Source organism: Branchiostoma belcheri, unplaced genomic scaffold (assembly GCF_001625305.1).
Source record: "Branchiostoma belcheri isolate BF01 breed outbred unplaced genomic scaffold, Haploidv18h27 scaffold37, whole genome shotgun sequence".
NCBI lineage: Eukaryota > Metazoa > Chordata > Leptocardii > Amphioxiformes > Branchiostomatidae > Branchiostoma > Branchiostoma belcheri.
The window spans coordinates 1,519,761-1,589,704 of NW_017803987.1; the positions used below are offsets into that span (position 1 = coordinate 1,519,761).

The window sequence follows — 69,944 nt, forward strand, 5'->3', positions numbered from 1 at the left end:
TAACAACGAACATCATTGGGAAACTTAGGATTCAAGGTAAGGATCAAACTATGATACATTAGTTAAAGTGATATAAGTTCAACAGTTAATTCCCTGTTTGGCACGTGATGTACAGTGCTATGTGAACCTTAAAAACATTATCTATTATTCCTATATGCATCCCTTATAAATACACAACAAGTCTTCCTTTCTTTCTTATAATACTCAAAGCTTCTTTTGTTTTAGTTTATAACGTTCTACCACTTACCACTTGCACAAAAGATATGACAAATGATGTAAAATTCTTTCAAATGTGTTATAATATTTGACAGGGAAGCCAAGCCAAGAATAGTGTTCAGGTAATATTTTCGAGACCATCTAGAAAGACAAGAATAGGAACTAAGGAAACCTTTTACACGCTGGAATGACCTGGAAGAAACGTAGTTTGTTGCCAGAACATACCTTGGATATTTTGTTGCTAATTGACAGTCATCCTTACACAGTTTTTAGTGCGTGTCAACATGGTCAGAAATGTAGGTGACACAAGATGGTGGACTGGTGTCATGTCAGGTGTTTCCTTACAAGCTAACATAGCTTCATCTCCAAGCAGAGGTTTGGCTTGTTTAGGGCCCTTAATGCGTTGTTTTCTCGAGCTTTCTATTTTGTTAGTTTTTCTAAAGGTATGCGGGACAAAAAGAAGGCAAACAAGTGTAACCCTTGCTTGAAGAACATCATGGCTGACTTTTTGGGTTATCTTCGAAGCTTCTACTCGAGATACCAAAACTATTTCTTTTTGTTTTTCAAGATTCTGATTCATAGTCCTTATTATGAAATGCTGCACAGCAGAGGATTTATATGTTTTCCATGCCCCAGTTGTTGCAAATAGAACAACCAAAAATACCTAATCTTTCATTTTAGGAAAAGACGGTGAAATACAATCTCCCAAGTTTTCGGTGCCCTTTATCTAATTACTTAATTGTTTTGAAAGTCATACACGTCTTAGGTTCATCCCTAGAATATTAATCATTTTCTTTACATGTATATTCTTCGAAGAAAGAATATTGTAGGAAATTGGAAGAAACATTTTAATATAGATGATTGAGAAACACCTGAAATTTTGAGCATGTATGGTGGTAGGGTATCGGGTTGCTCCCCCACTGTGTGTAGCCTATATCGGATGTCCTGTATATGTTTTTACTTGGACATGGGGGTGGGAGGGAGGCACACTTCGATGTCGTTCAGTTCACAGTTTCAACCAATAACATTCTGCAATAACTACCATGGCCATTCATACTAATACTCAAAATGGACATTCCTATTATGAACTCTAGATTTCAATGATCTTTCATTGAAAGACAAAAATAATGAGGCATTTGAACTACTCTGTCTAACGGTACTAGCAAATAATTTATTTTACCTAATATATCAAATGTCTTTTTTCGCAGCTAACGTCTTTCATTGAAAAGTCTGTTAATGAAGCTTCTAAAAGAACCATTTTTATAAAATATAGAATGCTTTATTTAGTATTCTTCATTTTAAAATCATTGCAGCTCGTGAGCTGAATGGCGAGTTCATGTACATAATACATATTTCGACAAGTTGAAAAAAATATATAATAGGTCTTGAAAGATACAATACATATTTAAAAGATACCAATTAATTATCTAAATGCCACATTTTACAGGTTTACGATGTACGGCAGATGACTATTTTGATAACGTTTAGTACGTGCTGGCAATGGGTCGTATTTATGGCTTTGTCTGGTAACCCCCCCACCCCCACCCCACCCCCACGTTGACTTTTCCCCCTTTGCCGATTTTAGATCGACTGATGACCTTCTTCCTAATTCCCAGTAATCTATTTATACCAAAACTCTTGAAAGATCAAAAGTTAGATCTTACACGTTCCTACAGTTAAGTAGGACAGCAATCCACATTCCCGGGTAACTAAAACGATCTCCACAGGGCTCGAAATTAAACCTGGTCCAATGGCCATTGACCACTAACTTTTAGGCTAGGACAACTAAAAAGACACTTTGGGACATTTTTGGGACAATAGAAAAATAATCGACATCCGAATGTCAGCCCTTCTTTTGTTGATCAGGCACACGTCCCGGCTTTTGGATCCGAAAAAGCACACCCCCCTCCCCCCGAATTCCCTGTCTACTCTGCAATCATAGTGCGCCTTGGAGTGAACATAGAATAGAAAGTTTATTGCAAACACATGCCCGAGGGCTAATTGCAGTTTCAAACAACATCGAAAGAAAATCAAATGGTGTGTGAGACTACGTCTAACATTATACTATATTTTACAACATACATGGTACTAGTTTTACTGGGTTTGAACATAAGCAAAATAAGGTTGAAGTCATACAATACTTCCAAAAGAACAGGTTGAGACAGTTCCTTCTCAGTTTCGGGACAATTAGAATTTATTTTTGGAACGGTGCTGGGACAATAGGAAGAAAAGTTAATTTCGAGGCCCTCTCCGTGTAGTTTGAATGGAGGGTGGTAGCCCGGCAGCGGCCGCCATGTTTACACAACTCCTGTAGTTCAAACCTACACAAAAGACCCCGGCACTAAATCGATAGTCTAAAAAGGTTTCGCAAACTGAGCTGAGCAAACTGTGGTGTTTGCAAGAGTCTCGACGTGTTTTTCTAATAAGGCTACGCCAAGTAATTTTTATGGATGACGTCAATGCGCGCATTGATTTTGTCCTGTTACCAGAAAAAAAGAAATTCCGCAACCGTACAACCGCGTAACACGAAAAAGCAGCACAACAAATAAAAGGACGACAACTGCTGTTCCACTGATTTATTACTGTTTCATGATGTGCTCTTCTTATTCTGTGCTCTCTCATTCAATCTTTGTCCTAGCATTTGTCGTCCCTTAGTATATTTCAAATCTAGACATCTTGTTTTTTCGGCCCTTTTTGCTTTTTTTCTCGCTCTCACATTAGATTTGGGGTCTTCAGATGACGTCATCCATAAACATTACTTGGTGTGGTATAAATACAGCTATAAGAAGTATATATCTATGAGATTAATATATGATTTACATGAATGTATTCTAGGTGACAAATCTTTATAAAAAGCATAGAATTAGATGTCATTTTGAATATACAAAAAAAGAACGTTTATAGCAGTGTAATTATTAAACTCGTTGCCTAACACATGTTTTACTATGCCAAGTAATTCAATATTTACTTTATTATTTCTTTCAGAGTTTTTCTAAAATGTCGTCTTTAATGGATTCGTTCAACGGTGACTTGTCACCAAGAAGTCACTCCGTAGCAAACTATGTAAGTATATATTAAATGTTACCGTCCATCAATAATTTAAAACACTTAATAGTCAAGAGTGATTTTTATTGACAAACAATGTACACATATACATTCTGGATGTTTATAAAGCATATATGGAAAGCAATCACAAGTATAGAAGGATCGCTTGCATTTCTGTAACAGTTGAAAATGATTAACTCAGTAAGCATGGTCATTTGCTATGATGCATCACTCTATCTACAATATATAACCCTAGTGCTACCCAATACCAGTATGAATAAGAGAGTTGGCAGTTAAATATGTTAATATATATAAAATGTTAGTTGTCTTCCCCACTTTCTATTTGGGACTGTGATAGCTCAGTATTGTTAGTTAACAAATTTTATATTATATATAGAATATATATAGAAACACTTTACATTTGGAACCGCATATGTCCCTATGATGTAACAATGCCAAGTATGTATGTCACAATTGCACTACGTTCGGAAATGCATTGTTAACAGTAAAACTAGCTTAAGTCCACTGTGAACTATGTAACACCTTTAGTGCACTATGCACCAAGTAACATCTAGTGTTAGTGCACAGTAAACCAGTCAGAATTACCCTAATGAAGATGACAGACGGTCATCGAAACGTCGGCTCGTGAAAAATAAATGGTTGTGATCATAGAACTTTGCTATTCATTGTTAGTTGTCTTCCATGCACAACAAGTACTTATCAGGAATAGCCGTATATATATAGTTAGGAATCATCATGTACACGCCCCCCTCCCCCATCTCTCCAGACTAAGAAGGAAGCTATGGAGGACGCATCAGACGAGGAGAGGGGAGTTCTGATGCAGATGCAGGAACACTTCTACAGACAGGCTCTCATGACAGAGAAAGCCAAGTACGACAAGGTATGAAAAACACTCAGTCCAGTACTGTGTGATGGAATATTAACTTCATGAAAAATTCTTAGCAAACAGTGAGGAATGCATTGCAGATGGCAGGAGGAATGCATTGCAGATGGCAGGTACCATAACTCAAATGCCAAAGTTTTATCTTTTTTTGTCAAATTGGACGTCTTTATATATCATAGTGGTGTACTGTAAAATACTGTATTGCATGAAATGCTATATAAGTGAGGGCTACTGATAGTACAATTTATAATCAGCTCTTAGCAAAAGTTTTATTTCTACTACTAGTACATACATGTACATGTAGTACATGTATGAGATTTAGGGTAATGCTTGAAGTTTTGTTTATATTAGAAATAATACATTATGACCATTATGAGTTTAGTCATAATTGGCTATTATAATGGTTTGCTACTACGAATATTGACTATCAGTTATATTAAGTATTATTATTAAAGTTTTATTGATTTTCAGTTTTTCCGAGAGGAGGTAAGTCGAATGCTGGGGATAGCGGCCCAGCGCAGACGACAATATGGCCTCCCGAAGAAGAGCCACGAGTCATGTGACACCATCAAGGCACTGCGCGAGTGGATCACGTGGGAAACTAAGCGAATCAGCATCCACCGCGATAACGAGGACGAGAATGACGTCGTTAGAAATCTGCGCATGCTCCTGAACAGGATCGACTACGTCAAGATCCTTTTTTCAGACATCAAGCGGTATTTGATCACGCCCCTTCTCACGTACTTTGCCATCAGCGCTGAGTTCAACGCTGAACTCTTAACAGTTAGAAGAGACCTCATGAAGGGGAAGCAACAATGTGAGAAGCTTTTGTCAGACGACTACAAGCAGATCACAGACGGGCAAGCGTTCGAAGCCATACCAAACGAGAAGCGATTTCCCGTTCTAGTGGTCGTACCGAAAGCCATAGCCATCCTCTGCCTCATCACCGACCTCACCACAAAATGGCGGATACATTCCCAGTTCGAAAACAACCTGGACAACTTGTGGACTCGTCGTGCCTCCTTGGACACCCCTCAGATGCTGCAGTCAAAGAAGGAAGAAATCACACAACTCGAGAACAGCGTGCAGACGGCTCAGAGGGACTTCGACGAAATCTCGCGAGACGTTCGAGAGTTTGAACGAGAGGCGAAGGATGCCCAGTTCAGCAGCCAGTACTCGGGTACGTCTGACAAGTTAGAACAGGCAGAGCAGTTGGTGAACAAGCTGCTACAAGAAGAAAGAAAACTTCAGAGAAAGATAAAGAGCATGACAGAGCGACTACGATCCACTAGAGTAGGAGCTGTCAAAATCAGAGACATGCTCAGCCAGTCCAAGGAACAACTTGCCAAAACGCAAGAAGCTCTTCAGACAAGATCAGAGGAGTTTGAAGAGTTGTCGTCAAGAAAGAAAGAATTCGACGACTCGGAACAGGAGTTCCTGCGAGGAGGCTTCGACCAAAGAAGAGTAGAACTCATGCAGATGAAGGAGAGACAGAGACATGCCAAGAAGAAGTTACGGTACGTCTTAAGACCATTGTTCTTGTTATCAAGTACCTAAAACAATTCTTGTGCCAAAACAGTGCCAACATGTGCCCACAGTGGACATTAGATTGAGAAAGATGCACATCTCTGTGTAGAACATGCAATGCCATTGTGTAGTGTATAATTGTTTATTGCAAACTTTAGCCCAAGTTCTTATTTGTATGATATTTTGTATGTTGGTAGGTCTTAGGAAGACAAAGTTCAGGTTTAAATATAGGCCCCTTGTGGCTGACCTTGGTACTGCAGCAGAAGTTCCAGTGTTTGTATCTTTTGTCCTGAACATGCTATGGTCTTGGATTTTTGTTGAAAGATTCTTGTTATTTTATGTTTATTTTCATTAGTCAACTTGAGGATCGGCGTGAGCGGATAAAGCAGGATTTCCGGGCGGTGCGTGAGGAGCTAATCTCTCTGGACACCGAGCACGACAAGGTCACGCAGGATTACGACTACGTCAAGGGCATCATGGACGCCTCACTCAAGTCACTCTGGAGAGGTTCGTGCACCATTTCTTTGTATTACCGTATCCAAAACTTCAGCTGTTCCTATCTTATTCTATGGTTTCGGATAAGGACCATGCACGGTTCTGAATAGTCTAAGTGTATCCAAGAGCGTAGACTTGCTCCAGGTAGGTTCTGGATATTCTTGATTTATATGTACATATGTATATAGAATCAACAATATGTAGAATAGTGAGTTGGGGGGGGGGTATGTATTTCCTGGTTAAGGTCAACAATTTATATGTGCGTCTTTTCCTCTTTCCTGTGCCATCTTGTTAACTACAGATCAGTCTCCCGATGCCATCTCCGTTCTACCCAACAGGATGACACGAGAGAAACTAAGAACGGTAATTACTATATAGCACTGATGCTTATTTGTTTGGTAGGATGGATCTATGCCAATTGATAGTATGCAGATAGCATGAGAGAGATATAAAAATCATGTTACCATATACATGTAAATGAGTTACATGTATCGAAAATTCATACACATATAATGGTCAAGCGTCATAGTATTAGTATTAGTATAAGTTGATAAGACAGTAAGGTATGTTCTCTGATGCCTTACTTTACTTCTTTTACCATAGACTTGCGATTAGATTCTTGGCGTGATTTTGTAAATTAAGATTATTAATCAATTTGAAAGGAAGGAATCCCAAGAAAGAAAAGCTGGCAACTTTTATTGCAACAGGTCAAAGATCCATATTTTATTTTGATTGTACATAACATACCAACGCTATTTTCTGTTTAATCTTACGCCAGGTACCCATCTATGACATCCACCAGCCGAAGGGCATCTGCCTGATTATCTCTAACGAGATCGTGCGGAACAAGGCGAAGTGCCGACATAGCGTGAGGAAAGACCTAAGGGGCCTTGCCAGCCTGTTCAGACAGTTTGGCTACCAGATCGTTGTCAAGGAGAATCTGACGTCATCGGTAAGTAATGCATTAAAATGTTTTCTATGATGCAAAATCAGTTAGTAACACATTTAACATTTTTTCTTGTATCTTTAGTTATCCCTTTCATTCCACGGTTGCATATTTCATAACCATTCTTATATAAGACATAATTCAGGCACGATAATAGAAAATGAAAAAAAAAGATGATATAATAACTATTTTATACATTGTGTGTATACATCCATCAAATACCGTACATATTTACTTTGGGTACGGAAGTATTGTTTTGGGTGACAGGGCGGTGGGTTTGTGTATAAGTAAGACAGAGTACTAGGTTGATAGCACATGAGTGGTAGATTGACATAACAGAGTGACAGGGGGTTTAAAGGTCAGACAAAGGAAATGATGTGAACGTGAACTTCCCAGAATGTGGCCGGGAGTCATTATAAATGGGACTCACATGGGGGGATTCAGAAAGTCGAGGACTACAATCTTTCCGGGCGTTATTTATTTTCTCATTTATACGACACTGCAGATTTAGCAGTAAGTAGAAATACATCACTCAGTGACTTATTTTGGAAGGTAGAAACACGTACCTCCAAATTTTACTGTACATCTTGATCACGGAGTGACCTAGTCTCGCGAGAACACGAGACTAGGTCGAGACGAGACTTGTGCTGGTTTTCTGGCCTCCCCAGCCTTCTTGCGGAGTAGAGTTAAATAGGACTTGGGTAGCTCCCAACCTTCGTTACGATTCATCCCTGCACGACTGCAGACTTAGACTTAAAATATGTCTTTTCTCATCAGCAAATCATCGAAGCGCTGATCTCGCTGTCTGACGAGTACCATGAGTTCAGCGGGCGATACAGCTCGGTAGTTGTGGTGATCATGGCGCATGGAGACGCCTCGGGTAGACTGGTGGGCACGGATCTGCAGCCTGTGTCAGTCAACGAGCTGACGGCACACTTCCAGCACACACGCTGTCCCAGTCTCATGGGCCAGCCCAAGATGTTCTTCATTCAGGTGAGAGTTCAGCTTCGGTTAGGGACGTCCCTCGGATAGGACGTTAAATGGAGGTCCCGTGTTTGGGGAGAGCAACACCCCATGCACGTTAAAGAACCCACCGCGCTTATCGAAAAGAGTAGGGGACCTTCCCAGTGTGAGTGGTTCAAACCTTACAGTCCGGTCTTATATGCAGCTTGTACATATAAGTTTATGTACAAAATGTGTGTTACGCCTAAGGCAGTTTACCAGTTATGTGAAACGAAGAAAGATTGGCTAAGAACATTTTTTTCTGAATCTATTCATACACTAGCGTTATAATATTTATGGACGGTTTTCTGTACATTTCATTAATAACTCTTTGTTCTTGTCTTGTAACTTATATTTAGCGTACAATTAATTACAATGAAAAAATAAATTTTTAAAGGCTATCAATGATTGTACAGAATTATTGTTACTTCGTTTTTAATTGGATGTAGAGAGAGTAAGTTGCAGCCATTTCACTGTACCATTGGCAACATCGCACTCCTGTTCTTGTACGTTGCCATTCGTACGACAAGTGTCCTTGAATAAAACAGTTATTAATTCTTTTGTGTTCCCATATTTCAGACGTGCATGGAGCTTGTTCTGGAGGCGCAGCGACTGGGCAACCCCGACGTACCGGGGGACATCTCACCGAGACGGAACGGCTTCAAGTCAACCTTCAGTCTCAACAGCTTCGGTCCGCTCGTCGTGACACCCGAAGAACCGAGACTACCCGACAACAGTGACTTCTTCGTGGCACAAGCTACCGTCTTTCCTCCTCTAACCACCCCCATTCTAACCTCCTCCCTCATCGTACAAGACAGAAGCTGTTCGCCTGAGAACTGTTTCCTGAACGCCATTGTTCGCATCTTCGCCGAGTACGCATGCGTGGAAGATTTGCTGAGCATGATGGGAAGGGTAGAGGACTGCGTTGCTAGCACGGGCAGCCATGACAGTTACACCGGACGTAGCTCACCACTACAGATGTCGTACGTCAAACATACGTTAGGAAAACAGATCTTCTTTATGCCAGGCATGTAGAGTACTTTCTGTCGCAAACAATTGTAATCGCGGCATCTTACATTGGATAAATGAACTAACTGTAACCATTTAACTGTTTTAGTGTGTTCGGATAAAACAAGAGAGTCCAAAAAAACTGCAAGGCTATACCGGAATTTCTGGGCTAATATTAAGCATACTTGCTGGTCTTATAAAGGCTTAAATGTACAGCAGGTACATTTTTGGTCTGAGTAATTTTGATAGTATTTTCAGAATGTATATGTACATATATTCTCCCATTTTCTGGTCTTTGAATACAGCTATTGCAACTGTAATGTTCTAACAATCTAATGCCTTTAAGTCAATAAGGCATTATAAATCTGTATACTCTATGTGAATATGATGAATATTTCAAAGTGAACATCTAAAGAAATAAATAAAGAGACTGTTCGAGGATATCGTCCTTTTGCTGTCTGTTGATTTATTTTTCCAAAGTTAACACTGTTGTCTGTTTAATATCTAATACCATGCGTTTTACATCAGACAGTGATAATTGTTGCTTTCACAACAGCAAGTAATTTATTCAAAAGACATTTCGTATAATATATACAATTCACATCCACGTTGTATTTACATTTCTCCACTTAGAAAGTACCTTATATTCCTTGCTATACATTAAGTAGTTCAAAATGATTTAGTGAATTCCCTTGATGTACATTTTTACAGTATAAATGTTGATAAGAATGAAAAAATTAAGAAACACTTAAAGAAGACCCTGTCTTTGTCATGTGCACGCCTCTCGCTAGATGGAGCTGTCAATCATCTCAAAATTCTCCTTTCGAAGCACTTCCGACTGTATATCATCCAGAGGTTGTCCTTTGTCATCCTATTATAGCATGGAAATAACAAGTTATGTACATAACATTAGGTAAATGTCAATAGGAAACAATAAAGGTTGAACAGTTAAACGAGAAAAATTAAAATACTGCAAACAAATCTACAAGCGATGGCGGACTTCACCCCTAATACCCATGTAGTTTGTTATTCTAAAGTCCCACAAACAATGACACATGTAGTAGCACTGAGGATGTATGTCAACGTTGTTTATGTATGAGTCACAATGTATTATGTATACGGGTAATAGACCCCAAAACACACACACATAGAGAGGGAGAGAGAGGGAGAGAGAGAGAGAGAGAGAGAGAGAGAGAGAGAGAGAGAGAGAAGAGAGAGAGAGAGAGAGAGAGAGAGAGAGAGAGAGAGAGAGAGAGAGAGAGAGAGAGAGAGAGAGAGAGAGAGAGAGAGAGAGAGAAACAAGCTCATCAAAAATAATACTTCGATCACGGAGGTCAAGAGAAAATGCTAACGAAGAGAAGAACTAAATACCACCAACATGTATGTGGGGTTGGTGGAAAAAGCAGTCCAGTGCTGAACAGGACTTTGTTTTCGCCGATCGGACTGAACTGCTTTTTCCACCAACCCCATGTATGCAGTAAACACAACCTTTATATGTTATGTAAACCCTACTTACGGTGTAGGCCGAGACCTAGCCCCAGAGCCAGTGCGATCCCGATGACAGTCAGCACCCCCGCTACAACAAGCGACACCAGCCATTTCTTCCCCCAGCCTCCTGCCCGTCCACGCGTGCGTCACCCCGACAGGCGCCACCCGATAGTTCGGTACAGGCCCGAGTTTCCTGTGCTCCTGCGGTGGAGTTATCACGACTTTCGGTAGGGGCGGCTGGGTGTGGCTTGGAGGGGTGGGGAGGGGTACCCTTGAGTTGGAGTGGGGGGAGGTGATGAGGGGGGTTCGGTGGGACGAGGTTGTGACTGAAGGCTGAATTGTCATTGTCGTCCTACGATAGATATAAGGAAAGTAATACTGTCAATGTGTTAAAGCAATTTTACACGAAAGATAAGAAACATACTAGTAATTGTTTTTGAGTTTTTGAGGATAAAGCGCATAGAGAATTCCTATTCCTATTCCTACATGTATTCATCTGTCTATCTATGTACATCCGTCTATCTATTGCCGGCCTGTTCAGCTGGGACCAAGCTAGTGCAGATTTCTCTCAACTGATCTTTATCTAACATAGCATTTTATAAACAATCAAAGTCAATGTCAGTGTCTTTGACCAAAGAGTAAGTGCAAGTCACGTGTATCGATACCTTACCCTTCACAACTATTGTAAAGCTATGTATGATTAATATTCCTATTCCTCGTAATATTTCGATAAATATCTTTTCTTTACATATCATGTACACAGTTAATAATACCGACTATGTATCAAATTATAAGACAAGGACAAGGTAAATATGATTTCGAGAATCATTATGGCAATATTAAACCATTATGCATTTTATTAACCGATATTTTTTAAACAAAAAACGTAAAGTATTACTTACCCTGTCGTGATTTTCAGGTAGACCCAAGCTATTCATTGTTGTAGGTGACAACACAAATCTGAAATGTATTAATTTCTTTGTTACTTCTAACTATCTAACTTGTTATACTTTATCTCTTAAGCCGCATTAACTATGATTATTATCATTCCGGTATAGTAAAGATGACCGATGACACATATACTGTTTACTTCCAAACTGTCCTTTTAAAGACCAACTCCCCCCCCCCCCCAAAAAAAAAAATCTAAAGTGCTCTCAAAATATATTTTTTTGGATGTAGTCGGATCTAAATGCTTGTCCATTATTTGAGTTGTTACAGGTATTTCATTACATTCCACAAACAATTACTATAGGTGTGCCCCAAGCACTGGATACATCAGACGTGTTCGAAACGTAAAGTTATATATTTGACCTAGTTTAGCCAACGTCCAAACTGTCCAGTATAGCGTTCACACTAATATCCTATCTGCTGTAGGTACACAGTAACACCATTGACGATATTTTGTAAGGATGGCTGGGAAAAATGGTAATACTGATGCTTTAGTTGATTGATGTTTTCTGCTTTAGGGCTACATGTGTTACATTTGTCGTATACGGTCGTAGAACGGCTGCGAACTGAGGAAGGTCTTGGGAAAAGTCGTGCATTTGTCGTGCAAAATTCAGTTATTAAAAACGACTGTCTTGCATTGAATCATTGTCGGCCGTTAGTTCTGTCACAGTCTGCTTGACAATTCTACGATATCAAAGTCGCACGACAACTTTGCCCCCCCCCCCAAGGACCAGTATAATTTGTCCTAAATGAGTAATATATACTTTTAAAGTTAGGGTAAAATTTGTCTTACCCGTAAACTAGTGTAACTGTTACAAACATGTGCCATAAGTAGAGGTTTATATATGCTAAAGTAAAGAATGTGTATGCCAAAATTGGTTTTAATCTGAGTTTATGACACCGTTGATATTCTAATTCAAAGGACTTGCAAATAAGGTGAGATACCAAATTTGTACTCATTGACAGCTACCAGTATTCAAAGTTCTGAAATAAAAACAATGGCTATTAATGTCAAACTACATTCTAAATAGAAAACTGCGCTCAAGATCTTTGCTACATACAATAATTACTTATTTCACAAGATGAAAATCTGAGACATTTTACAGCTGAACGGAGTTTGAAACCTTTGCCTTACCTTCACAAGCATAACGATTCAGTGCAGGGGGTACTGGGTTTCTTTCACATCTCTTACTACGACACACCCGGCCGAAAATAGAAGAGCAATCCGTTAAACCGTTGCTGACAAAACAAGTCCTCCTTACCTGATGAAATGTTGAACGGTAGTTAGCTCGTCATGGTGTTGTAGGTTCGCCTGCCCTTCGTATATAGTTCGCTCTTGCAGCAACAGTCAATACCTCCACCCGTAACAAACAACACAGAGGTAGAACCCTACATTTACGTCATACGGACCCAACACGTCCCTCACACGTGTACTCAACCGTGTCGGCTCATTTTTCTCTCATCATTCATAGCCCGTGGCCGTCGCCATGGCAACGGGCGGCCATCTTTGTTTGGCGTGAATGAGTAGACATCGACACTGTTGTGTGGGGCGTGTGGAAGAGGTAACATAAACAACCCCCTACGGATGATATGTCGCAATCGCCGAGGAAAGATGGATGTCTGTGCTATTGGATATCCCTACAGGCTAGCCAGAGTCATTCAAACAGATTTGGCGAACCATTTCTTTCATGAATTTGTATCCCATCGCGCGCTGTGTTTCATGGAAATCTTAGCAGCCGATTTGATTTCACCCCCCCTCTTACCCATTGCTTGACATTTTAACTTTTCCCAGAAGGCACTTCGAAACTTTAACGTCATACTAGTGCTCTGCCACAATCATCTATAACCCCCCTCCCCCTTGATATTAGCTATGATTTTTTCAGGCAATTTTAATACTGACTGGATCAGGATGAATTTGATAGGTTTGATATGCAATTTATTGTTTATGGCAAGGTTTATTAGAATACCAATTATGATTACACAGAGTGATACCCCCAAGAAAGTCTCAACCTCCTTGGGCACACTAAGCCTATCACGATCATAACAAATCACAGCCTCTACTTTCAAAATGCCTATCACTGTACAGTCATATACAGCTGATATAACATGGCTGGAGCCTTTATTTTCAACATTAATTAGGCAATTAACACTAAATTAAGGTGAATATGTTATGACCGTCAAGCTATGTCTTTGGCTGAAACATAGTCTTCTGAAATCTTGAAAGATAATTTTTTTTTTAATTTTATGACCAAACATAGCGATGGCACACTCAAGTTACATCAACTTATTTTATGCCGCCACCAACACAGAGTACAAATACTGGACAGGAAAATACTCATTTTCACTTGAGTCTAGTGGGCAAAGTCGTGTAAAGATCGGTGGCATGTCAACACTCGAACCCGGGACCTCTTGATTCCGAGTCGACCACTCTGCCGTTGCGCCACACGACCCCATAAAAGTCTCATGTTGACAGGCTAGTGTTGATGACCGGTGGTGTGGAGTCTGTGGTCCTTCTGGTAGCTGTCGAAGCACTAAGTCTGTGGATCAGGGGCGTCGTAAGGTGCAGTTCTGACGATGTACGCATGGTTTCACCCTCCGTAGAGATTCCTGCGAATAGACACATTCATGTTCAGTAATACCCTTTGAGCAACCTGTAGCATTACATGCAACAATGTGGATTTTTCATTCCTAATTTTTGAATACATAAAATGCTAGAAAAAAGCAAACTTCTGTGTCCTTCTTTAGGTTATTTTTCATCGGCCTGCTTTACAGTAATACATAAAAAAGATAAACTTACCAATGGTTGATTTGGCCATTGTCGTCGTCGGTCTAGCTTGGGCAGTAGTAGCAACAGTAGTAGTGCCAGTAGTAGTAGTAGTAGTAGGAGTAGTAGTAGTGGTAGTAGTAGTAGTAGTAGTGGTAATAGCAGTAGAAGTAGTAGTAGTAGGTAAGGCTGTTGTAGTGCTGGACACAGGCTGGTGTACATTGCGCGTGATAGTTGTAAACTCTGGGTCGATGGTTAGGTGCCCTAGTGTCGTGGTGTGGGCTATCACCGACCGGACAGTTTGCACGTCCGGGTCTCTGTCAGCCCTGAAGTGGATGACGAAGTTACAGAAGACACCCTTCCGTAGTCGCTTGATCTCTGTGAAGCTGTAGGCGTGTGCTAGACTGCTTTTCTTGTACGTGGCTGCCAGCTACACAGAATAGATATAGCAATCAATCAATCAATCAAAATTATGTATCAATGAAACAAGAAACATGCGACCAGAAGCTGAAATGCTGACATTACTTTAGAATTGGGATAGAACATTTTCCATTATGATTTAATAGTATTTTATAACGCTACTTGTTAGCCATTACAATTTAAACGTAGATGACTTTTCTGAATTTGTATAATGGCCAATAACTTATAGCTAGGATATATAATATTACGATATTATATAACATAACAGCCTATAACAGTCTCACAAAAATTCATTAGCACAACAGAACAATGTGTTAAAGATTGCTAACGATTGTAATATTACTACCTTAAAAGTATGTATGCGTATCACTAAGCCTTTGCATGGCTGTCACATTAATTCCAAATTTAAAAGCTGATAACCCACCGATTGTTTTATCTCTTTCGCAAGGGTCACAAACACAGCCGAAGATGGGTCATGCAGCTGAGCATCCATTTCCGGAGTTAACTCGATGTCCACGAGTATCTTCACCCTTCCCCTGAAGGCGAAATCTTTCAGTTTCAAAGACGTGACCGTAGGTCGTGGATTTGTTGTACTTGGTTGGTCGATCTTGATTCCCACCCCCAGCGCTATGATGAGGACCAGTACCAGAGTCAGACATAACGCTGTAACAGCAGTTTTACTCCTCATGCAGTTGTTACTGGCATACAGTGGTCTCCCTTCGCGGATAAAGTGTTCACCATCATGATGACCGGTATCCTGCATTTCTGACAGTTCCTGTAGCTCTATCCCTACAGTACCGGCACCGGGGATAGGAGAGTACCGGTAGTCTCTGTGTTGTCGTTCTGGGTGATTCTGTAGTGAAACATTTTGCATGCTTGTGATTTTTTATTGAGAAACATAGAAACGTACAGAACACAGTGATGGGCAACTTGCTAATCTTATCCACACCCCTGACAAAGAGGAGTACATACGATGGCAATTAATAATAACAAAAGAGCAACAAGTAACAAAACAGCAAATGGGCAATATAGACGATAACATAGAAAAGATTATGATGTTTTAAAAAGAATACTACATAATTGGTTAATTGTGAATTCATGGTTTTATTGAATCATTTCGTTGTTCTGCATGATCTAAAGGACAAAATCGTCTCCTACACACATAAGCTGGGAGTCACTACGGGTTGACGTCAAATTTCACAAGATGGCGGCGAGTACGATTTGGCAGGCGATATCGAGAAGTTCAAACCACCATTAGAATTGTAAACTATCAAGAATTGATTGTTTCATGGGTATATTTTGTCCATCAAAGAATTTTAAAGTTTCCTTGTGATTGTACGTATTCCTTTTAAAAAAGAAATAAAACATGAAACATTAACATGAAAAGATTCTTACCATTTTGTTGGCTGCTGCGTGAAGTTTGGTACGTTGATAGAAGGTCTCTGTTCTTGACGAACAAGTTATACTTGTGAATGCCCCTTGCAAGATGGCGTCTAGTGACGTGACCTTATACTACAGACGATACCACAGTAAAATGCACAGCAGAAATTGCCGCCTGCTACAGCATGAGAAACTGTACAGCAGTAACAGCACTTAATGACAGCTACATAGGCCAGCTGTACTGCTTCAAAGAGCCAAAAAAGTCACTTCGTACGATGAAATGAGTCGCGGTTTCTCGGCCTATTTGTTTTTATTGTGAGTGAAACAGTATATTGGGCATTTTTTTCTCTACACCGACCGACGTGTCACAGGACACGCCGCGCTAACAAAGACAATAACGTTTCACTTACAAGGGCTGTCGGGGTCAGTATCAGTAAAACAGTTGGCGACTGTTGAGAGGCATAACAGCCCTCAAATGGTACAATGAAAATAAAGTGGCAGCAATTAAAACCTTATTTCTGCTAGACGGCGATTTTTGAGTGACCATTGCAAATTGAATTTTTAATTTTATAATTGGAATGTGATGCATGATATGATTTTACAGACAACAAGACAACATTTGAAAAGTAAAAAGAAATCATTAAATTATAAGCTGATATGTTCCCCTTCTTCATACATCTAAGCTGTACAGATAAATTCATATTTCTAATGAGCTTAGACAAACCTTTTATATTGAAACATGTTCGGTCGATATACATCTTCATTGGTAGTCCTTATAAAACGTTACATATGATGCTATAGATATGAAGCAAATGATGACATAAACATTGCATATATAGCAAAATACATTTAATACGTTCTTGATACATCCTTTTTATATCAACGAGTTACAGTCATTGGAACACAGTGTCAATGTCAATTGCAGAACGTAATGCACAACGAGTCACACACATAAAGCAGTTATCATTTGTTAAAGAAATACAACATACATATTCTGATAGCCCAAACAACATTATGATGATGGGTGTTAACATATCAAGTTTGTTCACAGGCATTGCCGGTGTATTGCTTTTACTGTACATAGCACGTATATATACATTGTTTCTTGCAATAGCATCCGGGTAGTACTTTGGAATTAACTTACTATTCTAATTTTATTAGATAGTGCGGTCATGTACAAAATATCACTGATCATATTCATATTTTGTTTTGATTTTATTTGATTTGTTGTTACTTTCAGCACCACCGCCGGCCCCCAACACACTATGTCATGTACCGAGGGCGCAATACCCTTGCAAAGGGTAAAGTATAATATACTGGGAATTTGATGTACATGTATTATTATTATCAACAGCACCACAAGTTTCGTCTCATGTTTATGTTCATGCACGTACAGGGACTGGTACAATACTTTATGTGCATGAGTGCTCGCTTCGTAACGGGGAGGTCGTGAGTTCAAATCTCGGCCGGGTCATACCACCAAAGTCTTTAAAAATGGTACAGACTGCTTCCTCTGCTTAGCACTCACCATCTATGAGAAAGAGTATGGGAAGGTCAAACACACAGCACTACCAGCGGACTAGCCCCCTGCTGGACGTGGTGCTTGCACAACTGTGTGGCCCAAGGGCTACAGAAATGGAGATGGGCGCCACGACTATGCTCTTCACAGAGTGGAACGGGACGACGTACAGAAGATACTACAGCTGCCACGTGAAGAGTCGTCATAGTTTCTTAGCTGTTTTCTCCTCTTTACGGTACTGAAGTAGTAACGTTACAGCCTTGTTCGTCTGATTTGTCGGCACAATCTTCCTTCCCGTCGACGTCGCACCGAGAGCTTTGTGGTATACAAGTCCCGTCTAGACAGGTAAACTGATGAATCCCACAGGTCGACGCTAAAAAAGACACAAGAAAACAACCTGTTCAAGAAAATAGCATTTTCACAATGTATTTCTGACCTCTTCTTGCGTACAGACTATTATATACACTTTAATAAATACACTTTACTACAGGCCGTTGATAAAATGTATGATTGTACGAGGGATGATCAAAAAGTTCTCGGCCTCACCTAGAAAACGTCATGGCATTAAAATTTTTCTTACACTATTTTTTAATATAGTCCTCTCTAACTGCAATGCAATTAGTCCAGTGATGTTCCAGCTTTATTTTCCCATTGTGGAAGAAGGTTGCATTTGGACCCCCCAGATTGGCCTATACCGCATAGATGACGTCATCTTTACCATTAAAACGTTGACTGCGTAAGTGGAAATTGAGTTTAGGAAACAGGTAGAAGTCCAAGGGTGCTAGGTCAGGTGTTTTGGAAGGGTGGGGTTAGACTGCAAACCCAAATTCGTTTGCTGCTGCCACTGACCCCTGTGCTGTGTGGACAGGTGCGTTGTTGGCAGGCCACCTCGGAGCTTTCCTCTCCTTTTCTCTTTAATCGTTGTCCTCAACTGTCGTAATTCTGTTGAATAGTACTCCCCATTGATGCTTTAACCCCTTCGCAGGTAGTCAATCATGATTACTTCCTTACTGTCCCAGAAAACAGAGGCAAAAACCCTGTCAACGGACGAAACTCGCTAAAACTTCTTGGGGGGCCGGGGAAAATTCTTCCTCAATTGTTTGCTCTGCTGTTTTTATTCGGGGTGAAAGTGGTGAACCCAGCTCATCTTGGGTTACAAATGTTTTGAGGAAATTGCATGCATTGGACTGAATTCGTTCCTTGAAATGTCCCGCCTGTTTAACTTCTGATGTTCAGAAAACATTCGAGGCACCCACCATGCAGACAGTTTGTTCATCCCCAGGATGTTCGGCAAAATATTGTGAACTGGGTCATAACACAGGCCAAAGAACCTGCTACATGTTGGCCAGTCTCACATCTGTCATTCACTACCATGTGATGGGTGGCCTCAACTGGATTGTCCATGGTGCTGATTTGTGGCATCCTGACCTATGTTCATCTTTTGTGCTCTCCTTGTCGCGCTTATAGCTAGCAACCCACTTCTTTATATTTTAATAAGAAGGGTAGTCATCAACAAGTGTCTTGACCATGTCTTCATGGATTTCCTTAGGAGACATCCCTTTTTATCGATACACTTGATCACAGCACACGCTTCTGTTGCGGCCATTTTGTGATTTTGCCCTCACCCACCCCATTTTCACGTGCTAATTAATGAATATAAAAATTTGAATTTTTGTGTGCAGTGATGTAAGACGTCATAGTATACAGCTATATTAAAGAATAGGAGTTTGACCTTTATTTTCTAGGTGAGGCCGAGAACTTTTTGATCACCCCTCGTACACAATATCTTTGCATTTCCAATATGACATGTGTACTATTTTTACTATATGTTACAATGAATGAGGTCTCAATAATATATGAATGTCCACGTTATATGTTTTGATAATTTTGAAAATATTAAGTGTTGGTCTTACCCGGGCAGTTCTTCTCGTCTTCCCCATCTGGAACACAATCATTGATACCGTTGCATCGCAGTTCCCGAGAGATACACTCTCCGGTAGAATTACATTCAAATAAGTTCTGGTCACTGCAAGACTTTGCCTGAGTTGTTGTTGTCGTAGGATCTGTGTCACTAGATGTTGTATTGCCTTGTGTTTGCTGAGAAGTTTCTGTAGATATACAAAAGTCCAGATGTAAGTTCCCTCCAGAAAAATGAAATATATCAGATTTTCAACAAACAAAACAAAAAACACAAAAAGGTTCACAAAATTTTAGAGGTACCTGCTTTTGAAGTACTTGTAGTGGGAGGATGTGACGTTTCGGACACCGGTTGTTGACTACTTCCGGGATTAATCGTATTGGATGTTGTTCGAGGGCTACTTGTAAATGTCGTTAGGATGGTAACATGGAGATGATCCATTGTACCATTCGATGTTGTATTGTTTGATGGAGGACATCCAACTTATAAAAGAATGGGGAAAAAATCACAGTTTAACAATATTCGACCACCTTTAAACGTAGGAATGGCATGTTGCATTTCATCCAGTTGCAGAAAAAAATACGATACCGGGCAAACGAGAGTAAAAATTTTACTATACCTGTAAGGCAAACTACTGGAACGGTCACAGCGATTACAATGAAGACCCCGACTGCTACAGAGAAAATTATCCGTCGGCGTGTGCACCGTGAGGTCCTTTCTTTCAACTGTGATTCAATATTTGTGATGTTCCCGGGTTCTTCTTTTGTCTTTGGAATCTTGCCGAGTTCGTGATTATCGTCGCAGGTCATTTTTTCCTCTGATACTGAGTAGGTAGGCAGAACTTGTGGTGCTGGATCCGGATGTACCTTGTTCAACTCAAGCTGTGGGGGATGAACATTGAAACTACTTAATCAAGACTACCTAATATATCTCTACAGGTACAATTAGTAGTTTGATGAATCATTACAATGTATCACTTGATATTAGATTTTAAAATCTATAAACAGTTATGGTTGGTTTTGTTGACTGCACCTCCAACAACACACGAAAACATAAAATGAAAATGATCACTGTCAACCCGATATTTTCTAAAAAAAACACAGATACTTACAGACAAGTAGGGGATAGAGATATTAAAATCATGCTTTAAATAAACAAGTGCATTCCTCAACTTAGTGTAGATGCATAGGCCGTTAGTTCCCCTTAATATAATTCCATGCCAATATGTTTGTTAAACAAATAATAATTCGACAAAGATAACTCACCATGTCCTTTAGGCTCCTGCCTTGAAGGGTAAATTTAATATTTCTATCTGCTTCTGCGTACTGAAGATTACTGGAAGGTAATAACGCTTTATGAGAAGCTTTAGAATGCATTTTTAGTAAGGTGACAAACATTTTGGTGAGGGTAAATTGTGGAGTAGTTCACACCGAAACATGGACAGTACTTGGTATTTCCTTGTGAGTTAAAAGGCAGCAGAACACAATATTTCCTGTAGAAATTTACATAGATAAAGACAAATAAATTAACAAACGTCAGCGCTTTAGTAGTCATAGTAGGGTACAAAATAAAGCAACATAAAATGGAATAAGTTGAAATTCGGGGGAAAATCTATGAATTATATGTTAATGGCTTTAAAAAATCTCAGGCTTTGCCTTCTGCTGCCCTCCCTTCAAAGGACTTCCGCCCGCCAAGCGACAACTCACAGCATTATGTAGTAACAGTATCCAGGCGAAAATTCACGCGACCTGCGAATATAAATCGTAATCAAACTCAAATACTTTCAAAACTGAGTTATTCTACCATTCAGCACAGTTTCCACCTCGCTATTGTGCACAGAAAAATTTAAGTACTGTGACGCACTACTTTATACACGAACTGCTCATGATTAGAGGGTCGCGGAAGAATACTATGTTTTGCGACCTTTGAACACTAGTAAATAAATAGTGCAAATAGACAGAATTATGGTTTCAGCATTTTTACTAACAATAAGGAATTATCAGCTAAAAGCAACACCTGCAATATGTGGATTCATCAAAAAACACTATTTTATTTATCATACGCCATATATGGCCGCTGCAGTGACTATGGGGAATCCCCTATTTAGGGATGTATGGGGATTTTCCATTAGTAATGGTCTGTCTAGAATTGGTGAACAAAGTGAACAAAGTTAACTTAATTGAACTTTCTCTCACATGAATGATCAGTAAGACGGCACATGTCTATACATTCGTGTAACTATTCAAGTTTGATATATAAGCAAATTCACTTCAACTGGAAGGCCAATGTAACGGTACCCAATTCATTGTTTGAGTATCGCCATGCTACTCTTACTTCCGGGTTCAAATCGCCGTGTTAAATGAATATATTTGGGGGTTTTAGAGCAATTAAACTATTAACAGACAATCTACAATCTCACCTAGTTACAATGGAAGTTGTCTTAAGTTGTTTTTACGTTTGATGATAATACTGACAAGGTAATTTTGACCCGTCGACCTATCTGTCATTATAACGGTCCACATACGTGGATTTCTTCGACATGCAGTGTTTAAAACGTCGTCTTTTCAATCCTTTAAGATACCATTCAAAAGTACTCGTAGTAGTAATCGAATCAGCAAAATGCCAACATGATTGTGCCAACATTGACAGGGAACATTATGATACAACGTTGGTTGTACGCAACGTAGATATAGAAGCATATAGTGAGAAACAACGGTAGCAACAAAATGTCACGTACACTATACAAAATCACCTACCTGTTTGTAAACATACATTTTACAAAAATGAAGCAACACAGCGAACCTATCTGAAGAACAGTAGTTGCAAAAAATGCCGTCACAGTAGTCAGTCAGTACCGTACATGGCCATACAAAGTTGTTTATCGACCTGCTAACTACAGTACCAACCTGCTAACTATGTGTACGAGAATATGGGCCTTAGAACGTACCGACACAGCAGGCTGGGTTCCCAGGCGTCAGGAAACTTTGAACGCCACTTAAAATCGTTACGTGGTGTATTGTACAAGTCCTTGGCTATGATGTTAACTCTTGAACCTAAACCTCTTCGAGATACAACGTCGGGGACGAAGACGAAGTCAAAAGTAGAAGACGGCAGGCAAGCACACGATTTGCTATGAGGTAAAAGTATAGAGTTCTATATAGTGAATGAATGACGTAACCGGGTATTTCCATTAGGTCACGTGAAGGGTTTTTCCGTGACCTCACCCAGTGTCGGATATTTATTGTTGACCCTGGGTTTTCCCTACACGAAATTTGGACTTCGGAATCATCATGCCACATGAGAGACACGTTAGCACTTCAAAACAGGCACTTACCATCGCCATTAACGTTAACGTTATATTTGCCGCAGCCTTTGTCTGCATGTATGTATGTATATGTGAGACACATGTACTGTTAGCACTTCAAAACAGGCAATTACCATCGCCATGAACGTTAACGTTATATTTGCCGCAGCCTTTGTCTGTATGTATGTATATGTGAGACACATGTACTGTTAGCACTTCAAAACAGGCACTTACCATCGCCATTAACGTTAACGTTATATTTGCCGCAGCCTTTGTCTGCATGTATGTATGTATATGTGAGACACATGTACTGTTAGCACTTCAAAACAGGCAATTACCATCGCCATGAACGTTAACGTTATATTTGCCGCAGCCTTTGCCTGTATGTATGTATATGTGTATGTATCTGGTTTAGCACGATAACTCGAGAAATTTTTGAAGGATTGTCATGAAACTTGGTAGGTGGGTAGGTCTTGATGAGACCTGGAAATGATTAGATTTTGGGCCTCCAAGCAGTGATCACTGGGCTGGTGATTGAGTAATGTAGCTCAGAAAGTTAATTGAATAGTTTCACTCACTCTCGTCCCGTGACCTCAGAGGTCGTAGGGGCATCACGACATCCAGCAGTGATCCAGGCCCATCCTGTCCTGTCCTCGGCCTCCCTGATCAGTTGTGCTGTGCTCAGGCCAGTCCACTTCTTGATGTTGTCTAGCCAGGTCTTCTTGGCCTTCCCGCTTCCTTCCTCCAGCTACAGTGCCTTGCAAGATGGTCTTCGCCAGCGTGTTGTGTCGGCAAACGTGCCCGAACCACATCAGCTTCCGCTGCTTGACAGTTGACAGGAGGGATTGTTGTTTGCCGCAGACTTCCTCTACTTCCTGTCGCACCGACTCGTTGGTCCTCCGTTGCAAGTAGGAGATGCCAAGTATCCTCCGTAAGCACTTCATCTCGAAGGCTTCTATACGGCGCTCTGCTTCTGCTGTTGTGGTCCAGCTTTCACAGCCGTAGAGGAAGATGGATGCAACAAGTGACTTGTAGAGGTTTATCTTGACTGGCAGGCTGATGTTCTTACTCTGCAGGATGGGGCTTAGTTTAGCAAGTGCTGCTGTTGCTTGTGCAATTCTTGCTCTGATTTCCTGTGTGGATGTACCCTCCCTGTTCAGGATCGAGCCGAGGTATTTGAAGGAGTCCACATCTTCAAGGACTTCGCCGCCCATAGACACCGTAGTTCTTGCATCTGGTGTTGGGCCATTGATCATGCCTTTGCTCTTAGATGTGCTGACTTCCATACCATAGGCGGTACTCCTGCTTTCCACTCGAGTTGATAGATCTTGGTGTTCGTCTTCAGAGCCCGCCATCAAGTCTATGTCGTCAGCAAAACGCAAGTTAGAAAGTTGTCTTCCCCCTATGGAGATGGATGATTCAAAGTCAGTCAGAGCTTCTTGCATAATGTTTTCTAGGAACACATTGAAGAGAGCTGGGGAGAGGAGGCACCCTTGACGGACTCCAACTGTAGTTCTGAAGAAATCACCGAGTTGGTTGTTGTGGAGAACCGCACTGGTTGCATTGTCGTAAAGTGACTTGATGATAGCCACCAGAGACTCGTCTATGTTGTAGTCTCTCATAACTTTCCAGAGGCCCTCGTGCCACACCCGGTCGAACGCTTTCTTGAAGTCTATAAAGTTGTGCCGTATCTCCCTTTGGTGGTCCAGATGTTTCTCCACCAGCATCCTGATGTTGAAGATTTGCTCCAATGTGCTCCTTCCAGCCCTGAAGCCTGCCTGTTCTTCAGTGAGTATCTCCTCTACTTTGGGCTTGAGTCTGTTGAGGATGACACGTAGCATGACCTTACTCAGGTGGCTGATTAAGCTAATGGCACGATAGTTCTGACAGAGTCGTGGGTTGCCTTTCTTGGGTAGTGGAATGATTAAAGATTGTGTCCATTCCCTTGGCCATTCTTTCTTCTCCAAGATCTTTTGGCAAAGTGTGGTTAACACCTTTACCATAGCCGGTCCACCATACTTGATGAGCTCACCAGGGATGTTGTCGACTCCTGGTGCTTTCCCTGCTTTTAAGGTGCGGATGGCTTCCTCAACCTCCTCTGGTAAGACTTGGGCTTCTTCTTCCTCATCAACCTGTCTGGGCATGTTGTTCTGTAAGATGGATACGTCTGGGTTCAGTTTGTAGTTGTAAAGTTCCTGGCAGTATTCTGTCCATCTGGTCAGGATGGCACTGTCTTCTGTTAATAGCTGGCCGTTCTTATCCTCGATGACAGATGTCTTCTGCTGTGGAGGATTTGTTATTGTTCTTAGTGTGGCATATGCTATTTTGCTGTCACCTCTGGCTATTCCCCCCTGGATGATATCGCACTGGTCTGAAATCCATCTTTCCTTCGCTTTCTTCATTTCAGATCTGATGGTGATGTTAACTGTGCGGTATTGGTCTATGGCCTCTGGTTTAGACTTCTTTGTTTTCTTCAGTTCTCGTCTTTTATCACAGAGGTTTAGAATGTTATCAGTGATCCAGGGCTTCTTCTTCTTCCTCGGCTTCCCAAGCACCTTCCCGGCAGTTTCATGCATTGCTTCCTTTATGTCTTCAGTGAGGGCATTGATAGAATAGTTTCAACGATGTGAAAATCCGTTGTTTTTCTTTGTTTTGTGAAAATGGCTGGCAAAAGTTTTCACAATCATACAAACATCAAGATCATGCAAAGTTACAGCGTTTGTTATGATTATATTTTGGAAATAACTTAAGATAATAGAAGCAACTTAATATCCTTAGGTGTAGAAAGATGATCATTAGACACATACTCAAATAGTAGAAGGACGAGTTACGGTACTGACATGATTACATCGACGCAACTGAATATAATAATTACTTTATTGCGCAACAGTTGTACATGGTACAAAAAGTATGGCATCTACTAAGTTAACTTAAGTAAGTACATATCAATTACATTTCCATAAGGCTAATCTAACTAATACAGAAGTGGGTGGCTAATATGAGATATCAACTTACACAATATTTGGAGGAGTTTCTAATGTCCATACAGTCTTTAATTCATATCCCTATGTATAGCATGTAAGGGTTGTCACAAGTCAATATGTATTTAAATTTGCTTTTCATCGTAGCAAATGCTGGAAAGGAATCTGGCAGTCGAGTGTATAGTGTATTGCGTATATCAATATATTCAGGACAAAAATATATTGTGATAGATTTCAAAATCATATTCGGAGTAACTGTCCTTTTGTGGGAGTCTGATAGTATGCCTAGAAAATAACAGACCTCCGAAAATAATTTCATCAGGGTTTTTTTTATTTATTCCAACATGTAATCACCAGACGTGGTGACGACACACTCAAGTTTTTTCAACTTATATTAATGCCGCCACCAACACAGAGACAAATACATGACAGGACAATACTCATTTACACCTGAGCTAAGTGAGGAAAGTCGTGTAAAGTGCCTTTCCCAAGGGCACAAGATCGGTGGCATGTCAGGACTCGAACCCGGGACTCTCAGTTCCGAGTCGCGCACTCTGCCACTACGCCACACGACCCCACTTTCATCAGGTTGGTAGAACATACTTTAGGTTAGGATCTTCTTATACACAACCAAGTATTCTTCCTACCTTGCTTATGTTTCCAAGCCCTGAGGAAGATGTGATATAGTCATCGAAATGTAAGAAGGGTAGAAAAATACCTGATTGTCTATAAGGAAATCCCAATATCCTAGATAAGAGACCTGTTTGTATTATAAAGTCTTTCGAGATATTCCCACTCGCGGATACTCCGAAGATGCACATATGCCTGATTGCGTGCATGATACTTTTCAACTTTACAGTTGTGGCTGAGTCTGTTCCAAGCGTGGACCATATCGTGAGGCGTTTTGTGCCAGTGGGAAGCCAGTTGTTTATCAGAAATACAGTGGGTTATCGCTGCCTTCCTTATATTGAACCCGCGCTGGTGCGTGGGTTCGATTCCCAGTTTCTCCAAACAAAGTCCAAGGAACACATCCTCCAAGAAGACATACTTCAGAGTCAACGACACTTCGTACAGCGGCCGTATGACGTCGTTGGACATCACGTAAGCGAACCCGCAGGGGTATTTGGGAAACGTTTCTCTCGGGTACTCTTCCTTGCTTACGTACCACTTGTCATATTTCCCTCGCTTTGAGTGGCTGACTCTAACCGGTTTTGAACCCGTGTAAACATACCCTGTCACCAGTTTGCTGGTGTTGCTTGCAGGCATATGTTTCAGGTGTCTGACTAAGCTGTAGATGTTCACAAACGTGTCGTCGTCAGCTTTCATGACGAACTTGGCCCCGGGGCAGAATTCTGACGCCCACTTCAGACACATGACTGTCTTCAGAGTTAAATTCTTGTACGAATCCACGAAGTCCTCCTGGATGATGTCTTTATGGAGCATGTTTTCACGTTCCAGTCCGAGCTGTATCGAAGATTTGTTTGTTTTCCCTACCGTAAAGACCGTTTTGATGACAGTTCCGGGCTCGGAGTTACTTTCGTTGCCCCAAGTTCGACGGATGGCGTGTCTCTGTGAACTGTTCATGGGCGCTGATGTCACCATGATAAGGAGAAACACGTCTGAAACTACAAATGGAACATTTTCAAAGTAAAGAAATTGTTGTCTGTTTTTATGTATCCAATTTATACCCAACAAGAGTTCCACGATCTCATACCTTCGCCAAATGATGTTAACCCTTGCGGTTGAAGAATTATACAATTAATTTTGATAATTGATTTTGCAAATAAGACCCTCATTTGCATGAGTTATATCAGTTGATCTTATTCTCCACCCAATGACAGCTTTATCTTAACAAGAAGGCTATTATAGCACTTCCTCATAAATTATGCAAATGAGGTCATAATTTGAATAAATTAAGTTTATTGATGTTCGCCTTCACTTAACTTCAAGTATGAAATTCCCAGCAGTTACAACTATGAAATTATGAACATTTCCCATTAATTATGCAAATTAGGTCTTCATTTACATAATCTATATCCTCAGATGTTTTTTATTCTCAATTACATGTCACAAGTGTTTCATAGTCCTATTATCGAACAAAGCAGATTTATAGAATTTCCTCATTAATTATGTAAATTAGCTCCTGATTTGCATAATTATCATCTGATTATGTCAAGCATCCCTTCAGCTACCCACATACCAAAAATCACGACAATCCATCAACCAGTTCTCGAGTTATCATCCTTTGAAAAAATTTCAACAAACGCTCCTGCAGTTCCAGAACGAGCCACTAGGGGGCCCAAACTCATGTCACTTCTTCCCCACCTCAAGAGGTATCTACCAACCAAAATTCGTGACCCTAGCATGTCCAGATCGCGAGATATCAAAACCGGAAGTTCTGCTGCAGTACCAACAAAAGCCGCCAGGGGGCCCAGAATCTAATCATTTCTAGGTCTCATCAAGACCTACCCACCTACCAAGTTTCATGACAATACATATTAAGCTTCTTGAGTTATGCTGTTCACAAACAGACAGACAGACAAACAGACAAACGCTACTGAAAACATAACCTTCTTGGCGAAGGTAATAAATATCCAATACCGTATGATGACCAGCTCCCCCAGCACTGCCCTGCCACTTGCTACATGATGTAATCCAACATCATAAGGTATCAAAAATCAAATGCGTAATGTTCACCTTCACATGATTCTGCCTAACAAACTACTGCTTAGTTTATTCTTACTAAAAACACATTCATACATATGGTGACCAGCCACTGTCTTGCCACTTGCTACATAATGTATTCCGACGCCAAGGGGTGTCTGCTACAGCACCAGTTACCATTGTCATGGAAACAGAGCGAAAACAATATTTTTTTTCCTTCTTCCAAGGTACACGCAATGAAACAAAAGAAATCTTTCTACCGCTGCATTTCCCAGGGTTGTTGATGGTGAAGGTGTAAGGGTGAGGGTTGATGACCTCTGTATCCGTGTGCCCCGACTCCTGAGTTGTGGTGTACGTTTGAACTTGGGAATTTTCTTTTTCTATCTTCGCTTTCACCGCTCTCATCTGTATCTGTATCGGTATAGCCGGTATAACCGCCCTTCGGCGTAACACACCAGCTTGATGACGATGTGAGTCACCACTTATTTCCACTCTCTTGTCATCAGTGCTTTCCTTCTCTCGCCTTCCCAAGTGATGCCCATATCCTCCAGGTCTCTCATGAGAGTCTTCCTTCCGTGCACCCCCAACCGTGACGGGGGCTGATATCGACTTTAATTCACCCCGGTCACTACACAAAAAGTGGAATTAACCAATGAAAATGGGTCCCAGTTTGCACAAGTTATAGCCCTTTTTTTCAATATTTCAATATGAGCAATTATCAAAGTGGCATACAATTGATCATTTTCTTGACATTTTTAGCGTACATACCTGTTATTTGTCATCACTGACAAATTCCTGTTTTCATCCAGCGGCTGTGGCGAAGTGATGGTCAGACCGTCTTTGTACTCATTTTCCTTCGCTGCAATGTTAAGTGGATAAATATATAAACGAATGAATGAAGTAATGAATGAATGGATGAATAAATGAATGAAAGAAAGAATACATGAATGGTCTAAGGTATCATTTGTAAAGTAATATTTACCTTCACATGGCCTAACAAGCTACTCCTCTCTTTATTCCTACCCAAACATATTTAAATACTTGTATATGGTGACCAGCCCCTCCAACTCTTTCCTGCCACTTGCTACATAATGTAATCCACCACCACAGGGTGCCCACTACAGCACCAGTTACCACTCCCGGTCGTCTACTCCAGGACATTAACCTTGTGACTTATTTGGAACGGAAGAAGATAAAGAAAAAGAAGCAGGGCAAAAACAACATTCGTTCTCCGAAGGTAAACATAATGATTTACCTTCTGTGGTGTTCCAACGTGTAACCACCAAGCTGCTGATATAGAAAAAACCCGCGACTGTGCTCAGAATAACGAATCTCTTCAAGGTAAGTCTGGCCCAAAGGCGAACCATGCTGATGCCTGGTGTTCAGCGGGTCTGTAACATGAGAATTGCTATGATCGTATACCAAGGACCATGCCTATCTAGTTCTTTTCCTGAATAAGTTAGGACCAGGCGCGGTTCTGCATAAACACAAGAATTACACACCCATGTACACAAATACTTTTACACACACGCACGCACGCACGCACGCATGCACCCACACTCACACACACACACACACACACACACGCACGCACACACACACACACACACACACGAACGCACACACACGCACGCACACACAAACACACACACACGAACGCCCCTGAAAACATAACCTTCTTGGCGAAGGTGACAATATGTTTTCCTTCGGTTAACATAACAAACGCATTCAATACATGGTGGAGGGAGAGGGATGGGCGCTGCCTCCCATAATACCGTGCCCTAGACACAGAGGATGAACAACCCACTGCCCCTACGGCCTCGAAAAGACTACTTAACCTAGCCTCTACCAGGATTCGCGATGTCGCTAGAAAGAGCCAAATTGACCAAAATGAGAGATAATATGCCAGGGGGGCTGGTCCGCTAGAGAGTACAGTGCGGCAAACTGCACTCTCTACCGGACCAACTCCCCTGGCATGTTATCTATATTTTTGGCCAATTTCTATTCTTTCCACCCTTCTCCCAAAGCCTGGTAGAGTCTAACCTTAACCAAGGAGCTTGATAGAACATCCTTACCTCTACCTGTTTACTGAACAAGACTCCAGGTTGTTCCTCATCAGCGAGAAGTGGCTGTAAACGCACGGAGACGTGGAACCTTGAAAGGTCTGTTTGTTTTGATGTTTCACCGCATCCGTGTGCAGGGGTTTTCAAAATATCAGAAGGATATATTTTAAAAGGCTTACTACCGGCTCATATAACATGTACAATTCGGTGATTTTACCATAATGCTTAATATTTTCATCCTTGTTATTGTGTGAAAGCATCTCACGTTTTCAACATTGGTCAAGACATCATTGCTATGTCCTCTAAGACAAGATATGGAAGGACTTCAATATTGTAACCCGTATGTTGTTTTATTGTGTCTGACCTTGACCTCTGCCACCTCGCATGAACTGAATAAATACCAGCCAGCAGGTCGATTTGAGCATTTCATTTCATTTACTTCGTTTATTTCGTGTTTTACAATTGCTTATTGGCTTTGAAGAGTGCCTACTTGCTTTAATACATTTCACAAGTGGGAACGACAAACCCCAACAGACTGCAGACTGCTGCTTGAAAAGTGTAAAACGGCCGTCAAAATTGTTAAATTGAACAACGTCGTCTTAGAATTTATTCTGTGATATGTAGGAAGCAAACTAATTTTTGTAACATAAACCACCAGCATTTGGGTACCTGCCCACAGCCTATTGCAAAGTCACATTTCCAAAAAAAAACGATACATACAGCAGTTAACATCTTAGCAGATATTTAGAATATGGAGTATTTACATTTCCCTTGGTAATAGGCAATATCATTTAGGTAATAGTATATGCATATTTATGGCTTCACCACACCACGAAGTGTGTAGTGAAGCCATCTGCTGCATTTGCCCCCGAGCAAATGTCGTCCTTTCTAGTGTTTATCATGTCTTTCTTACTCAATAACAATAGATTACAATTTCTCCAATTCTAAAAATCCCGGAAACTTTGCAACAATTTCTTGAAAGATATGTTATGCAGCTGTGACATTTACACATTGACAGTTGAGCAATAAAGTTATCATGAATATATAACGGTGCAAATAACAAAATATGGCTTTATTATATCATTGCCTTCAATTTATCTGAAGCTTAAGCTTGAGCTATCTTTATCATACTGATAAATGTCTGATTTATGATACTGACGACTACATTAAGTGATATGTATATAGGACATATAATCAAAAACATGTTCTACGTGAAGACTCTGAACATTCTGTCAACTGACCACCCTACTATTACATTTATGATTTTTCTTTCCTTAAAAGTAATTATAAGCTTCACCTTTTTATAGATCTAACCTGGATGCCAGGCCCATAGCACGCTAGGCCCAGAGTTATTAGCCAGCGTGCCAGGCCTAGCTGTGGTTGATGTGGTACAATTTCCTTGGTGGAATGTTGGCCCTGGAGCCGAGGAACTGGCCTGTGTGGGCCCTGGGAACAGTCTGGCACCCAGGCTATCATAGATGTAACAGTTTGAGATCTTTTCTCTTAGCTCTCGAGTTTAGTATTAAGCCAGTCTCTGAGGTACTTGACGTCAGCGTAGATCCCGGGTTTGTAGGGCTGGCCACACCCATCTCCCCAGCTGGTCACGCCCACAAGGTACCACGTGACCCCGTCCTGACAAACCAGAGGGCCGCCTGAGTCACCCTGTGAAGTGGTTACGACAATGTCGGTTACTAACTGAGTTATCATCAAGCAACATTTATCTTACTAACTAAGTTATCATCAAGCAAAATTAATCTTAGTGTACAAGCACTTTTGAACTATTCGTTTACTTGGCCAATACAGATGCGGCCATATTTGTTTGCTATTTGAATAAACAATATGGTATTATAGTATCTAAAATCTTTAACATGTTACTTTTGTTTTTAAAAAAAGTAAGTGGTTGCCAGTCTATCTGATTGATACCTTAAATCACTTGGCACCAAGCTTACTAATTTGATAGTCAAAGTTTTATTATAAAAGCTTGTTATTTCTAAGATCTTTTGAACATGTTGAAAGACATCGAAGCATCCTCGATAGAGAAGCAAAGCGACTTACTCGATCCACGCAAGCATATGAGAATGATTTTCAAGCAGCATGATGAAAAATACTATAATAGTATAAATAGTATTTTCATGGTACATTATTACTAGTACTCACCTGACAGGCATCTATCCCTCCTACGTCATATCCGGCACATAACATCCGGTCCGTGATCCTTCCGTCATAGTGAATTACGTCATCGCACACGGTGGCGTTGACCAATGGGACTCGGGCTTCTTGTAATATGGTAGCTTGAACAGCTATAAAAAATAAGCAACAAGGATTTTGATTAGTGAACGATTTTGTCATAGCTTATTGGACCAGCCAAGGTAGTAGTGGTAGTTGACTGTACAGTAATGATTGTATGACTTATACATCATTCAAATACAACGCATTCAATTCTCTCAGCATCACGTATAACTCTGACTTTTTGTACAACTTTCTGCCTGTATTTACTTGTGTTTTCATGTCAGATACGTAGGGGAAACTGTATCTGTATCTGTATAGCCGTATAACCACCCTTCGGCGTAACACACCAGCTTCGCAGGCACGCGGCGCGGCGGCAGCTGACTACATTACACCGTACGACTTGTTACACCTAACCCTTAAACATCTAACTCTAAACATTGTTTAAAGCTAATAATAATGCTCCTACTGTACTTGGTGACAGTGAATTCCATTCTGAGATGGTTCTACGATGTTAGGTAAAAAAAAGGTTTCAGACGGATCCAAGAAATTTTAATGTCATTATCTGCTGTATTCAATTTTCACCCATATGCATGTTCGGTCATGGACAGAATCATCTAAAAACACAGCAGTGAATAACAGTGAACAAAACATTCACAAAAATATTACTTAGGTATTAGCTCTTCACTTTCTTGTTCTTTCTAATTGTAGTCTAATTCCTTTAATAAACATTTCACCTACCGCCATCTGCAATGGATCCCCATCCGGATATCCAACAGTTTGTCCCTGTAGAGAACTCTGCGTCTTCCCTCGGCAGACAGACAGGATAGACGTGGTCTGTGATGTTCACTTCTGATGACAACTCCATCACAGCGATGTCAAAATCAGTCCGGATGCTGTCATACCTGTGGTATAGGTTATAAGATATTAGCCAGCATGCAAGGCCTAAATGTGGAGGCTGTGGTATAATTTCCTTGGGGACATGTTGGACCTAGAGCCGAGGAACTGGCCTGTGTGGGCCCTGAGAACAGTCTGGCACCCAGGCTATCATATAACAGTTTGGATGCTGTCATACCTGTGGTATAATTTTAAGTCATAAGATATGTAGTTAGCATTTGGAGCTGCATATATATTCCGAAGAAAAAAGTACAAAGCAGTTTCAAAAGAACACATCAGGTTTTCTTACCATAACGTCTCTCAATTTCAAGACAGATTAACTTTATGTTTAAACAGTTGACGACTGTGGTTAAGATTTGTTTAGAAAATGAAAGTTTGTTAGAATGTCATACTGAATGCTAGATAAGTTTTGTTAACGTTAACTTATTGTATGCCATTATTGAAATATGCTAGCATTGGTAGATCGGACAAAGAGCGGTAAGATGCGTGTCTTTAAAAAGAGGGAATATCAAATTCATGACCTCCAAGCAGTCGCTTTAAATTAGCCATCAGTCTACAGATGCCAATGGTAAACGGTGGCCAACTGATAGTGCTTTGCCCCCGAAGGAATCTGGTTGGAGGGTACAATATTCACCTTTCATGAATGATGATCCTGTCCACATGACGTGTCTGTAGCTGGTCTGTGGTCTCTCCCTGTTCATGTAGGCCCAGGTACGCCTTCCATCTACTCGGGATCTGCGAACTATCAATAATACACTACATCAAATACTGCTTGCAAAGAACATTATATATTTACCAGCTTAAATCTAGTATATATTCATGAGCAAGTGACCTACACATATAATCTAATATATGGCGTATATGGAAACATAAAAAACAGTAACAGCAATTATTTACGTTGCTCTTGCTCATTCAAAATAACTAATTCATTCATAATTGTTTTTACTAATCACAGTGTTATAATTGTAACGATTCTGCTTTTAGGTGCCGGACAGTATTTGTGTCCTTGCATCGCCTGTATTCAATTGTGTGAAAGAGTTATATAGATTCTGGTCTTGTCATTGTTGCCTCAATTCTCCATTAACAAGGTTTACGATCTCAAAATTTGAAAATGTAGGAACCTTTTTTTTTTCGCCCACCTTTTTTTGCCATTTCGCATTAGATTTGGAGTCTGTGGAGCATGTCATCCATAAAATTTATTTGCTGTGGCCATAAGACATCATGTTACTTACTCATAGACGCAATGCGCTGCCGTGACGAGGTACTTAGTGTTGACCAGAGAGGCGCCACAAGCGTGACTATCGCCGTCATGTATGGACACCTGCCACGGCCAGGCACCCCGGGCCGGCTCCGACCCGCCTACTATCCGCGGTCTGCCTCTTCTGCTGGTCTCTACTACAGGTCTTCTTCCGCAAGCTGAATGGTAAAAAGAAAAATATCATTTTTGAAAAAGTTTCTTGTATCCAGAGTATGGCAACAATCGTCATTTAGATACTAATTTTTTTTAGCCAAGAAAGAGGCATGTTTATGTAAAAGAATCCAAATGCTGAAAAGGATTTGTCTCAGTCCTTTTATTAAAGTTTTTATTTACATAGAATAATGTTTAGCTACCAATATCATTGCTACTGTAATGTTTTGTCATTGTCTTGTCTTGTCTTTTCAGTATGGCAAGCCATTTGTAATAGCTGGGCTGCCCTGGCTGTGTGTGTTGAACAGCCAAACCAATTAATAAAGATTAATGAGACCATGACTTTACTCATGTCTTTGACCCACCAAGATGGCGCTCGCTTACGTCATAGACACGTGACTGCAATTCTCGAGTTCAATTTGAGTATGTATGTTACAGGATTCTATTTATACACATATCTTAAAAAAATACTTTTCCCTCAAAATTGTTTTCCGAAAATAATATTGTCCAATGCCAATCCACATGTTGTAGTCATGACGTTAGTGTCATAATTGCTTTTATTTACTTACTGCAAAATTTTTCGTCCCTCCTGTTGGGACAGTGGTCTGCTCCATCGCACCACTGCGCAGCTGCAATACAAGTTGCGTTACTGTCGTAACAGAACCTCTGGTCGGCGCTGCAGTTTCCTCGGAGAACGATAGGCTCCGCTGTTGAATCTGAAGGAAAAAAAAAACATATATATTGTTTACTTTATGTGTTTATTAGTGTTTTGCCCTTGAAATGAAGGGCAGTTGAAATGTAGGCAGTCTTTGTATCCTAATAATGATGATCATTGCAATCGTTATTGGTCAATAAACCGTGCTTTCTGTAAACAGGATGTTATTGTACGAAAACAATTAGGTGAATAACTTGAAACAATACACATGGCAATAATTTTCTAAACCCTTGGATATCATCTGAGTGCTCTTAGTAAATCTAAGTAAGTATGCATGTATAAGCTTCAAAAATCGGTATGCATTAACTTGGTATTACGTTTGTAACGTTGTGTCAAAGTGATTGGCAGGAAAAACAAATAAGCCTGACTGTGGACAAAGAAGATGTCAGAATGAATCACCTTCACAGTCCAGTTCGTCCTCTCCTCCGCTGCAGTCCCGGTAAGAGTCGCATGCCCAGCTTAGCGCTATACAAGCGCCGTCACCACAGGTGAACTGACTTGAAGTGCAGGCTATAGAAGACATCAACACGACTAAATAAGGCTAAGATATAATAAAATGCTTTGATACTTATGATCAGGAGTCTTAATAAGTGTTTATGTAATAGATACAAAACGAAGAGATTTGTATAGAGGTTTACATATTGTATTCCCCCTGGGCCTCCTTGGAAATCAGCTATTGGCTGAAGGGGCTACCCAGGTGTCAATGAAGATTAAATAAATAGATAAAAAGAGGCACATACATGTACATATTATGATATGTCATTTTACTGCAAAGTTGTGATTTGTTGAGTAAATGGCAGTTCTACTTCGTAGAGGCACTGCTGTCACAACCATTCAGTACTAAATGCTGATCTCTTTTCGAACAAGAAAAGGATACTTCGGAGAATATATTTCGGAGTATAAAAGATATATTTCAGAGTATAAAGAGTATATTTCATAGTATAAATGACATATTAAGAGTATTAAGAATATATTTCAAAGTATAAAGGACATGTTAAGCCATATAAAGAATATATTTCAGAGTATAAATGGTATGTTAAGAGTAAGACATATTTTATGTCAATTATCAAATACATTTTAATGGTATAAAACATAACGTACTTCTCGCTGTACAGTTGAGCTCGTCGTCCCCGTTAGAACAGTCTGCCTCCGTGTCACACTGCCAGCTGCCGGGTATACATGCACCGTCCGTACACTCAAACTGGTAACTAGTGCAGGAGGCTGGAAACAAAAATAAAGTACGTTTAAAGTTAAAACTTCTGATCCAACAAAAAAAGTTCTCTTACCTAGAGCTTAACAGCGACGGGGGCCTACATCGTCTACCAAATACCTTTGACCCATTGTTGAAGTCACACTTTAAAAAAGCCATGTGACAAGCCTCATTGGGTCAGTCTACTGAGGAAGACCAGAGTAACTGGTCGAAAGCTCTAGTTGAGAGAACTTTTTTTCTTGTTTGTGGGCCATTTGTTTGTGGGTGGTACCCTAAAAATCAGCCAAGGGCCCTTCTAGTAACCATTTTCTGTCAAAATTTTGGGAATGTTTGCTACATGGGGTCAATGCACATTGAGAAAGTGTGGTTTCAACTCAGCATGTAGATAAGTGACTAGAATATTGACTTTGAAAAATCTGGTTTCCAGGTCCTAAAAACTCCATTGGATGCCTTTTAACCAACCAAGCAAAGATGTTGGGGGGGGGGGCGGTCACTACCAAAAGATGCACTACCTGCTCTATGACTAAGTAGTTGTCTTACTAGGACAGTTGTTTTCGTCCTCCCCTCCGGTACAGTCATGGTCACTGTCACACCGCCAGGCAGGGTTGATACACTTCCCATCATCACATCCCCACAAACCCTGCTCAGCACAGGTAAGCATGGCTGGCAAAACAAACATATTCCTTGACATTGTATCGTACAGTAAATGATGTTTAATGTATGATATTTGATGTTTAATGTATAATATGTCATGTTCACAATGTTCAATATTGTCATCTGTTGTGTATTCATTATCGTAAACTGTATTTACATTGTACATGTAGTGTTGGGAGGACAACTTTGCAAATGTACCTGTTTTGTTCTCCCTTCCAGTTGTATACTCGTACTCGTGGTAAACTCAAATAAGCAAATAAACAAAGATGAATATTACATTAGCCATAAATTCCTTGGAAATGAACTCATGGAAGTGTATAAAAGGTAAACTACTCAAGCTTTTCGTCGTATACACTAGTTTGATCCTTCATATACTATGTTGATTTGTAAAGTGCATGAAATCCACTCTTTTAGCAATCTTAAAGTTTATGCAATTTTCGAGCATGAAAAAATATTATATTTTGTCACTCCTTTAAATTTCCTGTGTGTACATATATAGCATTTACTCTATGAGTACCATTATGCAAATACACTTATTACTGTGGATTCTAAACCGTGATAACTAATATGTAGACACATGGTTTGCAATGGGTCAAATGCAATACTTTACAGATTACATAAAACATGTCACTCACCAGTTGTAGTTGGAGTTGGGGCATACAATGACGAAGTTGTTGTCGTCTTGCCATTAGCTAAACAGATCATACAGTATGATAGTTTCATTAAGGGTGACATAACAACGAATCAGTGTTGGTGATTCAAAAACTAAAGTAATCGAACGATATAAGTTCTATAAATTTTAAAGCAATAAAGTTAATATTGATTGAGAACTGGGATGCAAAATTTGATACATACCGTAGTTACAGGTAAATGATGAATCTATAATTCTATTGAATACTGTATGGAAATGAATATAAAATTACATGTTACAGATGTTTTATTCATAAGAGAACTTACGGTTTCGCCTGGGAGGTCCAGTGATTGCCTGTGTTTGTGATGATGAAGATGATGATGTGGGCATTGCTGCATAATATACATAATTTTAGAGTCAGATTAGAAATATTAATTTCATTATATACGTATACAATTTCTCTTCTAAACTTCAATGAGAAACGATTAGGCACTAGTAATGCAAATTGACACAAAATCAATAAAAATCTTCATTTCCATACCTGCTAGGACGATGCCTGTAGTGAGCCCTACTATGCTTAAACAGCCGATGACGACAGCACCAGTCACAATGCTACGAGCAAGCCTGCTGGTACAGAGTTTCTTTTTGTATATGTGGTTCTTCGTGGATACGTCATGTGGCTGTGAATATCTTTTCATATCTGTGCCATTTGGTTGAAAAATTTCTGGCCTTAGACTAGTACTAGTAGTCTGAGCGGTGTGTGAGATGTTTGGATGTTCATCCGGATTGGAAGGGTGTCCTTCAAATGCAGCATTGTCAAACATGGCCTGTGGAAGCAGAAGGATTGTTTTTAATCATTCAATTGATATGCTGATATGGGTAAATAAGATAGCAACGACTTAACATGCAATAAACATGTAGCTATCATAATAAATACATTATTTATACGGTACCAATATCTCTTAATTTGTGGGATGAAAAAATTGCAAAAGACTGTAATGGTTATCATGCAATGGCGTTTTTTTTTATTTTATCATTATTATCCTATCTTTTTAGTGATAGAAGTTTTACCTACATACAATGTACTTTTAATAAGTTCTTAATAAAATTTGTAATGGTAAAATTCCAACCATTTATTACAACATATTATATAGTTTTAGTATAAAATAGTACATGTATTAATATGTTTCCTTACGTTTTCTGAGTTCGAGGGATATACTCTTGTTTGATGATTCATTGTGTAAGGCAGCTATCTACTGATTTAGTATGAGTACCTGTGGGAGAGTAAGAAGGGTAACACATATTTAGTCATATTTAACAGCTGGGAATACTCAGATGATCACTGAAAACAGCGTACAGGATCTGTGAAATATTACCTGAAACAACACCCACACAAATACTCATTCATCCATGCACACGTGCACACACACACACACACACACACACACACACACACACACACACAATATTATATATAGGGAGAGTCAATCAATTATTTTAGAAAAAATCACAGTTACCTTTCTCTGCTTCACAAAGATAGAGTGTTTGCTAGTATTCTAATAAAAATACCGGGTATTTAGAACATTAATGGGACATGCATACATACATGTAACCTAAACGTACTCGTATTTGAGCCGCCATTTTGATGGCGTACTTTTGACCTTCTTGGTCTATGGGGAACCATCATGTGCACGGCTTTTAAAAACAAACTAATTTGACTTTTTGTAACAAAACTGATAACATCGTACATATAGTGTCCTACAATTCAAATTTCATGACATGTGTCACACGTATTTGGAAGATATTTCGAGATAAAACAGCAGATTGCAATATGAGGAAATAAATGTTGAAAACATCATGGAGGCCGGGTGTCATGTTTCACTGTGCTATAGACTCAAGTCTGACGTCGGTGAGAATTCTTTCTAAAATTGAACCCCTTCTTTTAACAAGATGGCTACGGGTTTTCACCAACACTTTCTTTAAATCATTATGTACCGTTCGTAAGATTTCTACTAGAAAATTAGAATCGCTGTTCTATACTTTTTGAAAGAATGTTAGCAGATTGTATAGCTAGAGCCTCAAGCTGCTGAGAGTACCTTTCAAAACCGAGCCCTTTCTTTCAACAAGATGTTACAGGCTTTCACCAACACGGTGTTAACGTTTAAATCATTATCTAGTGTTTGTAAAATTTCTACTAGGAAATTAGTATCTCTGTTCTACACTTTTTGAAAGAATGTTAGCAGATTGTATGACTCACCTTATAACAACGCTACACAGTCCTGACAGTGCGTTCGTGACCGTGTAAACATTCAAATTGGTTTATGGATCAAGACGTAAGCATGTTGTTTAGTCTACAAAAGACACGAAATGAATGAACGATCACTGTAGGATAAAAAGATTGTTTCAAATTGATTCCTGTTGAATCTTTCACAATATAGCTTATCCAAGCATTATGGCCGTCCTTGGTGGCTTTATACCTGTAGTATGTTTACCTATGTTGGTGTCTAGTTTGCTATTCACAAACTCTAAGAATTCAACCACGAATAGTTCAAACGATAGCAAATTTGTTAACAGAAAGGGTCACGTTTCTGTGATTTTTGTTGATTTTCTTGATCATGTGAGGCTTGTATTCATGTATACAATGGGGATAGTTTGAATAGTCCTAGGCGCATTGTTTGCCAAACGTCTGACCAACCAACTGTGACCAGGAAATGATACGTTATAAATCTGGTCACGTACGAAACACTTACCTGCAACTGTCTGGATAAATGCAGGCATAGAGTTTATTAAGATATGGGTCGAGGAATTTTCACTAACTAAAGGCAGTTATTATGAATGTGTCAAAACTGGAAAGTGCTGCCATTGTATCATTCCTGTACACGTTATCACTAATATTAACACGGACCCTGTGTATACTCTCCAACCAGAAGTTTAGGCTTCCTATTTTTGATGTGTTTAGGTGGTTTTGTTGGGTTTTTCTTTATGTATAGTTATCCTTTTACTACAAATTTTACGCCTTGTCAAATGGATACTGCACTGCCAATTTGATACTACCATGCAGACACCAAAAGATCTGTTTGGAGATATCTGTGTATTGATCCTATAACTCTCAAAGAAATATGAATATCTAAGAGAATAATTTGAACTTCTTTGTGTCTGTTGTACATTACTAGACACTCTGTCATATGATTGTATCTGGCAATGGGGCCAACATTGGGACAACTTTCACGGTTGGCAGACCTAACATAAACATGACCTTTTCAGCTATGCTATTAGCGAACACAATTCTGACGTACGTGTATAGCAGTATAATTTGAACAACGTATCATTTGTGGATTTGTACCCAAAACTACCCTTTCTTTCAATCACTATCATATACAAGTTTTCAATTTCTACACTTGTTGAGATCTAGAACTATAATCAGGAACGATAACCACCAGATTACACGATAGTCATAGCAGTTGGTGTGTTCCTTTGTCTGGCAATCCAAGGAGGTTTAAAACCAAATAACCTCCTTGGGCTATGTAAGTAAAATGCTGTGCTGTTGCTATCACGGACAAAAAATATGGCCCTAAAAACTCGAAACACGGAACTGTAGTGAACAATCAATGTTTACAGTTAACACAATGATTATAACAGTTAACAGAATGACTGTACCTCTCTACATGTATTGTCCTTTCCCAAGTCAGCCTGTGCTCTTGCTATTATGGACAAAAACATGGCCCTAAAACTCGAAACACGGAACTGTAGTGAACAATGAATGTTTACAGTTAACACAATGATTATAACAGTTAACAGAATGACTGTACCTCTCTACATGGCTTGTCCTTTCCCAAGTCAGTCTGTGCTCTTGCTATTATGGACAAAAATATGGCCCTAAAAGTTGAAACACGAACTGTAGTGAACAATCGATGTTTATAGCTAACACAATGATAACAGTTAACAGAATGACTGTACCTCTCAACATGTCTCGTCCTTTCCCAAGTCAGAAACACCTGGATGGATTAGTGTAGTCCATCCACACAGAGACCACCTTGACATACGTGGCGCTTCACACGACTGACTCTAATCACTGAGATTTTGTCAGAATAACACAACGTCATTCTCTTCCGAGAAATGTTTTCATTCGAGTCGCCATCTTTGTCCCCTGTGACTAACCTGTTGACTCATGTTGACGTCTGTAGCGACCGATCTTTGTTTACCTGGTAATATGACACCTAGCTGTCTATACAGGTGAACCAAGCGGACAAGTGTAAACAACCGCCGGTAACACTGGCCTTGGGCGCCATGATCTACCTTAGGCCACACAGACTTAATTTTATGGATGGCATCCTATGAAGACCCCCAAACTTGTGCGCGCGGGCGAATGAAAAAAAAAATCCAGCTAAGATAAAAATGCTACTAAGCCACATGAATACAAAGCTGGTATTGTGAATTTGCGGCAGTACATAGCGACGTATACGACAGGCCGGCACATGTTGGCTTTTTGAATTGGGACTGTACGTATATATATATATGCACTGAGTTTTTGAGTCGTGGGGCTTCGGTAGCCTGGGTGCCCGGCTCCGTATTGTCACTAACTATACCATGGACTACCCAGGCCTAGAGGATGTCATCCGTAAAATTAAGTCGGTGTGACCTTACCGGAGCAAAGCCAACGCAATATCTTAAAAACGCTTCATTCTATCTACAACATTATCTACGCTTCACTGTTTATACTGATGATTTGTGACTAGTTTTTCCTTTGTTGTTTCTTTTTTATGCCTAAAGCGACGGGCTGCGAAATTCAATTTCGGGCTTTTGAATCGCGCTGATCCACTGTTCTTTAAAATCTTACTGTGTCACTTGTAGGCCGGTAATTTAGCCTTGAGTCGAATATAGCTGTTAACTTCGACATCGCACTGATAGTGTTAGTCATTTGTGCTGATATCGAAGCTAGCAAGTTGAAGCAAGTGTTTTCTTTATAGATTCTTAAGTAGTATTAATTTTTTTGTCTGTACATATATACAATCATATAACTTGTATTTTGTCATATTTTGTCTGACCCTGACCTCTACCCTCATGACTTCAAAGAAAAGTGGCCTGCAGGACGATATTTCGTGAATAAGCAAAGAATCAACTAAACAAATAAATTGTATCATTACAGTTACTTATTCTAATGAAACTGAATCGTGATACTATATACATGACCACTGACACTTTCATACACATGTTGTTCATTTTATTATCTTTAAAAATCAATTAGACTTCAAATATTAAAAACATATAAGCACCAAAACAATATCATAGTGATGGCAGCAAAGCATTTCTTATTATGTACAGTTTAACCAAACATACGAAATTATACATGAAAATTAAACATAGAAAAGATATACTTGGATATATAAATATACTCGGACGCAATGTCATTTTTCATATATTCTACTTATTTTCCCATTGATATTTACCAATTGATATAGGACAATTTAAAGTATGGCAAAACATTATTTTTGTCTTAACATAAGGAAATGATAGTAACCATACACAATTTGCATACAGTTAAAACCAACACAAATAAAGCATCCCTTTTGGGACTATCACTAGCAAAATCCTCATAGCAGCATTGGCAAAATAACACTTCATAGATACATCATTCACCATGCACAGCATGGCCGAATAAAACAGCCCACTGTACATGTACATTTAAAATGATTATAGATATTTTACAACAGTATAATAGTATATATTCTATTCTTTTTCAGTTCCAACATGTATTATGAAGACATGGCGTCGGCACACAGTTTTTCAACTTATATTAATGACGCTACAAACGAACAAACAACAGACATACTCATTTTCACCTGAGTAAAGTGAGGAAATTCGTGTAAGGTGCCTTTCATATCGGTGGTATGGCAGGATTCGAACTCGGGACCTCTTGGTTCCGAGCCGAACGCTACGTTACGCCACACGACCCCACAGTCTATTCACAGCTCCATTAAATTTCTACCAATCAAAACAAAAGAAAACGAAATCGAAGGAATCGAATTGACGTGTTTTGAGAATGAAAAAAAAATATTACATTGACCACGAAAACAGCTACGGTAAAAATAAAAATACGTGCTTCACCAAGGGCATGCCTGCAGACGACGTATAACATCAAGGGATCCCTGTGATCTACCTGCGAACAAGAAAAAAAACGACTTCCCACAATACTCCGTCCGGAGGTCATGACCTCCTTCCCGGAGTAATAACTCAGTCTGTGTCTGTATAGTGCACGATAACGCTAAAGATCCAGTCTCTAAAGTGGTTGACGTCAGCGTAGATCCCAGGTCTGTTTGGTCTGGCGCACCCCTCTCCCCAACTGGTCACGCCCACAAGGTACCACTTGCCGTCTGTGTCCTCACAGCTGAGTGGTCCTCCGGAATCACCCTGTTGGGGAAGCAAGGATATTGACCAATCAGACACCTCGTTTCATCGGTTTAGAAAAATTTGTTTCACATGACATTAGCATTAGTGTCTTTTTCAATGTAATTTTTTCATATTATCATCATCAATAACAGCACAAAATCTCAAGTTTTGACTTTTGGTATATCCCTAAAAAACTATAATTATATGCACAATATCAACATTCATCATTTTTAATGACTGAAAATAAAAGGTACCTGGCAGGAGTCTACCCCTCCTTCGTCATGTCCCGCGCAAATCATCCTGGTCGTGATTCTCCCGTCGTAGTGGTCTGCGTCATTACACACTGACCTGGGGACGAGAGGGATCTCGGCGTCCTGGAGGACAGTAGCGGTGTCACCTAGGCAACGACATGGAACAGTGGATTTTAGTACCGTCAGATATCATGATTTTAAGACTTTAACAAGAAATAAGGGAGTTCATTAGTAAAATATTTTTTTTAATTTGTCAGTTTCTCTTTTATTCATAATTGTAAATCTTTGTTTACCTCAGATAACAAACAGAGAATGAAGTTTTTGTGTTCTTTTCAACATGGTACATGTGGTTTGTAACGTTACAGCATCAGAATAGCGTTACCACTATAACGTTACGAACCACATATTCCAAAAAATTTTCTCTATTTGTTGTCAGATTCGACCCATAGTAATCTAATTAACGTTGAGCATAAAATGCCCCAACACCTCAAAACACACTGAAAAACAAGGCTACAAACTGTTAAACGTCAACAGGATCATTCCGATGCCTTCCTTCTTATGCAAATCAGATTTAGACCCCTGTTTTCGCAATGCATTCTGGGGATGGGGAAACTGGTGAATAGAAACCCATGCTGGATGCTTACCTCCCTCGTACATGGTCCCCCAGCCGGAGATGGTACAGTCGGATTCGGAAGTGAAGACGTTGTCGTCATCAGGCAGGCAGACTGGTCTGACGTACCCGTCCTCGTCATACTCTACCGTCCCGTCAAGCTCCATCAACGCGATGTCAAAATCAGTCCGCCAATAGTCGTATCTTCAAAAGATAATGAGGTTTATGTCATTTATTGCTTGTTCTTGGGATTTTCTTATAATAACTTATGGACTTTATTTGTCATTGCCCTAATTATGGCACCGAAAGAGATGTGGTCACCAAAATGTTCACTACCTTTAGTCACCTTCCCAGCCTACAAAAAAACGCATTTCTATTAACACCTCCCAATTCATACATCTCGCAAAATGTCGGCCATTTAATTTCATACTCTACTGCACACGGAAAAGAAATCAAACCCAACAATAACTACAAATGTATATCTAAAGTAGCATTAGCATTACTTATTATCATTTTTACTGTTAATTTTTATCATGTTCTTGCAATTAGCCATCGGGTATGAATTTGCAATAAACTATAACGTCCAACGCGTTTAATATTATATGGACTATCTTTGAGCAATATGTTTGCTATTCGGTGGGATATTTCAAGTTCGTTGCTTCATTTACATAATAAACGCTCATTTTCCATAATACATGTAGTATATTCTTTGAGTTTATCAGGCATTTTGAATTTTAACAGCACTAGATTTAGATTAGGACTCAAACTTTCAAAATTGTAACCAAATATGCTAGAAGGAAACTCCTTTTTACAAGAAAATGTAAAACAAAAGTGGCGGACTGAGCTTAGTACAAAGTGAATGACGTCATCGACACGTGATCATGACGTCAAACTGACCTATCATGATAGATGATCCTCTCCACGTCATAGACCTGCACCCGTGAGCTGGTCTCTCCCTGGATGTGTAGACCCAGGTAGACCGTCCAGTCACGTGGGTTCGGGTCGCTAGAAACACATGAAACAAGATTGGCATTGAAAAATACATTGCCATGGCGACGGTGGTTGCTGTTAGGATTATTGTTTGCATGGCACTGCCACGAGTTCATTATTTTGAGGAAGCCTAATGTCACCCTACCCTGAGTGTATATTGAACGAGCCCCGGGGTCACAGAAAGTACATGTAGGGCGCCTAGCATACAGGTTCTCCTAAGGGTTTCCAGGAATGTGGGCATATGAACAGACCTGGGAGACATTCCTGTGAACATTCCATGCCTGTGGACAAAATTCCTGTGCAATTCCTAGAATACTTGCGAACTGCACACAATACGGTACCATTAGGCTCCTCCCTGAGACGTCGCCAAAAAAGATGAATGTGAAATAGATGTACATGTATTAGGTACTTAGTAGTTTATTAGTCATTTACGTGTTATGTACTTACTCTACCACGCAGTGTGCTGCGGTGACGACCCACTTGTTGTTGACCAGAGACCCCCCGCAGACATGCCCGTAACCGGAAACGTGCAAAGACACCTGGGAAGGGAACTCCCCCCGTGCGGCATTCTGACCCCCCACGATGCGAGGTTTCGCGCGTTTCTTTCTGCCACCTCCATCCACAACTGGCCTCTCTCCGCATCCTAAAAAAAGGAAAGAGGGTTTACCTTTTAGAAATTGAATTATCATAAGTTTGTGTTTGTTGTTCAGTGGACATATTGTAAGAAATGAGCGCGAAGTACATGATATCGATAGTCATACGTACAACTCAACAACCAAAGTGTTCTAATATCACGTGTCAAAATAGTGGGTCATTTATTTTGAAGAAGGTTAAACATTAACAATTCGTTATAATAATATCACTTTTTATTTCTAATTGGGGAAAGACTAATTCATCATGAAGTTTCTTTCTACAGATTCTTTTTTATGACAGTTATGGTAAAGAAACCCGTTAGAACGTACCACAGAACAATTCGTCTGCTTCATTTGGGCAGTCGGGCACACCGTTGCACCAAGCAAGGGCTGCGATGCAAGTCCCAGCGGAGTCATAACAGAACTTCATTGTCCCTTCACAATTGTCCTCCAGGATGTCAGGATTGGTGTCCTCTACTCCGGGGACTGGCTCTGCTGTGGGAGCTAGACGTACGCAAGAACAAGACGTTTTAAAAGATAGGGGAATTCTTTTTACACAACCAAAGAGTCTCACCTCGCTGACGTTTCGGTGTCTATCAGACACCTTCTTCAGAGCTTCTGACTGGAGTACTGCATCTCGCCGCTATATGTAGCCGATGTAGGTGGCGCTTTTGCGGCGAGAACACTATCCCAAACGTGAAACGTCAGCGAGGTGAGACTCTTTGGTTGTGTAAAAAGAATTCCCCTATCTCTTAAGTTTTACCAACCTGATGAAACTATTTTCGGAAGACGTTTTAAACTTTAAGGAAACTACCCAACTAACACCACTTACGACTAGCCCTAAGAGCTTTCAAAAATTAAAAAAAATTACGAACCTGGCACTTCTAAAAAAAGGTTACCTGAAAAGTTGAAGCCCCGCTGCAGTGTCGTAGGTACCCACTAGTAGGCCCATAATCGATCTAAATATCATGCACAAGCATCCACAGCTTTTCGACTTATGTTGTACACATTCAATCAAACAAACAAGCATACAAATATGCACAACCCGCTGCAGTACCGTAAGAAAACGTCAGGTGAACCATTTTCAAACTTGACCTTTGTTTTTACAACCGATACTCACCTACTAAATATTATTAAGATTCATCCACAGCTTCTCGACTTGAGCTTTTGATAGATACATAGACCACAGCTACTTCGCCATGACACAACCGAAAACATAACCTTCTTTTCGAAGGTAATTAATTAATTAATTCAATTGAGCTTACCGACACAGTCGACTTGTTCGTCGTCCCCGTCAGGACAGTCTGGCTCGTGATCACAGACCCAGGAAATCGGGATGCATGCCCCGCTATCACACTGGTGCTCCATGCCTGAACAGGCTGTAAAAATCAGAATTTTTCTTTCATTACACCTGTAGAGACTTGCCTTTAAGTGTGTTTGCGGTTATTATAGTTCTTGCAATTTGATGCAAGTAGAGAGAACGGTTCTGAAAATGTTTATTTCATCGTCTTGAATTTTAGTCTATTTTTCTATTTTTTAGAAGAATAACTTTTATGTAAACTTTCATGATTGTATGAATGTCGAATGAAATATTAGAATCAATGTACAAATTCTACGCTATTTTTGATAATTGATAAATGTGTACTACGTAAATCCTTGACAAAAAATAACTTTGTACTTTTAATTTCATGCTACTTTCTGTCTTGGAGTTAATTCCATGACAGAAAATAGCGTGGAATTTGTAGTCTGATTCACATATAGCTGGTGCGTTACGCCGAAACGCGGTTATACCGGCTATACAGATACAGATACAGGTATTGCATTCAATAACGTTTTTGTCGTCCTACTTCTAGCTGCGCAGTTTTCCTCGTCCTCCCCTCCGTTACAGTCGTTGTAAGCGTCACAGAGCCAGGAAATCGGAATGCAGCCGCCGTCCGAACACGTGAACTGGGCACCATCGCAGGTTCGATCTAGAGTGGGAAAATTCCATAAGTATAAACGCCGTGAGTCTTAACGCTTCTACATACATGTACCTCTACCCAATTACTGGCGTCACGTTATTACAAAGACACTTACAATGGATCCTAATATGTCTCAGTCATTCCAACTTGCAAAAACTTACAATGAGTTTGAAACGATTAAAAGAAGATTGATCCGATTTGGAGCGTCTACACTCAAAAATCGGTTTGATGAATTCTGACGCGATTCCACGAATAATCCGAATTATTTTTAGTGTGGACGTGGCCCTAGTACTGGTGTTCTGACATATCTTTATCATGAACTGTTATCAAGAAGAAAACTGACTTGTCTCCTCGCATCCAGCCTCGTCCTCTGCGCCTGTACAGTCGTTGTCGCCATCACACAGCCAGTGAGGTGAGATACATCTCCCGTCAGTACACTCCCACAGACCCTGCTCTTCACACGTCAGGATGTCTGCACGTTCAAAACAAGAAGATTTCAAACTTCCAGGAAGTGTTAGAGTTAAAGCCTTTGATCCAACTCAAAAAGTTCTCTCGCCTTGAGCTTTCGACCAGTCACTCTGGTCTTCCTCAGTAGACTGGCCCAGTGAGGCTTGTCACGTGACTTTTTTATGTGTGATGTCAACACAGGGTCAAAGGTATCTTGTAGACGATGTCGGCCCCCGTCGCGGTTAAGTGAAGGGTTATGGGCCCTGGTGTAAATAGCATCTTTCACCCCTCTCAGGAAGTAGTCTTGTTCAGTGTCCGAAATATTCTTACAGTGTCCAGTGAAACAAAATGTCCAGGTGACTCTATGTGTATGTGTATACCAGATGCCTTGATGCAGTGTTGACGTCACACTTCAAAAAAGCCACGTGACAAGCCTCACTGGGTCAGTCTACTGAGGAAGACCAGCGTGACCAGTCGTAAGCTCTTAGGTGAGAGAACTTCTTTGTGCTGGATCAAAAGTTTTAACTTTAAACATAACCACAAACACATGCACCCACTAGCCTGTAAGCGTTTCTCCAAACCTTAGTGAGAACATAACGAGTGTACTTGCCTCCACAGTTCTGTTCATCCGAGGCGTCGTTACAATCGTTGTCCCCATCACAAAGCCACTGTGTTAAAATACACTGGGTCTGGTCGGCACAAGGGGTGTAGTAGGCGTCACAATCTGAAAAAAGTTACAACATTGGTAATCCTTAAATCTGTGGCGTGTAAAAGTCTAAAATGCTTATTTATGAAAGGAAAGGCAGAAACAGACGGACACAACCAAAAGAAAAACGTTACTGCCTTTACTTATCAAGAAAACGGATATCTCAGACTTCTGTGAATTATGCAATTTTCGGCTTCATGAATCCCCCATATTGACCCTTTATTGCTGGTCTGATTTTGAGACCTTCACGTTCACCTCGTTTCCTGTGTTTTACCTTTTGACCTCCTAGTATTCTGCATGTTAATCTTTCAAACCCATCCTCGTGCTGTCAACCTGCTCGAGGTATACACGAAACCACAGCTCAGCCACCCAAAACAATACTTCCGTACTAGTAAGTCAAAAACTTCGTATTTGAAACATTTGTATTTTGATATTATTAACATGTTTGTATATTAATAATGTATCATTTACCATCTCATTTGGGGAAGACCAGTGAAAAAAAAAGGTTTCGGGCCTGCCTGGCATATTGTCCATTATCGTTTGATTATGTACATTGTGTTGTATATTGTGTGCAAATAAACAGTAAACAAATAATAACCAAATGAACGTACCCACGCTGTCACAGTTAGCCTCATCGCTGCCGTCCGCACAGTCTCTATAGGCGTCACACCGCCAGGACCCAAAGATGCAGGTCCCGTCTGTACAAGTGAAGTCATCCGGCCCACAGGTAACTGAAGGGGCGGAAGTACGTAAGTCTTTAACTACGTCATTTCCGCTAGTGACTACTAGGGTATCGTCATCAGTTAGCTGAGAAGCAGTCGATCACAAGTATATATAGTATAAGTGTATATATAATAATAATATTAAGATCACTAGTGCATATAACATCGCATGTGTATAGCAGATGAAACAATACTGAATAAGATTTATTGCATATTCTTGCCCAGATGGGCTAAACGACCATATTTGGTGTATGTGGTCTAGAGGATATAAAAGATAGTATTGCACACTGACTACATTCTAACTCTAAGTACTAAAAGTCTATGTATTACAGAAATATTCTATTCTATTCTATATCCACAGTTAAATGTAGTCAAACGTTATAACACGACAATTGAAGAAAACGTTAGCTAGAGTCTGAAGCCTAGGGCTGATTAACTGAAATTCCTAAAGGAAAATCAAGGCAAGTGAAGAGAAAATATCAATAAATCGTAAATAAGTAACCATTATACAATTATAATTCGGCCTAAAATATGTATTTTTGTATCTAACTTTATTCTTATTTTATATTTAGAGAAGCATGGAAATTCACACTCACGGTGACAGTCGTATTCGTCTGAGCCACTGCTACAGTCGTTTTCTCCGTCACATTGCCAGTTGGAAAAGATACAGGACCCGTCGTCACACTCAAATTGCCAATCGAGGCAACCTATGTTGAAAATGCGTAAAATCTCAAATCGACAAGCAATCAAAGAATCCACACATTCGTAAGATCCTTTCCTTCAGAGTTGTTGTGAATTTCTTGTTGTGTTCATAATTGTAAATTTCTTGCTGCTTCTGTGCATTTTGCCACCAATGGCAAGTCACCAATATATCGGAAAACTGACTCAATTCCTCCCAGTCATCAATATATCGGAAAACTGACTCAATTCCTCCCAGCCATCAATATATCGGAAAACTGACTCAATTCCTCCCAGTCATCAATATATCGATCGAAAATCTGACTCAATTCCTCCCAGTCATCAATATATCGGAAAACTGACTCAATTCCTCCCAATCGGTTGAGACACCATTTTGACCTCCAATTCCACTTTCCTGTCAGTCTGTGGTTACAACATTTCCCCCTCACTTCCTGTGGCTCGAAGGTGTTTTGATTCTGTGTTGTTCTCACAATCTTAGCAGATCAGCCCAATCTTCTCTCCCTCCCTTGATAAGATAATTACTTTTGTCTTCTTGTTTTGTCCCTTGTATACGCTAATGATATAGAAAAAAGTATTACCGCAGTTGAGCTCATCGTCTGCTTGGTCATACAAGATTGGGCAGTCCGAAAACCCGTCGCACACGGCAAAGGTAGGAATGCAGCTGCCGTCAAAGACGCACTGGTACTGGTCAGAGCTGCATCCCTCAACGGCTGTTAAACATTCGTGAATAATTTCAACTTGGCAATACAAGAGAATACAACACAGTGTTCTAGTCATGTTTTTTTTCATAGCATAGGGGTCAGGTACATAAGAGCAACTTTCGTGGCGCAAATCGCGCATTGAGCCCAAAAATGTTGAAACTCAAACCCCCTTGAGACACTATTTTTTATTAAATGTGGAGCAGATTTTGTGGAGTTAAGGTTTTCCCTTTGCTATAGCTTTGAATTCATTCTAAAGTTATATCTTAAGGTTCTCCCTCCCAAAATACCCCTATGCTGGTTGAAACTTAGCATAGGGGTCAAAAGCATAGCATAGGGGGTCAAAATCATAGCATATAGGGGTGGGCTAAAAAGGCCTGGCTAGAACACTGCAACAAAGGGTTCTTTATTCAACAACAGTGGGTTTTCACATCCAACGTTCCGTCAGCTGCCATTGTGCCCTGATGTAGATGGTAGACAGCAGCATAAACGTCGCATGTGTAAACCCAGACACTGGCTGTTGAATCAAGAACTTTGAAATGGTTTGGCAAAACTTAACATCACAGAACATTACAAACCCAAAGTTAACATACATTACAGAAAAAAGTGGGATCTTTCAGTTATATAATACTGTTTACCAAATTGCAATACATTGCATCCGTTATACTTGCTGTGATTGATTGATTGATTGATCGATCGATCGACCGATTGAGTTATTAATTGATTGATTGAATGATCGAATGAACGAATGAACGAATGAACGAATGATCGAATGATTGAATGATTGAATGATTGATTACAAGAAAATTAGTTTCAACTCTTAACAACCCGTACCCGTGGTGGTAGTGAAGGTTGGATCTAGGTCCAGAAGACCCAGGTAGGCCACGTCGGAGAGGACGTCCCCCACGCTCTGTACGCTCGGCGCAGAGCTGGAGACGAACCGAACGACGTAGGAAGCCACCACGCTGCCTGGAGAGAACTCCGTTACCGTGCTGCTGTTGTAGGTGTCTCCTTGGTCACTACTCCGGTACTGGGCGTCCAGCTGTACGGTAATACAAAGTTCTTGCTGATCGTATTGACATTGATAGCCTGACTACATCACACTTCTGGAAGCCCTTCCATTGGTCAGGCCCCTATCCTGACTACATCACACTTCTAGATGCCCTTCCATTGGTCAGGCCCCTAGCCTGACTACACCACACTTCTAGAAGCCCTTTCATTGGTCAGGCCTCTAGCCTTACTACGTACATATATTATCATATGAATGTGAGTAGCGAGCGCTACCACATGTAGAAGTGATCAATGACTTTAGCACTCTCGGACAGACTGAACGCAACGATAACCAGGACAGCCTACCTAAGGGCTATGTAGAAACTAGAGTATATCGTTCTTTTGGTGCTGGACCTTCACTATACTGAACCTGTCCTTGGTGCTGAACGTGCCCTTCCATACACACGAAAACACATACGCGCGCACATACACAAACACATAACACACAATCATCCGAAAACAATACCTCCGTTTTTGATGGAGGTAATCAACTCACCCCAGCCTCCACCTCGGCGGCCAGTTCCCTGAAGGCTGCGGACCCGGAGTTGGCGAGGTCGGGTGTGTAGGCCCGGCTGGTGATGCGGAGAGAGCCCTGGTACAGGTGCGTCTTAACCGGAGCGGCTGCATTGTTAGCTGTGGGAGAGGGCAAACACATACAATAAATTGAATATGCGAGAATAGTTTCGTCAGGTTGGTAGTCACTGAATAGCTTTCCGGTACCAAGCCATATACATAATCCTGCCAAATACGTGACTCCGATACTACTTGGGGGGTTTCCGATATACCTGAGACAAGGGGTGGGGGTTTTGTCGTGATGTGGGAGACTAAACCTAACCTAACCTAACTCCAAACGTAAGTCTAACTCTAGCAATGAACAATGATCTCAACTCTAACCCTAACTCTAGTACCAGCCCTAACCCTAACCCTAGCCCTAAACACATGACCTCTCACGTATGTGGCTCAAGGATTTGGTCAACACCGGTTTTCCGGTTGCCTTTCAGCGGCTTAAAGTTGTCAGATTAAATACTTTTTAAACGGCGCACAGAGGTAAAGAAAACGAGACTTTCTTACCTAAAAGTACGCCCAATGCTGCACCTAAAGCTGCGATGATGACCAGCACGATGACTAAGACAATGGTGACTACGGCGCACGTGCTGCAAGCCTTCCGTGGTTTGGCTGGCTCCGGCCATACGTTACTGGGGGCGACCCTGCTTCCTCCTCTCCCGGGCGGGGGACCTCCGTAGGCAGGCGGGGGTCCTCCGTAGCCCGGCGGGGGGCCGTGTTGGGGCGGAGGCCCTCCGTAGGCCGGCGGGGGACCGTGCTGCGGTTGGCCTACTGGAATGACATACACTGGTGGAGCTGGGACGGGCTGGCCACCAGGACTGAAAGCTGGATTTACGAATCCTCTCTGAAAAAGTGCCATTTAGAATAGTAAGTAGAGCTGTTGGTGACAAAACAATGTCAATTTCATATGGCTTCTTTTCCTCAAAAACTCCCCCCCCCCCCCATCAGTCCCAGCATGACAAAACCGGTCTGAATGGGGTTGTTAAGGCTTGTCAATCAACTTTTGATACCACCTTCTACTCTCCAGGCAAACACCACAAACCCACAAGATATAGCCACCCAAAACAATACTTCTGCACCCGGAAGCAAAATGTATCATACTTACGGGCTGTTCATGCCCCGGATGTAGCAGGCCTTCCTGGCCTTGAGACCTCATTATGCTGGGTGATGTTTACCTTTGAGAGAAAGAACAAACAAATAAAAAAACAAACAAACAAACAAAATGCTCAGCATCATATTGGCGGGGAATGGACTATAGTCATTTCACATATTCTTCTCTGTAACAACTATCTGCATACAAAATACCACCAAAAATAGCTGAAAGGTATGATTGAATACCGGATTTAGTAATAGGCCTGCTAGCTGGACAGGACTACTTTAGAACATTAGCATTAGCATGGAAGTTTATAATTTTGTCTGCATCTGTTGTATATAATAAAAGAAAGGTTGAACTTTTTTTCCTACACTAAAGGATGGATTGACTAAAATATCACCAGGACAAATAAGGACCCTATTGATCACGTGATGCATCCGTTGGGTCACGTGTCCTAAACAATCACGGGTCAGTTATTTCGAAAAATGTAAAAACAAAATTCTCTTGTTGTTACCTCCAACCTTTTCCATAATACATGTTTCCTCTGGAAAAGTGTGACGTTCTATTTATGAATATATCCATGTTGTTAGCAACAACGTGGCAACCAGACAATTAACGTGGGTGTGTGCGTAATAGATTAAAAAAAGGAGATGAAAACAATCTGCGTGGGTTGTACACCAGAAATATGACAGTTTGGGTAGGTTAACCCTCAAAGCGCAATGCAAAGGGACTAAAGATGTTCATGTGGACGTTTTATGTGAAAAAAATACGGTGTTGCGACGAAAAATTAGTGGAAACAAATGAAAACATACATTGCCATGGCGACGGTGGTTGCTGTTAGGGTTATTGCTTGCATGGCACTACCATCATTTCATGATTTTGAGGAAGACTTGGTACCTGTTAAGTCTAGACAGATACAGTGCACTCCTCCTCTGAGTGTATAGTGAACGAGCCCCGGGGGGCACAGAAAGTAGGGCCATCCGGAGCAGAGAGGTCTTCCCAAGGGTTTCCAGGAATGTGGGCAAGAGACATGCCTGTGGACATTCCATTCCTGTGGACAAAATGCCTGTACCATTCCTAGAATTCTTGCAAACTGCACACAATACTGTACCATTAGGCTCCTCCCTGAGACGTTACAAAAGCGAATTTTCCAAAAACTGTTAACAATGCAACAGGAAAATTCATTGACCTATCTAATAGATATGATTTTTTTTTGCCAGATTGACTTTAGGAAAAGTCACAAAATTTGACAGTTCTAGCGCAAGCCGTTCAGGCGCTATCGGGGATGAAAGTTGGCGTGGGCCTCAAAAGCCTCCCTTGGTCTGAATAGGGTTAAAATTTCGGTGGTGAGAGAAGACGTTGCAACCAGACAATTATGGGTGTGAAATAGATCAAATAAAGAAGACGAAAACAATCTGAACGTCTGAAATATTACAGTTTGGTAGGCGGTGGTAGGAGAAGACGGTCGCAGTATCAAAAAATGGACGAAAATGTCTATAGGCAGGCCTGCGGCGTCTACAGTCATTGCGACGTCTATGATCAGGCTTGTCCGGTCTCTACGCCGAAGGTGGCCCCTGGTCATGAGCTGGATGTCACTACGGGAACCTCAAAAACTATGGACACGTCTACGGATATAGCAGACAAGCCAGGTGGGATAGTTTACAATTTTCTATTCTGGTATCCACGCCTGGAGTTGATTTGGCGTGGTGGCCTAATCAAACTCCCGCCGTGAAAAAACACCTACCGGGGAACCTAGCTCAGGCATGCGGGGAAGAGCTTCAGCAGCCCCGAAGAAAAGCTGCCCCAACCACGATAAAATGGATACCAGGTTAATAATTTTCCAAAACACTATGCTCATGTTGGTCGAAGAAATTCTTAATAGGTGGAAAAATATAAAGGTTGTCCCGTAGCCTTCTTTCGGTCGTAGGGCGCCAGTAGGTTGGTAATTACTCTGGGAGCCAGATCAGTATCGGGCCGTTAGCCGTTTTTCTTCGGCAGCTAAGAGCCCTTCGCCCACCTATCTAGATTACCGCTACGGGGGAGTCAAGGTTTGGCAAGACAGGTTTCACCAGACTAGTAATAGGACCGGCCAAACTGCCATTGGGCTCGACTCCCCCGTAGCTGTGATTTAGATATGCGGGCGAAGGGCTCTTGGCTGCCGAAGGAAACCGGCTAACGGCCCGATACTAGTCCGGCAAAATATTAAATCAGAGCCTTGTCTTGTCTTTATATTTATCTGCCATCCACTTTCCGGCATGGCAACAGACATCTTTGTCCATTTTCGTCTGAGGGCAACAGAATTTTTTTTTCAAAACCAGACGAAAATTAATGCACGCGCTGATGTCATCCATATGAATTACTTGCTGTGACCTAAATTATTATTTCACGACAAAGCAAATACATAAGATACTGTGTATGTCGAACAGGTTCATCTAGGATACAGCCTAACGACATGATTAACGTCGCTGACCCGGGAACTGTCTGTTCTGAGACCGCTCGGTACATCCCAGGGGTCGGTATGAGGAGCCCTGGTCAGCCAAAAGTCTGGACAAGGGCCATGGTTAAGGTCATCCCCAAACTGACCATTGCTCTCAACATCTGTCTACTGGGCATAGCTGTCTTTCTAAGTGAGTAAAAAATGTTATTTTTTAAACTTCGTGTATGGAGTGTGTGTGTGTGTGTGTGTGTGTGTGTGTGTGTGTGTGTGTGTGTGTGTGTGTGTGTGGTGTGTGTGTGTGTGTGTGTGTGTGTGTGTGTGTGTGTGTGTGTGTGTGCGCGCGCGCGTATGTGTGTTTGTGTGCGTGTGTGTGTACGTCTGTGTGTGCGTTTGTGTGTGAGTGTGTGTGTGCGTATATGTGTGTGTGCGTGTGTGTGTGTTTGTGAGTGCCTGCGTGCGTGTGTGTGTGCTTGTGTGCCCATTGCTTGTGTTCCCATAGCTATTTGAATGCAGTAGAGGCACAGGAAGGTAGGGGAGAAAAGGTGTCACCGCAGACTGACAGGAAGGTCGAACTGGAGGTCAAAACGGTCTCCTCTCAGCCTTGCTGACTCAGCACGTACATTGTTATATATAAGGTGCAAGTAAAGAATCAGATTGTATTTCCTGATCCTGTGCATGTGTAATAAGTACGGCGCTGTGTGCTGTTACAGTGCTTACAGTGTGGAACCTAAAGCTGTCAGTCAACCAAAAGACGGGTGAGACAGCCGCCAACCAGGCTAACGTCTCTGCATGGATACAACAGGTAATAACATAATATCATGAAGATTGCCTTATTCAAAATATTTCCAGCTTTGCCGACCCAAAATTGCATTATTGAATGCCTTAAGATGCCGAGATAATAGCCCAAAACATTTCCCTTCATTTATTTGGTTGATAGGCTGTGAGAAAAATGGCAGAATTGTCAGACAGAGCGGAAGAAAACCAAAAGGCTGTGTGTAGTGTTACAACCGAAGTGGACCAACTCATGATCACCCTTTCCGACCGATGGGGGGATCTGGCCAATGAGTCGAAACTACTAATGGAGGAACTGCTGGAATGTGTCGTGGCGAATCGTGAGGACCAATCGGTGGAGGCGTCTCTCCCGACTCAACTGCCGGGTAAATAAGAAATAGGGCGTTTGCACTCACGTGATCGTGACGTAAGCACCGTCCGCCATATTGGATGGTTAATCCTGAAAATTTCCAGAGATTCAAATTTGAATATGCGATTACAGTTACGGGTAAGGACACTGCAGTTATGGATATTTACTGCTCTGGCCTGGCTGCTCACGGTCATGGCCGACCAAGATGGCGGATTTGACTTCAATAGAAAGCAAACAAGACTGCCAATAAAAACATACATTGCCATGGCGACGGTGGTTGCTGTTAGGGTTATTGTTTGCATGGCACTGCCATAAGCTCATAATTTTGAGGAAGTCTTGGTACCCCCCCCCTCCCCTTAATGTATAGTTAACGAGCCCCGGGGTCACAGAAAGTACATGTAGGGCATCCGGCAGACAGGTTCTCCCAAGGGTTTCCAGGAATGTGGGCATGTCAACAAACAGAGCTGGGAGACATTCCCGTGGACATTCCATGCCTGTGGAAAAAAATGCCTGTACAATTCCTAGAAATCTTGCGAACTGCACACAATACTGTACCATTAGGCTCCTCCCTGAGACGTCGCCAAAACAAATGTTAACGTTGTTTCAAGCCAGGAGGACAAATATTCAAATTACTATTTGGAGTGCCGAAGCGTTCCCATGCTAAAAAAAAAAATAACCGGACTGTATTTTTCAGGAACCTGCCCTAAAGGGTACAAGAAGTACCGCGCGGTCTGCTACAAGCTGTTCAACGAGCGCAAGTCGTTCTCCGAAGCGGCTAAGACCTGCCAGGCCGGTGGGGGCACCCTCGCCATGCCCCGAGACGATAGAATCAACGCCTTCCTCCTCACACTCATGAACGAGGAAGACATCTCCCACGGCATTTGGTTCGTTTTTTTTAATAACATAAAAAAATTAAAGATTGCTAAGTAAGAACAGTCTTTGGTGCCTATATAAGGCCATGTTGATTTGATTGTATGGAAGTTTTCGACCATACTGTACGTCGTTCAATGTAGCTGCAAAATGAGCAAATATATGCCGTAAATTAAAAAAAAATACTGGGAAAACGATACTTATGTCGCAGAATGCCAAAATCCATTCCAAAGGACAAAAAGAAAATGTGAAGGAATGAAAATGAAGAGTCTATTATTCACCATGCCAATATGATATTACTCTGTGTGTTGAGCCATTTCTTCAACCTTCATGACTACCTAGATTTCATAATGAAGGCAATTTTTTCAACAGGTTCGGCTTGCACGACAGGGTACAGGAGGGGTACTGGAAATGGATAGACGGGACCCCTTTGAACACCTGGACAGCTGGCTACAGAGACTGGGCGCCGGGACAGCCCAACAGTGAGCGGGGCGACGACGACTGCGCCGCCTACTCCTCAGACCTGTGGTACGACTTGAACTGTCGTTACAAGGAGAGTTTCATCTGTGAAATTGTTCTACCAGGTTTGTGCATTTGTTCTTCTTGTTACTCATGCTTGGTACATATCTGTAGGTCTGAGGCATTTTAAAGAACCTCATTGAAGTCACTGCAGCGTTGTTCAACAGTTTTTGGTAAATCTCGGAATTATTTTCAAATGATTACAAGTCTAAATTCTACATGTTATTGATATTCATAAATGTTAAGAATTAAACACAGGAATACATTGTGTATCATTTTTTAAAGAAAATATTACGATAATTTGCAGCATAAATAAGAAATTAGCCCAAGATTTTGACACAGTTCATAATTAAAGGATTTCTTTCCTCTGGTCGGGACAGGCAGGCCATTGCAAATGAAAATGCTTAAAATATTATATATTTTGCTTTTTTTCCTTAGATACTTCTGGCGTGAAACAGTTTCAGATCCAACCCCTGTAGACGTCGGGTCGTGTGGATGTGAAGTACCAAAACGTCACGTGTGGATATCAAGCAAGCAACAAGAACCAAGCAAGGATTTTGAAGTATACGATCACCACGATGTGATGTGTGTCCGTTTGATTCAGCCCGTCACACATTCACAAGCTTCCCCCGAATCTGTTCCCGATCACCAGTTCGGGTGAACTTCGGGGGCACTCTGACCTGTGCGATGGTACAACAAAGATGGCCGAGCCCTTACCTTAACTACGCGTCACAGTTTAGCAATCTTTCACAGACATTTCGGTCGGAATAACGAAATCTTAACACGCCAAGTAATATCCCCCATGACGCAGCTGTCCATAGAGCTTAATAGTAAACATATATGTACCTGTACTAGCCAACTGACGAGTCTGAACTTAAAGTATTTGTCTCCCAAAGTCTACTGCGACATACACACACACCAAGTAATATCCGCCATGACACAGCTGTCCATAGAATCTTAGTAAACATACCTGTTCTAGCCAACTGGTGGGTCACCCCAGAATCCAAGGAACAGAAACAATCCAAACTTCTCAAATCAAGATTTCCGGCGATTAGGGGAAACTAAGAACACGTTTCTGGTCGGCTTACATTTACACTTTCCCAGACCCACACGGAAAGACGAGCACTCTAACTCAAGCGAATCTCATTTGAATCTCAAAAGGTACCTAGTACATCAAGGGTGATCTTTTCACATAACTGGTATCCGATGTCTTTCCTTTTGTTTTCGGTGTCATAACGACTGTTACAGGTATACACGCAACCATTGGTCCCCTTAGAAACGCTGGAAACCTAAGCATGTAGTTTACTTTGTCATGGTTTATTTTAGTCGCAACGTGATCTTCAGTCTTTTCGTTGTTTTGAAGGGTGAGGCAAAAGTCAATGCTATGAGCATTGACGTCATTGTTGGTGCCATATATGGAGCGTTGGGCGGAACCCGTTGCATTCTGGGAGGTATGGTGCATTTTGGGTAAGAATCCGTGAATTCCCAGAATGCAACAGAATCCATGGAAAGGACGATTGCCAGCAATAATTGTATATTATAACTTATTTTTAGCATTATGGACACCAATGAAATATCTCTTGCAATCTGATGTGTTGTCTTTCAAACTTAATTTATGAATTCGGCTAGTTCACACATTTGCATGGGTACTACATTTGTACATGCATGCCAGGGTAAGTAAAAATAAGCAACTTATGTGTATCTTCATCACAAAATGCAAGTATGAAATGTCCTAATTGCACTCTTTATTGCAAGTACCATCATAGCATGATAGGGGCAATAACCCATTTTCAATAGCATGTTCTAGCACATGACATCCATATTCAGATTGTATAGAACAGTACAGAACACTGTTATGAGACCATATAGAACAGTCATGAGACCATAAGAGAACATTGTTATGAGATCATATAAAACACTGTTATGAGACCACATAAAACAGTTATGAGACCATACAGAACAGTGTTATGAGACCATAACACTGTTATGAGACCATATAGAACAGTTATGAGACATAGAACATTGTTGTGAGACCATATGGAACAGTCATGATACCATAGAGAACATTATTATGAGACCATATAGAACACTGTTATGAGACCATAAAGAACACTGTTATGAGACCATATAGAACATTGTCATGACACTATAGAATTCTGTGGATGTACATGTAGTATGCAAAAAGGTCAAACACTGCAGCAAATGCTTTGTATACCATCACTTAATATATTCAATTGTAATAATACTAGTGAGAAGACTGAAATTCCTTTTGATTCCAACATTACAAGAATGAGCACAATCAGCTGTTCTTCTGTATTCTTTATTTCATACTTTTTAAAGACCAGATATCCCTTTGCAATCAAAGTGTTAAGAAGCTGGTTGGTAGTTTAAACTATGTGCATGTGCAGTGTGAAAGTTTAATATGAGACATAAACAAAACTTCTCTAACTTCCAATACTGGATAATGATGCTGAAAAATTTCTTTTGATTCTACAGTTGATATAATACTGCAATATTGACACTGATTTCTATTATTTTTCCCAAACTGTAAGCTTTGAAACACTCTTGACTAGGTAGGATATACAGTACAAGTTGGTGTTGTAGAGGATATCTAATTCTCTAGTCCAAACTCATGCTATCGTCGTCTTCTTTCTTCTCTGAGTCCTCTCCCTCCTTCCCTCCCTCTTTTTTCTGTAAGGCCTTTGCAAACGCTACCACATCTGAAAAAAAGGGGATAAATTATGTATGCTCTGACTGGCAGACATTATATTATGAAACAACAAGAACAACAATGACGATTGTTATCATATAATTAGTGGCCCTTACATACATGTACATGTAGTGTAGCAGTTGCTAGAGAAGCTTTTTTGCCTGGGTGCCGTCCTCTGTAGTTACCACTGGCTCCGTATTGTTCTTAGCTACCATGGACTATGGAGGATGGCACCCAGGTCAGTGGGTTTTTTTTTTGGAGAACAGGCAAAAATGAATGCGCGCGGGTATATCATCCTTAAAAAATTAAATCAGTGTGGCCTTACAGTTACAGAAACCTACCTACACAAGTATCTACAATGCAAAATTTAATACAAGTTGTTCCTAACCTCCTTTAGCTGCTGCTTCTGTTGCCTCCTTGCCCAGGTTGAACTGGTTCATGAGTGGGCCCAACTGTCCTGACCGTAGAGCTGCACTGAACATACTCACAGCCTGTATAAACATACAGGTCAAGGAATTGTAGACAGCTTACCCTTCCAAAACCATAAAAATATATATATATGTCATACCTGGGCCGCGATTATGTTCGATACGGGTGTTCCGGCCCGTGTTCTTACCGCATACGGATCGGGCTTCCAAATGTTCCAAAGAACGCTTCGAACGTGTTTGGACCTACCCGCTTTTGAAAATTCGAATTGATGTTGTTGCATTTTTTGGGTTTAGGGACACCAAATTTTTGCTCATTTCGCACGGAAAGGCATTTTCTTGGGTGGGTATGACATAAATAGCATACAACATGGTGTATTCCACATCACCCTTTGGCCGTCGGGCGATCCGACGCACGGTCAGGCTGGTACCTCGGGCGATACGGAATACCCCGTGTTGTATTCTATATGTATACTGTGGTGGCAGATGTCTTATATTTTTACCACCACCCCCACTGATTAAGGTAGACACATCTCAACTGGACACTATGTTTTGCAAGCGTAAATTTTCAGTGCCACATAGATGTAGATGTATTACACTGACCTGTTGAAACTGTGGTGCCTGTACAGTGTTACTGAGCTCCTCTGGTGTTCGGGGTAACTCTGTTCCCTCTGGCATGTGCTTCATCAGTTGACTGGCAAAAGCCTGGAATAAAAAAAACAAGCAACTTAAAAAAAAAAAAACCTGAAGCAATAATAGAAAAATCCAAACCACCTGAAACCTTCCATAAATTGCAAAATCTGTGCTGCAAAATTAGGAAAACATTGCCATCGGGCATTGTCAAGTGTCGGCCTCAATGTTTATGATGTTATGTGGCCAAAGTTTTGCCCAAACAACATTACAAGGTTGCCAACATGCAATTTTGTATAAGCTATGGGTTTAGGTCCAACTGACGAGTCCGGAACTGAACCTAAGCCTCTGGACTTGAATCCCGACCTGAACCTAAATGAGGGTTTAGGTACACAGCACTAGACAGCTGTCTGGTCCTTGTTTGGAGAGGAAGACAAAACAGATCTAGACCAAAAACAATATGTTTCCCTTCTGCAAAGCTGATAATAATTAATCCCTGCATACCTCGTTGTTGAGGATGGGTCGTATGTTCTCTGGTGTGAGAGCGTGAGACAGGTCCACGGCAGGCGGCTCCTCCGCTTGGGCACCTCCGTCTGCTGGAGCCGCTGTAAAATATCATACTGTTTTCATCCTATTCTGGTCCTGAATTCTATGCTTCAAATAATCTTGGACAGTCCTGCATCATCCTGTTTTCATCCTATTCTGGACGTCAATTCTTAATAATACTTGACAGTCCTGCATCATACTGTTTTCATCCTATTCTGGGCCTGAATTCTATGCTTAATAATCTTTGACAGTTCTCTGATACTTTGGATAATATCAAAAGGTTGGTGTCTCGAAGTACTCATATAAACCGACAAAATTTTACTGATAAACAAATAATAACTAATGTAAAATATAACCAAATCTGAATGTCAGCAATAAGACATTGGTGGCATTCTTTTTTTTAATACATTACTAGCAGACTTCCTATTGACATCAATACAGTAGGTGTACAAAAAGTGTACAATTGTGGACATACTAGTACTATTGAAATTGCACAAATCCACCAATTACCAATTGTCTTATAGTCTCTGTAACCAATCACGGTGACCCAAACAACTCTACCATCCAATCAGAAGGCAGCAAATGTCAGACATGCGGTACTACTAACCGTTCATGCCAGCCAGGATGTTCTGCAGGTCGCTGAGCTGGATGCGTGGTGCACTAGCGCCCCCGGTGGCCGTGGCTGTAGCTGCAGGGGCGGGTGTTGTTGGAGTCTGACTCTGGGAGGGGAGACTGGCAGCAGCAGTGGCAGGACGGGGAGTAGTACTGTATGCAGGGAAGGGGGGATGAAAACAAGTTAAATGCCAACTCTTAAGTCTTAGCCTCACTACATCACACCTGTAGCAGACACATCGGCACCTGCGAAAACCTTGATTTTTCACCGTTTTTGTTGGATGTTTGGTCAACGTTGCATCAGAGTTTTGCCTTTTGCAGCAATACCTTTCCCGACACAATATTTAGAAACTACAGATGGGATGTTAAGGCTAAACCAATTTAATTTGTTAGTTCTCGGATTATTTTAAAAGTGAAAGTTCTCACGTGGCGGTGGAGGGTGTCGCAGACCCAGCGGTCCCTCCCGTGCTGGGGCGACCGTTGCCTAGCAAACCTCCAAGCCCCCCAGGAAGGCCGCCCATCCCACCTAGACCTGGTAAACAACAAACAAAAACACTTGTTAAACTACATACAATCATAGAATGCTTTTTACCTTACCCAGACTCTCGCCGACCTGCACAGACTCAGACCTCCAGGAGGCCAGTGAAGCTGCTCGGACTTTTGCTGAGAGAAATAGCGACAAGCTATGATGACCTTACCCATAAATACCTTGGACCTTAAACTATGGTTCCTTACATCAACAAGCTACAAAAACTTACTGTAGGGCTCAAGTAAAGAAACTTTTTTTTCTGCGTACCTGAAATGCTACAAGTAACATTGAAAATTACCTGTAAAAAGACAAAATTTACCTTCCCCACTCAGAATTCACTGAATAAGGAGAAATGTCCGATTAAAAACCTTGTCAATTTTTCTCACCTCCCAACAACTGCATCAGTTGCTGCTGGTCCATGTTTCCCAGCATGCTCTGCAGCCCACTGGTGTCTCCTGGGAAAGAACAATACAAGTTAGACATTGTGATGTGTATGTGTGTGTGTGTGTGTTGGGGGGGAGGGGGCGACTTTTCCAGATCTAAAAGCCGGGACGTGTGCCTGATAAACAAAAGAAGGGCTGACATTCTGATGTTGGTTATTTTTCTATTGTCCCAAAAATGTCCATCAGACCACCTTTAATTTCGAGCCCTGCCTATAAAAATCCCTATAGGGCGAAAACTGTGTTCTGCGACCTTGAGTGCCTTACCTCCGAGTGCCCCCAGGGCGCCCAGGTCGGGCATGCCTGCGGAGCCCCCACCCCTGCTGTCACTGGACCCCGGGGTGGGGGGGTTGTTCAGCAGCTGGTTCACTTTCTTCTCATAATCATCGTCTTTGTCTGTCTTGGGCTCCTGAAAGACAAGGTAAAATATAAAATGTCAGAAAAAAGTAGAGTCTATATCAACTAATTTAGTTAATTAGACCATGTCTATTGGTTTTAGCAGTATTGTTACATGTACATACAACAATATGCAAAAAAAAGGCTAATTTCAGTACATGGTACAAGGTATCTGCATAAGCACTTTTGTGCACCCAAAATTGGAGTTTTGCACCTATTTATTATATGGGTGAATCAATGCATCTAGATTTATGTATGTACTAAATATTGTACACTACTATCAAGCACATTCTTGATGGAAAAAATGTAAAAAAAAATGTAGTTCTACTTGTTTATAAAATACCAGCAACAAAATATAGAAACTGAGATGTTTGTAACAAGTCAAATCATGTTTTACTGACTTCTTTGTTTGTTTGTTGATACTTGTTTGTTTATTGTTTGCACTTACAAATAAAACAATATATAACATTTCAGAAATAAATAAACATGCATGGGAGGGCCAGAAACCTGGTGGTTTATCTTAGGCTCTCTCCAATACTACAAAATTGAAACATAAAGAAAACAATATGTTTCACCACACCATGAAGTGGTATGAAATCATAATTATCATTATTACTAGAGGAACCAAATTTAAAACAAAGACAACAATAATAGCAGGAAAATAACAAAACTATTCAAAGAATTAATGAAATTTTCATGTTTTATGTATGGATCTAAAATCCTTTGAAACCTAAATTTTACATGTACTTCCGGAAAATGAATGTTGTTCTGGGAAACTTGCCTGCATCCAGAAGAAGAACTTGCGGTTAGAAGACTTGAACTTCAGGATATAGGCACGGCCTGTGGTGCATTGTGGGACACGCTTGTACTCACAGTCATCTGGGAAAATGATGAGATCCTGGAGGAGGAAATATAGAAATTAATCTGTCAATATTAATCATAAATTAAATCAAAATAAATCATTTCATTCAGAATTCAGTTTGTCATTTTAATTTTCATCTGCAGGATATTGATGATAACCTCTAACAGAGAGGTATTACCTACATGTATTATCATATTATTACAACATATTGAGGTATTATTATACTCAATGCAAGATCTTCATTGAATATTACCCCTAAAAAAAACAATCTCAACTAGATTGCAATATGCTGTAAGAATGAGGCAAAAGTACATGTGCATAATTATAAAATATTCATTGTGAAACAATATACAAATTTATCATATAATAATTTGCATGGAGATAATTTTTGTATATATTGCTGCACAACTTTACTGTCTTGACTTTCCTTAAAAAAAAGACTGCTGAACCCAACATACCAATGGCACATAGATGCTCATGGTTCTATCTTTCATTCGACAACAGAATTTTTGGCAAGCCACACTACAGTATCGCCCCCCTCCCCCTTCAACGGCTTATTTTCGTGACTCAGCCATTTCGTTGCACCTAATTCAACGTTTAAAATAACGAATGACGATTCACTAAACCCCAAAATGTCGTGTTTAAGACATCAATGCTGGAATAATCTTACCAATTTTTTAAGATGTTACAGATTTCTGCGGAAACAAAGTACTTACGTCTTCCACGGTACCGCTCGTGCGATCTTTCCAGCAGAAGTGCATGAGAGAATCGTCCGTTTGGTGCAGGTACACGGTCCCCTTTCTCTTGTCTGCCGTCACTGTCGTGCCCTTAAGATTCATCTTCCCTGCCCGAAACTCCAGTAGATACTTACTACTGGAGCGGGAGGAAGTCTGACCACCAAAAAGCGACATTTTTGAGACTAAAAATTCGCAGAAACTTTTTCAGACGATTTTTTATCGTTCTTCGACCTGCAGTGTCTCGTGATATCTCGAGAGGAAACGTAATCTCGCGAGAGTACAACACCATCTCGTTCCCAGAAATTCACTTACAAAATATAAACTTTTAGTCATCACTTATCATATCTTTAATAAATCATAATAGATTTATTTATTATTCATAATTAGTAAAATTTTATCCATTTAAGCTTCATTGTTGAAAAATAAACGGAAATGCAAACGCTGCATGCTGGGATTGAAAACTCGTCCCTAGGGTTGTCTGGAACGAAGAAGGTTTGGAAAAAAGTGCGAAGAAAGGTCGGCAGTTTTGCGACGTGTCGCAAGGTAATCATCTCAAAAATCTTCTTTAAGTGATCTTCGTCATGTTATCTAAGATATGATAGTTGTCTTTAAGGTGGCTGTCCTCAGTGTAGCGTTTTGTGAAAGCAGCAATTTGATAAATGGTCTGTTGGTAAAAATGGCGCCCCCCCCCCCTCCAAAATTTTCCCTTGTGTGGTCAGCCGGTATCGCGGTCAGCCCGCTTCTAACTTTGTGACAAAATATAGTATGATTATTAAAAGTAGGAAGCTCTAAAATATTGTTATAGATCCTACACAACTAAGTCCATCATGGTTATAGGAACGTTGAATGATGGCTTTAGCAGATTGGGCTATTCCAAAATATACGATAGGGGCATTCCCACAAAAGTACTAGTATGCTAGTAATTTAGTACTAGTAGTAATACTAATAGAAATTATGTACATAATGCTTGGAAAAATGTTACAGTTCAAGCCCCCAAAAACTAAAAGTCAAGAACCGATTCCGGACTTACTACAAAAAAACCATGTCACCTACCCCTTTCCTTTCCAAAACACCTAAAACCTTCCATAGATTGCTAGATGTGCTGCAAAATGAAGAAAACATTGCCATTGGGCATTGTCAAGTGTCGGCCTCCTTGCCACAGTTTTGCCAATACAACATTGCAAGGTTGCGAACATGCAATTTTGTAGATGCAATTTGGTTAAGGTCCGGACTTACAAGTCTGGAACTAAACCTAAACCTCTGGACTTGAATCCGGACCTGAACCTAAATGTGGGTTTAGTTACACAGCACTAGTAACACACGTGACCAATTAACCATGCATGTGTTCCAGCTAGAAGCCCATCCCACGTCACACAGCTATCCTGGGGACAAGCATGAGTTTTACGGAGAAACACGAGGAGATCAGCAAACAGGAGTGGATGGACCGGCTCAACAGTCTGCACATCTCCCGCGCAGACATGAACAGACTCATCATGAACTACCTAGTGACCGGTGAGTTTTCTTCAGGCAGTTCAGGTAAGGATGAGGTACAGCGGAGCTGGGGAACGCTGGTACGGAGTTTGCAGGGTGTAGGATGTCCCTTGATTTGATTCATTACCTTCGTCAAGAAGGTTATGTTTTCAGTATTTCCCCAGAACTATCGTAGACTGGAACTCGTTGCCACCAAGCACAGTTGGGGCATCATCACTAGAAAGCTTTGAACAACTCCTGCAATCAAATGTGCAACGATTGAGTGTAACAAGCCATTCGGTGTGATATCATATTGCTAGCTGCCACCGCGCTGCATGCCTGCGAAGCTGGTGTGTTACGCCAAAGGGCGGTTATACCGATACAGATACAGAGTAGCGTTTGTCCGTTTGTCCGTTTGTCTGTGAACTGAGCATAACTCAAGAAGCATTGTCATGAAACTTGGTAGTAGGTGGGTAG

At 40.8% G+C, this 69,944-nt stretch overlaps 9 protein-coding genes and 1 pseudogene across 11 annotated transcripts in view; 3 read left to right on the top strand and 7 right to left on the bottom strand.

Annotated features, from left to right (window-relative positions):
* Nucleotides 1-21: 21 nt before the first annotated feature.
* Nucleotides 22-9,583, top strand: LOC109476238 (the record flags this gene model as incomplete). Its single annotated transcript, XM_019777123.1, has 9 exons — nt 22-36; nt 3,202-3,279; nt 4,049-4,162; nt 4,637-5,682; nt 6,048-6,199; nt 6,489-6,550; nt 6,966-7,139; nt 7,911-8,126; nt 8,715-9,583. Coding segments are annotated over 9 exons (2,313 nt in total), but the record flags the coding sequence as incomplete, so codon positions are not given.
* Nucleotides 9,584-9,711: 128 nt separating this feature from the next.
* LOC109476372 lies at nt 9,712-12,990 on the bottom strand (annotated as a pseudogene).
* A 1,050-nt stretch (nt 12,991-14,040) lies between these two features.
* On the bottom strand, nt 14,041-16,410 carry LOC109476239 (hepatitis A virus cellular receptor 1-like). The gene is made up of 4 exons (XM_019777124.1): nt 16,159-16,410; nt 15,188-15,616; nt 14,377-14,773; nt 14,041-14,186 (listed from the first exon to the last, which is right to left on the bottom strand). Exons 1-4 carry the CDS (start codon nt 16,159-16,161, stop codon nt 14,041-14,043), a joined length of 975 nt encoding a protein of 324 aa, XP_019632683.1. The 5' UTR covers nt 16,162-16,410.
* A 3,148-nt stretch (nt 16,411-19,558) lies between these two features.
* On the bottom strand, nt 19,559-22,731 carry LOC109476240 (mucin-5AC-like). Its single transcript, XM_019777125.1, has 6 exons — nt 22,528-22,731; nt 21,287-21,328; nt 20,846-20,915; nt 20,200-20,461; nt 19,883-20,062; nt 19,559-19,770 (listed from the first exon to the last, which is right to left on the bottom strand). Exons 2-6 carry the CDS (start codon nt 21,289-21,291, stop codon nt 19,559-19,561), a joined length of 729 nt encoding a protein of 242 aa, XP_019632684.1. The 5' UTR covers nt 21,292-21,328; nt 22,528-22,731.
* Nucleotides 22,732-26,612: 3,881 nt separating this feature from the next.
* Nucleotides 26,613-29,941, bottom strand: LOC109476242 (beta-1,3-galactosyltransferase 1-like). The gene is made up of 4 exons (XM_019777126.1): nt 29,785-29,941; nt 29,298-29,388; nt 28,790-29,157; nt 26,613-27,490 (listed from the first exon to the last, which is right to left on the bottom strand). The coding sequence occupies exons 1-4, from the start codon at nt 29,894-29,896 to the stop codon at nt 26,613-26,615; spliced, it is 1,449 nt and encodes a 482-aa protein (XP_019632685.1). The 5' UTR covers nt 29,897-29,941.
* Nucleotides 29,942-30,935: 994 nt separating this feature from the next.
* Nucleotides 30,936-39,618, bottom strand: LOC109476314 (suppressor of tumorigenicity 14 protein homolog). The gene is made up of 13 exons (XM_019777231.1): nt 39,529-39,618; nt 38,875-39,160; nt 38,660-38,725; nt 38,338-38,394; nt 37,589-37,711; nt 36,940-37,059; nt 36,238-36,348; nt 35,693-35,839; nt 34,948-35,131; nt 34,350-34,457; nt 33,560-33,723; nt 32,750-32,892; nt 30,936-32,254 (listed from the first exon to the last, which is right to left on the bottom strand). The coding sequence occupies exons 1-13, from the start codon at nt 39,568-39,570 to the stop codon at nt 32,096-32,098; spliced, it is 1,710 nt and encodes a 569-aa protein (XP_019632790.1). The 5' UTR covers nt 39,571-39,618; the 3' UTR covers nt 30,936-32,095.
* Nucleotides 39,619-44,269: 4,651 nt separating this feature from the next.
* LOC109476243 (atrial natriuretic peptide-converting enzyme-like) lies at nt 44,270-54,909 on the bottom strand. Its single transcript, XM_019777127.1, has 16 exons — nt 54,558-54,909; nt 53,983-54,119; nt 53,271-53,478; nt 52,317-52,448; nt 51,636-51,746; nt 50,929-51,048; nt 50,222-50,335; nt 49,508-49,636; nt 49,051-49,173; nt 48,469-48,582; nt 47,534-47,707; nt 47,019-47,214; nt 46,479-46,586; nt 45,616-45,785; nt 44,975-45,117; nt 44,270-44,741 (listed from the first exon to the last, which is right to left on the bottom strand). Exons 1-16 carry the CDS (start codon nt 54,907-54,909, stop codon nt 44,565-44,567), a joined length of 2,508 nt encoding a protein of 835 aa, XP_019632686.1. The 3' UTR covers nt 44,270-44,564.
* A 4,469-nt stretch (nt 54,910-59,378) lies between these two features.
* LOC109476244 (C-type lectin domain family 4 member M-like) lies at nt 59,379-60,589 on the top strand. The gene is made up of 3 exons (XM_019777128.1): nt 59,379-59,605; nt 59,964-60,175; nt 60,549-60,589. The coding sequence occupies exons 1-3, from the start codon at nt 59,379-59,381 to the stop codon at nt 60,587-60,589; spliced, it is 480 nt and encodes a 159-aa protein (XP_019632687.1).
* Nucleotides 60,590-62,416: 1,827 nt separating this feature from the next.
* On the bottom strand, nt 62,417-68,255 carry LOC109476331 (proteasomal ubiquitin receptor ADRM1-like). The gene is made up of 10 exons (XM_019777254.1): nt 67,977-68,255; nt 67,180-67,296; nt 66,270-66,411; nt 65,949-66,017; nt 65,460-65,565; nt 65,029-65,186; nt 64,380-64,480; nt 63,849-63,950; nt 63,209-63,311; nt 62,417-62,830 (listed from the first exon to the last, which is right to left on the bottom strand). The coding sequence occupies exons 1-10, from the start codon at nt 68,169-68,171 to the stop codon at nt 62,730-62,732; spliced, it is 1,194 nt and encodes a 397-aa protein (XP_019632813.1). The 5' UTR covers nt 68,172-68,255; the 3' UTR covers nt 62,417-62,729.
* Nucleotides 68,256-68,443: 188 nt separating this feature from the next.
* Nucleotides 68,444-69,944, top strand: part of LOC109476357 (glucose-induced degradation protein 8 homolog) — a 3,599-nt gene continuing 2,098 nt past the window's right edge. The window contains exons 1-2 of one of the 3 annotated variants that reach the window (XM_019777286.1): nt 68,444-68,540; nt 69,349-69,533. In XM_019777286.1, the coding sequence (XP_019632845.1) occupies nt 69,392-69,533 (142 nt within the window). In that variant the 5' untranslated portion in view covers nt 68,444-68,540; nt 69,349-69,391. The remainder of the gene's footprint in view (nt 68,541-69,348; nt 69,534-69,944) is intronic. The other 2 variants (XM_019777287.1, XM_019777288.1) reach the window with 2 other exon arrangements.

Bases quoted from the DNA above. Each gene is read 5' to 3' on its own strand.
- LOC109476243 (XM_019777127.1), bottom strand. From the start codon at position 54,909: ATGGCACTTTTTCAGAGAGGATTCGTAAATCCAGCTTTCAGTCCTGGT. The intron at 51,747-52,316 runs GTAATACTTTTT...TTTTCAACATAG, and splicing joins AGACGATGAGCTCAACTGCG to GTTGCCTCGATTGGCAATTT. The intron at 46,587-47,018 runs GTAAGTACATAA...ATGTGTTTCTAG, and splicing joins GCAGCACACTGCGTGGTAGA to CGACCCGAACCCACGTGACT.
- LOC109476244 (XM_019777128.1), top strand. From the start codon at position 59,379: ATGCTAAAAAAAAAAATAACCGGACTGTATTTTTCAGGAACCTGCCCT. The intron at 59,606-59,963 runs GTTCGTTTTTTT...TTTTTTCAACAG, and splicing joins GACATCTCCCACGGCATTTG to GTTCGGCTTGCACGACAGGG. The intron at 60,176-60,548 runs GTTTGTGCATTT...TTTTTTCCTTAG, and splicing joins CTGTGAAATTGTTCTACCAG to ATACTTCTGGCGTGAAACAG.
- LOC109476331 (XM_019777254.1), bottom strand. From the start codon at position 68,171: ATGTCGCTTTTTGGTGGTCAGACTTCCTCCCGCTCCAGTAGTAAGTAT. The intron at 65,187-65,459 runs GTGAGAACTTTC...CCCTGCATACAG, and splicing joins GCGACACCCTCCACCGCCAC to TACTACTCCCCGTCCTGCCA. The intron at 62,831-63,208 runs GTTAGGAACAAC...CCTTTTTTTCAG, and splicing joins AGAAGCAGCAGCTAAAGGAG to ATGTGGTAGCGTTTGCAAAG.
- LOC109476314 (XM_019777231.1), bottom strand. From the start codon at position 39,570: ATGAATCATCAAACAAGAGTATATCCCTCGAACTCAGAAAAC. The intron at 39,161-39,528 runs GTAAGGAAACAT...CTGCTTCCACAG, and splicing joins ATCCCTCGAACTCAGAAAAC to GCCATGTTTGACAATGCTGC. The intron at 35,132-35,692 runs GTAAGTAAATAA...TTTACCATTCAG, and splicing joins GAGGGACGAAAAATTTTGCA to CTTGCGGAAGAAGACCTGTA.
- LOC109476240 (XM_019777125.1), bottom strand. The intron at 20,462-20,845 runs GTGAGTTATCTT...CATCCCCCACAG, and splicing joins GCAGGAGCCTAAAGGACATG to CTTGAGTTGAACAAGGTACA. The intron at 19,771-19,882 runs GTACCTCTAAAA...GTATATCTACAG, and splicing joins TACAAGTACTTCAAAAGCAG to AAACTTCTCAGCAAACACAA.
- LOC109476242 (XM_019777126.1), bottom strand. From the start codon at position 29,896: ATGGTTCGCCTTTGGGCCAGACTTACCTTGAAGAGATTCGTTATTCTG. The intron at 29,389-29,784 runs GTAAATCATTAT...TTAACATTGCAG, and splicing joins ACGTTGGAACACCACAGAAG to CGAAGGAAAATGAGTACAAA. The intron at 27,491-28,789 runs GTAGAAAGATTT...TTCCATTTGTAG, and splicing joins CAACCCTGGGAAATGCAGCG to TTTCAGACGTGTTTCTCCTT.
- LOC109476239 (XM_019777124.1), bottom strand. The intron at 14,774-15,187 runs GTGGGTTATCAG...TATTCTGTGTAG, and splicing joins CGAAAGAGATAAAACAATCG to CTGGCAGCCACGTACAAGAA. The intron at 14,187-14,376 runs GTAAGTTTATCT...GTCTATTCGCAG, and splicing joins AATGGCCAAATCAACCATTG to GAATCTCTACGGAGGGTGAA.